Source organism: Vigna unguiculata, chromosome 1 (genome assembly GCF_004118075.2).
Source record: "Vigna unguiculata cultivar IT97K-499-35 chromosome 1, ASM411807v1, whole genome shotgun sequence".
Lineage (NCBI taxonomy): Eukaryota > Viridiplantae > Streptophyta > Magnoliopsida > Fabales > Fabaceae > Vigna > Vigna unguiculata.
The window spans coordinates 23,269,939-23,338,416 of NC_040279.1; the positions used below are offsets into that span (position 1 = coordinate 23,269,939).

General features: G+C 31.2%; 5 protein-coding genes and 2 pseudogenes across 5 annotated transcripts; 1 reads left to right on the forward strand and 6 right to left on the reverse strand.

Moving 5' to 3' along the window:
• Nucleotides 1–11,332: 11,332 nt before the first annotated feature.
• Nucleotides 11,333–16,416, reverse strand: LOC114189815 (annotated as a pseudogene).
• Nucleotides 16,417–17,674: 1,258 nt separating this feature from the next.
• Nucleotides 17,675–18,499, reverse strand: LOC114164044. Its single transcript, XM_028048515.1, has 4 exons — nucleotides 18,437–18,499; nucleotides 18,282–18,350; nucleotides 18,131–18,199; nucleotides 17,675–18,049 (listed from the first exon to the last, which is right to left on the reverse strand). Exons 2-4 carry the CDS (start codon nucleotides 18,345–18,347, stop codon nucleotides 17,843–17,845), a joined length of 342 nt encoding a protein of 113 aa, XP_027904316.1. The 5' UTR covers nucleotides 18,348–18,350; nucleotides 18,437–18,499; the 3' UTR covers nucleotides 17,675–17,842.
• A 487-nt stretch (nucleotides 18,500–18,986) lies between these two features.
• LOC114164038 lies at nucleotides 18,987–21,709 on the reverse strand. The gene is made up of 8 exons (XM_028048504.1): nucleotides 21,229–21,709; nucleotides 20,403–20,543; nucleotides 20,042–20,309; nucleotides 19,887–19,962; nucleotides 19,663–19,790; nucleotides 19,494–19,593; nucleotides 19,293–19,419; nucleotides 18,987–19,210 (listed from the first exon to the last, which is right to left on the reverse strand). The coding sequence occupies exons 2-8, from the start codon at nucleotides 20,541–20,543 to the stop codon at nucleotides 19,037–19,039; spliced, it is 1,014 nt and encodes a 337-aa protein (XP_027904305.1). The 5' UTR covers nucleotides 21,229–21,709; the 3' UTR covers nucleotides 18,987–19,036.
• Nucleotides 21,710–42,379: 20,670 nt separating this feature from the next.
• Nucleotides 42,380–43,538, forward strand: LOC114178469 (protein SRC2 homolog). Its single transcript, XM_028064396.1, has one exon. It carries the CDS (start codon nucleotides 42,482–42,484, stop codon nucleotides 43,349–43,351), a length of 870 nt encoding a protein of 289 aa, XP_027920197.1. The 5' UTR covers nucleotides 42,380–42,481; the 3' UTR covers nucleotides 43,352–43,538.
• A 3,670-nt stretch (nucleotides 43,539–47,208) lies between these two features.
• LOC114178559 lies at nucleotides 47,209–48,174 on the reverse strand. Its single transcript, XM_028064552.1, has one exon. It carries the CDS (start codon nucleotides 48,074–48,076, stop codon nucleotides 47,459–47,461), a length of 618 nt encoding a protein of 205 aa, XP_027920353.1. The 5' UTR covers nucleotides 48,077–48,174; the 3' UTR covers nucleotides 47,209–47,458.
• Nucleotides 48,175–55,912: 7,738 nt separating this feature from the next.
• Nucleotides 55,913–57,185, reverse strand: LOC114189825 (ATP-dependent DNA helicase PIF1-like). Its single transcript, XM_028078528.1, has 4 exons — nucleotides 57,179–57,185; nucleotides 56,967–57,095; nucleotides 56,537–56,929; nucleotides 55,913–56,484 (listed from the first exon to the last, which is right to left on the reverse strand). Exons 1-4 carry the CDS (start codon nucleotides 57,183–57,185, stop codon nucleotides 55,913–55,915), a joined length of 1,101 nt encoding a protein of 366 aa, XP_027934329.1.
• A 370-nt stretch (nucleotides 57,186–57,555) lies between these two features.
• On the reverse strand, nucleotides 57,556–60,725 carry LOC114189832 (annotated as a pseudogene).
• Between the last annotated feature and the right edge of the window lie 7,753 nt (nucleotides 60,726–68,478).

The window sequence follows — 68,478 nt, forward strand, 5'->3', positions numbered from 1 at the left end:
GTGGACAACGAGACTAAGGAAGGATCAGAGTGGGCAACGAGGCGGTGGACCCACTGGTGGCATCTAGTCCAATACTAAATGGACAAACGTTTATTAATTTATCATTAATGTTATTAATATTTTTATTTAAAATCAATCAATAAAATATATCATTTTCTAATTCTTTTATAACCATAATTAATAGGACATTATATGGTATTGTAATTTAAATCATTAACATTTATAAATTAAATTCCAATTATTAGTTATATTAGAGTAATTTAACATATAACTGTGATAATAATTTTAATACACAACAAGAAAATGCTTTATTAGTAATCAATTTTAGTAACCAAAAGTTGTTAGTTACTATAATTACTAATTTAGATAAAGTTTACAAAGTAAAAAAAATTATTGGTTACTAAAATAAAAGATTATAATTGGTCACTAAATTGGTTTTTAAAATTAGCTACCATAGTTTTGGCTACCAAAGAAAATTGGTCACTAAAAATTAGCTACCTAAGTTTTGGCTACCAAAATAACTTAGTTACTAAATTGCTCTCTAATTAATTAATGACAAATTTAGTGACAAATTATAATTTTATATTTATATTAGTGACTATTTTAGTAAACAATAAATTTTAATTTTGTAAATTGGTATCTAAATTGGTCACCATAGTGACTAACAACTTTTAGTCACTAAAATTGGTTAGTAATAAAATATTTTTTTGTAGTGATATATCTAATTAAAAATACCAACTAATCAATTAAAAGTTTAAAAAATATTTTATTGGATTAAATATGTTTTTAATATTCATTTATATGTATATATAAACAAATTTTAAAAAATAAAAAATTTAAAAAAGTTTGAAAACAAATTGAAAAAAAATAAAAAAAAATAGAAGGTGATGGGCTAGCTCGATCTAGTCTGTTAGCTTGTCCTGGTCCGTTAGTTCGTCCAGGATGAGTTATCTTTATTGAGCCGTTTCTGTTTGATAGGCTAGCCTGACTTGACCCATTTTTGATGGGTCGAATGAAAACATGTCGAGTTGACCCGTTTTACCATCCCTAAAAAATAATTGAAGTAAAAGAAAAGAAAAAGGAAAATGAAATAAAATAAAGCCTTGATCGAAGAAAAAGAAAGGTTATGCAGGTGTTATATATTAAGATTAATTTTTTATTTTGTTCATGTATACATGACAATTATATGGCTAATATGGAAAGAGGTTAAAAAGAAAGTTAATTCTAAAAATAAAGGGTTGAAGTCAAAAACTGCTTTGAAAGAATTTTATAATAAGGTTAAGATCTATTAAACGGGGTTTATTTATCAGTTTTCCAAATTAGTTAACAATTTTTTTATTATAATGGCAAAAAGAAGCATTGCATATGTAATAGAAAAAGATAATGAATATTTTTCTTTTATATTAGTTCACCTCTAACCTAAACTACATTCAATTCTCTAATGAAAATGACAAAAGGTTATTCTAAACACATACTTTTACAAATAGTCTTCACTACCACTTCTAGCTTACACGACAGGTTAAACACTACATCTCCTAAGTTTAAACACAAGTTTACAATGTCTCTCTAGGCCAAGTACACAAAGCTCATCTAAACTATGTACACAAGACCTATCTAGACTATGTACACAAAGCTTATCTAGGCTATATACACAAATAATGAAAGAATATAAGCAAATGCACGTAAGTTCAATTTTTATTGCTTCGTTGTCAAGTCTTCATGTGGATGACAAACTTCCTTTATCAACACTACAAAAGAGATTTGTTGTGACATGTGCTTTTATGTTGTTTTTATTGTAAAAGATTTATACATGGATGTTTGACTTTAAGCTAACACTTCACTGCAATACTTATATTTCAGAGATAAAGTAAACACTTTATTTGATTAACTATGTTAATCATACTCACCACATAATTACTACATCTAAGTATTACTAATTCATATTATTTATGTTTGTGAATTTTTTTTAGTATCATGTATAATTGTCATCATTGTACTAAATAATGTTAAATGTGGATTAATATATATATATATATATATATATATATATATATATTCTAACTAAAATGCTAGAAAAAATATTAAATTTTCAAAAGTTTAAAAATATATATGTAATGACTTTGAAAGACTAAAGTTGAGTCGAAGGAATGAAGCATGATGTTTGAACTAATTATGACTTGAACCGATATTTTGAATTGTTTAGAAGTTGTATAACTAAAATACTTTTGAAAAAGATTTTAAAATTTCGTATTACTTCATTGTTGAGATTTCTATGATATTTTCACTCAAAGACAAGAATTTTTTTCCTAAGGCCACAAAAGCTTTGAAAACCATTGACTTAGAAGAAAACAACCACACTTTTTAGCCAACACCTTTTATTGTAGTTATGTTTAGAACATAATTATTAAACTTTCCCTAAACAATTGCCTCATTGGGTATAGAACTCGTGACCTTGACTCTAATACTAATTGTTGGATTGATCGTTTACCATTAAGCCAAAGGCTATAACTAATAGTTAGGGTATAACTCTTTTTACTTAAGATTATAGCAACCAAAGTGTCATGATTTGATTGTGACTTAACACACTTGCCCTCCACCATGAGACAATTGATGCACCTTACAACAATTTAATTATTATTGGGTCACATGATTCACAATTTAAAAATATTTAAAGTTAAATCTTCACAATTTTAAAAATGTGGTCTAAATTATCCATATTTTAACAACCATTGTTTATAACTATCAACATTTTCTACCATATTGCTTAAAACAAATAAGCAACATTTTCTATTGTATTGCTTAAAACAGATAAGCAACATTTTTTGTATGCTCTCTAGGTTTAAGGCAAATAAAACTCACTATATAACCAACAATAAAAAAACTGTGGCTTATTCATATTTTACGCAACGGTTTTTCATTTGCTATCATGTTAGCGTTGCCTAATCTATAGGTATGAAGAAGATTCATAGCGTATAGTATAACTAAAAAGGAAACAACATAATGAAGATGCCACCATTTTTTGCCCACATTTTTTATGGGCAACATTTAAAAAAATATTGCCTAAATAATCAACGGTTTATAAAATGTGGCCTTTAGTAGTTTTAAGTCACACTTATATATTTGTGGCATTTTTTATGTTTAGGCAACAATTTTATACATGTGGGTTAGTTTAGTGTGGTCTAAAGTAAAAAAATGATGTAGTGAATGCTTACCAACATTGATGAAATTTTTAGAATTTAGGGTTATACATCTATGATGATGTGTTAACCATTGTTTGAGTTATGTATTATGTATTTACACTATGATATAATAAAGATTTCATTATTTCACTAATGATTTAAGTAGCATACTAAGATGTCAAGAGGTGAAAGAAGCTAAGGAGGGAGTTCTTACATACCGTGGCATTTGTAGATATTTGAATTTGGATTGTAATAAACTTACCTCATCCATTATTCTTAAATTTGCTTGTAAACCTAAGTGTTGTTTTGGATTAAATGTTAATCTTTGGTGGAACATATTTAGTACTAGTCTTTTGGAATTCTGGAAGGCATCAATCCATAAATATCTTTTGGTATACAAATCCATGTGTATCACTACAAAAAAATCTCTAAATAGTGACCAATAATGATTAGTAATTATAGTAACAAATTTAGATAATAATTTATAAAACTAAAAATTATTAATTACTAAAATAGTCACTATTATGAATAAAAATTACAATTAGTCACTAAATTGGTCTTTAAAATTAGCTATCATGGTTTTGGCTACCAAAGAAAATTGGTCACTAAAAATTAGCTACCTAGTTATGGTTATCAAAATGAGTTAGTTTCTAAATTGGTCTCTAATTAATTAGTGACCAATTTAGTGACCAATTATAATTTTTTTATTTATAATAATGACTATTTTAGTAATCAATAATGTTTAATTTTTCAAATTGATATCTAAATTGGTCACTATAGTGACTAACTATTTTTGGTTTCTAAAATTGATTTCTAATTGAGGATTTGTTGTAGTGTGGTTTATATGTCTTTTAAAATATTTTTCCATAATTTATAAAACTCTGCATAACTTTTTTTCTTTTCTCTTTTTGTTTTTTGTTAAAATGTTTTAATTAATTATAAATGAAGTTAACTAGTCAAGTTAACTAATTTAAATGTCTAACGAAAGTTTCGGTCTCCTAAATTAATAGGAATTATTAAACAATAATATAAATTTAATTCAAATTGTTATAAAAAATAAGTTAATAAATTACATTGAATTCCAATTAACTTTTTATCTCATTTTCTGGTATATTGTATTTTAGTTTTAATGTAAACATTAACAACACAATAAACTAACTTTGACATTTAACAAGCAACTGATAGAAACGGCCAACGATGACTAGCAAAAATAAATTTTATTCTTAAAAAAAATTCTTTGAAATAAACTGCACTATTTTTTTTCTTATAAAATGACATATAATAAAGTCCTTCCAAACATATCAATTTGTTGGTGTTGGAAGAAAGACATTCTTCTTTGAACCATTCACCCTTTCAACATTCTTCTGTACCTTGAATCACTCATATCAGCTTTGCTTTTTCAAGCCTTGAAGGTATATAATACTACACCTTTTAATTTTAAGTATATTTTATTTTTTGTCTCAATATTTTGTAACAACGATTTAATATTTTCTTTTATATTTTATTCAATGTTTCTTTTTTCTATTTATCTTTTATTCAATGTGATCTATTTATTTTTCGAAGAGACTTGACGTGATTCATCAGTAGATGTCAATCAATGATTCTCTAGACAATGTTGAACTAAGAAAGGAACATGTTCAATTATTTAAAAAAATATATGTTTAATTACTCATTTAGTCCATGTTTTCGTCTAAAAATATCAAGTTGGTTCTTCAAATTTTTTAGTCTCAATTTGATCTCGATTTGTGCAAATTGATACAATTTGGTCTTGATTTATGAACATTTGATGCAATTTAGTCTTTTCCATTAAATTTCTTAAAACAGATCAAGGCTTTTTCATCAAAATTGAAGCTATTTTGTTTTGTTGGTGTAACTAACATAATTCTAGCATCAAATTTTATGAAAAATTCATGATCAGTTTCAAAAAATTTAACAAAAAGAATCAAATTGTATCAATTTTCAAAATCAGGACAAAATTGCATCAATTTTATAAATTAAGACAAAATTGAGATTAAAAAAAATTGGAGAACCAACTTGACACTTTTTGACAAAAATAAGGACCAAATAGAGTGAATTATTAACAAATAGAGAAATAGTATTGAATGATTGCAGAAAAGAAATTATTAAACCTTAATTTTATAGACAAGAACTTTGTTGTGATTTTATTATCTGATGATTTGATTAAAACAGGACCTTTGTCAAAAAGGAGAGGTAGAATCATGAGTGATGAAAATGGAAATGCTCCAAATCTTGAAGTGAATTCCAACCTACCCCCACCAATGGTCATTAATGATGGATTTGAACCCCCAATTGAATTAGCACCAAATTCACCAAATTCTCCACCAATCTCATGTTTTTGCTTTGAATTTAACCAAGATAACGACGACAACAACAACAACAATAACAACAACTTTGAGTACTCCAATAATGTTGAAGTTGTTTCCTTGGTGGTAGTAGGATGCTCTAAGTGTCTTATGTATGCAATGGTTAGTAAGAATGATCTCAAGTGTCCCCAATGCCAAAACACCAATTTGATTCATTTTCATGATGACAACAACTCGGGGAGAGTGGATTAAAATACCTTACTCTGATTTTGTATTTGCATGCTTTGATGCAAGTTCGACATGCTCATCTCCTTAACAAGAAAAAAGTCAAAAGAAAAAGTTTTACATTACATATAAAATAGGTTATGCTTAATATATGATTGTGTTACTAGGTTGAATTAAGTCATTATGTTTCCTCCATTATTATGAATCATTAATAAATAAGATAAATTTTATTATCTGAAATAATAGATTGAATTGCGATTATTTTAATTATCTCTTGTGAATTTCTTATTTGAATAAAAAAGTAAAATTAATTTTATTTTTAACATTTTGTAGATATAAAATTGTATATATTATTAACAATTATAATTTTATTGTCTCTGGTGTAATCTCGAGATAAATAATAACAAATCCGTATAAGGAAAAATAAAGAGGAATTTGAAATCTTGTAAAAATATACTATCATCTCAAATTCAACTCTCCTTGATTTATAATATTGACAAGAAAGTGAGAATAAGAAGATAACATTATTCTAACATTACATAACTTATATGCTATCTTTTTTATTATATCCCTTACTTTTTTTTTTCAAATATAAATTTTATTCAAAATTTCATTTGTTATTTGTTATATAGTTATTTTATTTTAGTTATGTTTCACATGTTATTTAAGATAGTATTTTATTTATTTTTGGTTAAAATTTCATTGTTGTAAGTGAAAATAAAAAAAGATGTTTTTTTTTTTAATTTAGTAATATAAAACAAAACTTACATCGGTTATAAGAGATACATATTAAATTATATTCAATATTTAATATTTTTCTCGTAAAAATTAAAATCGGAGGTTTTAGGGATTGAAAAACGTAAAACTAAAATTTAAAAAATTCAACGAGAAATAAAAAACAATTCAAGAAAAATCAAATAAGATTAATGCACAATTTCAATAATCAAACAGTTTTAAATCATAGTTTTCCAAAAATTAACATCAAAGTTTGTATACGTAACTGATTCAATCAATCAACTAAATTAAATGTTAATATTATTCAATCTACTCCATATTTAGTTACCAAATCAAGATTCAATCCGATTCTAATTTGAGTTCTAAAATTAGAAACAAATTAATATCACAAAAGGGAAAATTGAAATCAAGAGAAGAGAAAAATAAACTCAAAACGAATGCAATAACACAATTCATTTTGTTGGATATTGATTTCATGAATTGATCTTAGAGATTTAGTTATTCACTATTCAATATAGAAAACACAATAGAAGAATAATAGAAGAATATGAAAAGACGACAATAGATAAAAAGGAGGAAAACTAAATCCTTAGAAATTGTGAGCAATTGATTTCTATCTTTTTGTGTTGGGCACAATTAGGTCTCTAATAGGCTCTGACCTAAAACCCAAATTTACAAAACTCTGAAGCAATTATGAGCCTAATTTGGGCTTTAATAAGGTACAAAAGCTCAATTAAAAATATGAAAATTCGTAGGGCTCATTTACATCCGATTTGTTCCAACTTCTAAAAACCATAAAAGATAGCAAAGAAATCCAAATCTAGCAATCTATATGTCCATTTTAAAGTCCTAAAATTTAGAATCCAATACATTTATTACTAATGATAGAAAATGAAATAAGAAAAAAAATGAAAATAAGACAAATAAAAAGTAATATAACTATATATGTGTATACAAACTATGTCCTACCAATCTATTAGTACCATTTAGTAATCAAACTAGTAGGAGAGCCGTGCATACGCACGGGTCGTGTTTTTTTGCATTGAAATTTTGATTATGTTGAAAAATTTAATTTATTATTTTTATGTATAAAAAAAAATTATTGGAAGAAAATATTTTGAAGATTTGAATACTTAATTTAATAATATGTAGCGATTACATGAATTTAAGGATATGTTATTGATATAGTTAGGTCAAATGAAGTATTATTCTTTATTTATTATAATTAATAATAAATTAGTTGTAAGGTAGATTTAAGTATATTTGTAATATGTAATTTAATTTGTTGTAATATATATTCTTATTTAATATTATTGGATATAGATGATTTATTTCGATTTAAAAGTTTTGAAATGGTTGATTTGTCGGTGTGAGTATATGAAATGATTATACTTATTAAGTAAATATAATATATTATAAGTACGAACAATTAATTAATTTGATATAGAATATTTCAATTTCTTAATTTTGTTTATGTTTGTAACGTTAATGATTTAAAAGTTTATTATTTGTTGGTAAATTTAAATATAAAATCATAACTATTAAATTTGGAATATAAGGAGATTAAGATTTTAATTGATAAAAAAACCTATTAGTAGATTTTTGAGACTGAATGAGAGACGTTATTATTTTTGGTTGAAATTATTAATATCATTAAATTAGAAATAAGATATTTAAGGGAATACAAAGAGTTGGCGGCAAAAGGAATTATGGAGAGTCTTGTCAACGTGCTGAGACTGATATTGTGCAAGATTTTTTCTAAACGTCAGAAGGTTTGGATTTGGAACAAAACGTTTGCTTTATTTTAGTTAAAAGGACATATCGTGGCTGTAGCTTTTTTTCTTCATAAACGAAGAAGAAAAACAGTACTCCTCAGCAATCACAGAACCGTCCAACTATCAATGTCTGCCTCCAAAGATTTCAGCTTCACCAATTTCTACCAAAACTCTGTGATGGTGATGGAACCCTTAGAGGTTAGTTTCGTTTGCATGTTCTGTTTTCTAATGTTTTGTATGTTTGACGTATACAGTTGGTTTTTGAACGAAAGTTTATATTTTTCTTCCATCCTTTGGTTGAAGCATGTGGATAAAGTTTTATACAGTTGTTATTTTGAAGGAAGTTTGTGTTTTTATGCATTACAGGAATTTTTGGAGTTTGAAGAAGGATTTTATGAACAATGGGGCAAATCTCTACTGCCGGGGACAAATTTTTTCAGTGATCCGAGAGGAAACGTGATCAACATAGAGTTTGAACCCAGGCTTCTTCTTCAGAGACAGTTTCGTGCGGTAGAGCAGCTGATGGGTTTTTATGATCTAAATGATGTTTATTACGTCGTTAGCCTTTACTGTGGAGATCGCTACTTTCGTATGAGATTGTTCGATCTGGACTGGACTGAAGTGGTGTATCCTGGTAGAAGGAACAATGGTGTACCACGTGACCCTCTGTCCTCAGTTAGATTTTTCCAAGCCTTTAGAGTGCAGTTCATTCCAAACACGGTATGTAAGTTTAATAATTTTTTTTTTAATTTTTACTTAACATTTGTTGTTATTTTGACTAATATAGGGTTTCTGTTGGTTGTTGTGGTAGCTGTTGATAATCTTGCCCGACTACTTCCAAATGTTTTGTGAGGATAAAATTTCGTTTAACCATCCGGTGAAGATATATGATCCTTTGGGCAAAAAATTTGAATTTTTTGTGGATACAGATGAGGGTGGAAGAATGGTGTTGTTTGGATTTTGTCAGTATCTTTCATACTACGGGTTCGTTTCTCCTTGTTTCCTACATTTAAATTATGTAGGAAACAATGTGTTTGTTCACAGGATTTTCTCGGTGGAAGGAGTTGAAATTGATTATAGTAGAGATTTGCAGGCTGGTGGTAGCAACCAAGTTGAAGTTGTTTATGTTGATTGTGAGAAAATATTAAGTTCTTATGATGTTCGTTCATCTTCTTTGGTATGGCTGATAGTTGTAGTTATGACTTAATAATATTTGGTTTATATTTATGTTCCTGACAATATTTCTTTGAATGTAGTATCTGGATTCGAAATTTGTCAAAGAAGGCTTGGTGAAAGGGAGAAAAAACTATGTTCTGACGAATGGCCATGCACAATTCTGGAACTGCAAGATTCGATGGACAGGCAGGAGTTCATTTGAATGTTATCTGACTTGTGGTTGGAAGAAATACTGTCAGGAGAATGGGTTGGTTGCGGGAGATCGTGTTAGATTTACGGTGCAGACTGACCAAATCAACGTCATCCAAATTCTCAAGATTTAGCATGTCTGTGTATTTGTAGTTATTTTGGTCTGTAGCACGAATGTATGGCACGTATGAACAATGTGTATTTAGTTTTCTTTATTTGAACAGAACTAATATTTTGTATGCCAGCATTGATATTTTTGGTATGTTGGCATTAATGTTTGTGTAATATTTTGTATCTGAATATTAAGCTTTTATGGTATGTTGTCATCTTTGTTTATAAAGACCAGTATATATAATATTCAATGAAGTATGTATTGTAATTATACGTGGTATTTAGGATTCGTGAATGTTGAATAATTTAATTTTAGTACTTTATATTATTTTTAAGTACATTATTAGAGAAAAGAAACATTTGAATAATTTTAAAAAATATATTGGGAAATTAAAATTGTAAACTTGTACATTATTTGAATATCAAATAACTTAGAATAAATTCAAATAATATAATACTATATTTTGCAGTATATGAAACGTAGAGCATAAAATATTATAACTTAAGCAACTATTTTGAATAGCAATTGTTAAATAAAATTGGAAATTTATAAGTATTATTATATTTTGCACTATACGAAACGTAGATGAAGAACAATTTAAAATTAAAGAACTATTCTTATAAGTATTATTACCTAAAAATCCATCCTAATTCATTGGATATAAGTATTGTCATTGAGAAAATAATTTACTATAGAAAATGAAATTAATGAAATAATGTGTAGTATCAAAATTAATAATTCAATTTGAAGAACTAAGATTTATAATAATGGTAAATATCTAAATAAACTATAATAAGTTAAAGATGTTAACATTTGTTAGTATTATTATCCTTAACTGAATTGAAAAGGTAATTCCTCAAGTTCATGATTTCATGTACTCAATATCTGTACGATAGTCATAATTATATTAGTTATTTGATATATGAAAATGGATCACGATTTGTAGAGCTTATAACAATAATAATGTCAACTATGTGGGAGGTGCGGTAAAGAATGATGGTGGTAGGCTTAGTAAATAGTCATTATTAATTGGGCTACTTATAGGTTTTTGAGTGTTGGTTTACCTGAATAAATTAATAATGTGACAGTTATGTTATGAAGGTCCATCCCATAATTATGGTGGTGTGATTAGTAAGTATATTGAGTATCAATTGGGCTGAACATAGGTTCGGGAAAATTTTTTTCCATAAGTAATTATTATACGACGTTAGATGGGCACTATTTGATGGGATTGTGGTAGGCGTGCGAAATAATTATGTTGGTGTGAATAATAAGTAATAATAGTCCTTTGTTGAATCTATGCATTTATTATATGTTCTTTGGTTTCTTTGGTGTATGGTAGATTAGAATTTTAATGCATCTGCCAAAATACGCACATATTGAAGGAATAAAAATGGTAAAAAGAAGATGTAATAAACGAACGTAAATAATGACAGAAGGAACCAATTTACTTACATCTCCATCTTTTCCTTCAATGCATTCAAACAGAAACTTAAAACAGGACAACAATTCAGCATATGAATGCAGCACAATGAACGATTGATATCTTCAAAAGTATTCTCTGACAGGAATTTTAGACAAAATACAGGAAGACAGGTATGTTACCATACAATACAGTCATACATTGTTAAAAACTTCTTTGAAAACTACATTTGTCGTAGTAGTCAAAGATTTGTTTTCATTGTCATGGATTAAAATCTTTAATCCGGATTTGCTTTTAACTCTAGAAGCTGCAACATATAATTGACCATGACTAAAAACTGGTGTTGGCAAATACAACCCAACACAATCTAAAGATTGTCCTTGAGATTTGTTAATGGTCATAGCATAAGACAACATGATCGGGAATTGTCTTCTAATCATCTTAAATGGCCAAGGGGACTGGGATGGTGACATGGACATACGTGGAATGTAGATCTCAGTTCCTTTTGATTTTCCACTAATAATCTTTGCACTGATTACATGATTTGCAAGTTTAGTCACTATTAATCGGCTACCATTACACAAACCTTGAGATTGATCCAAATTTCTTAGGAGCATAATTGGAGCACCAACCTTTAGCTTGATACTATGATTTGGTAGTCCAGATGTTCTTAAAGAATTTAGAAATTCAGGTGTAATACCATCGTATGCTTCAGCTTCTGCTGGCTCAGAGGTATCTATGCAGTCGGAGCTTAGATATTCTTTAATTTCTCCTGAAACACATGAATGAGATCAAGTTCACAAATCTTAGTTATCATTTAGTAAATTCTTAATTATGTATAATGACTGACCTGGAATTGATTCCAAAACATATTGATTAATTTGATCAACAGTTTCAATTCGACTGGCTAGAATAGCTCTTGATATGAGGAACCCTTCATCTTTGTACTTTTGCATTAATCCTGGATATGTGCTATTGACAATGGCTTGGATAGGATCATTATATTCTGATATTAGTAATTCTGATGGGATTTCTATGTCAACTAATCCATCGTTTGGTTCATTCAATGCACCATTGCCAATTTTTATTATCCAGGAAGAAAACTCTTCAATTTCAGCTATAGTAGATTGTTCTAACCCATCTTGCAACAGCCGCATGTTCTTTGTCAAATTCATAATCTGGCAATGATCCCAAAGATAGGATGAGTTGATAGTAGCATGAACAATATCAGACCTGCTTCCACGTGGAATAACAGGCAGTATTTGTCTAAAATCTCCTCCAAAAACAACTACTTTGCCACCAAAAATTGAATCAGTTTTGTTCTTTTCCCTCATGATGTCTTTTAAAGTACGATCCAATGCTTCAAAACAATACTTGTGAGCCATTGGTGCTTCATCCCAAATTATTAGGTTTGCCAATTTCATCAACTCTGATAGTTCACTACCTTTTGTAATGTTGCAAACAGAGTGCTCTAATGTAGGAACAGGAATCTTGAATTTAGAATGAGCTGTCCTACCTCCAGGCAATAACAATGAAGCTATGCCACTTGATGCAACTGTCAACACTATTTTTCCTTCAGATCGAAGAGCAGAAGATAAGGTAGTCCACATAAAAGTTTTCCCGGTTCCACCATAACCGTATAAAAAGAACATCCCCCCTTCATCATGATGAACAACATCTATAATCTGTTCAAAAATATGTCTTTGCTCTTCTGCAATTGGTTAGAATTTATTAAGTTATATTTGAATGTCTTCATGAATAATGCATGGAGAAAAGAACACAAACCTGTCATACAATTAAAGTTACACTCAAATACATGTAGCTCATCATCCTTGTTGTAATCAAGTTCTGCATATACCAATCTATTTCCACAATAATCTACCACAAAATGATTGGGATAAGGCATAGATGGCCATTCCTTTAATGTTCTCCTGTTATTCTGCAAGAGCTTCTCAATTTCAATCAAAGTCAAATTTTGAAGAGTCTCAATATTGAGAATGAGTTCTGCAACAAAAAAATTGAGTTAACATACTTGGAACATGAAACAATGATTTCATATGCTTGAATTCATTGTACCTTGATTTCTAGCAACCATCCGTTCGTTGTATAGTATTCCATCAGATAACCATTCCCATGTTTTACTCCACAGCTCTTCAGGTTTTAAGACACTATTTGACATAAGGATGGTTACAAATAATTTCCTTAAGAAGTGTCCAGATCCCCAATCTTTAGCTTCCTTAATAGCATCTATATATTCGGTATCTTCTGCTAAAAATCCACAAGCTTCACATGCTTCTCTAAATGTACAATATATTATGTTGTCAACAGTTCGAAGATCTACATATGATTGTGGACCTTTTACTATTGTTAGCATCCTCCTTAAATAGAAAAGTTCACCAGTTGCTGGGGGAACCCAGATAAGTCTGCCAATGGTGTTGCCCTTTTGTCTTGGTTTCCAACATCTTTGATTCTTGTTATAAACATACTTAGATACAAATTAAGGATATGTCAAATCCCTTGCATCAGAATATTTTGTGTTGCAGTCCATCCAGGTTGTAAACATTGACTCCTTAACTGTTGGTTTTGCAATGATTTCATCAATATCATCATCATCGTTGAAGTATACTGATTGCTCACCAGGCAAATGAAAAAATAGACGTTCAACAGCTGGATTTCTTCCATGAATAGGAAATGAAAATATTCTCCAACAGGCTTCACATGAGGAAATATATCTACAATCGATATACTGCTTGATTTCATCTGTCACAACTTGAGGTACATTCTCATCATTGCCATTGGAAACTATTGCAGCTGTAATTCTATCATATCCTTTATTGATGTACTTAAATAAGTACTTGATAGAATTGGAACGATTACACCATTCAACATTAACATGAGCTTGATATTTCACCAATATTGTAGGGTTGTAAGGGACAACAAAACGATTATCTAGTTCTATGTCATTCTTGACAACAGTGACACCGTTGCTTCTTCGACGATAATGAGGAAAACCATCTTCTGCAATTGTGGTAGTATTTTGGTATTTCTTTGGATAAAATCTCGAACATGAACCATTCTTCATGCATGGAGATGATCTATTAGATAATCCACATGGTCCGTGCATCATATGTTCTTTGACACAGGCATACAATTGTGGCTCCTTTTTGGCACATGGTATTTCAGCTGAAATGACCTTATCTATATCCAAGGCTGTTGGATATTTGCTAGAAGGATGTAAGAATAGTAGCAAATGAGCATGTGGTAAACCTTATTTCTGAAATTCAATACTATACATGTCTGTAAAAAAGAAATTAACAATTACGTTGTTAGAAGGGTATAATAGTGCAAAATTTCGCCTTCAATCATCAAAATATTAAAACTTACATGCTATTACTCTGCCCAATATATGCTTTTTGGTTAAATCTAATAGCAACTGATCAAATTTGATTCTAAACACTCCTGGTAATAATATCTGGCTGGTCTGAAGGACTTAACTTTGAACTCTTTAATATTCGAGATATCTCTGGCCATTTCGGGTTGCAAGTAAAAGTTAGAAAAAGATCTGGGAATCCTACATGACCACATATTGCCATTCCATCAAAATATAATTGATCCATAAATCTTCTGCCACCAACAAAGCTTGATGGAAGCACAAATCGTTTTCCTTTTTCAGAGGCATCAGTTTGGCTTTCATTACTTGGTTGACAAAGGTTATTATACTTATCAACCCTCAATTTTGATTGATTGTTTCTGATGAATGATAATCTTTCTGACTCAATCATTGTGTATCCATCAACAACAAATTGTTGGAACAATCTTCTAGATCTAAGTATAGTCATTGCCTCACAATCTCGAGTCTGAATTCTATAACAAAACCATTCCCTGATTGTTAACCGATTACGTTTTGATGCCAAAGAATCGCGATGAGTAATATCATGCCTATAACCATCTTCACCATATGGAAACAACAAAGGATATTGATATCCCAAATAACTGGTGTGCAATTCATTTATTCTTTGCAGCTTACCTGTCCTGCTTTCCATAATAATATCTCTAGGAGAAGCGCTATCAACATCGCCAACGATTAATGCAGCTACTTCTGACACCATTGGCATGTTGTATATTCGTCCATCTTTTTGCCTATCTGCGATAAGCCTCAGCTTCAGATCATGAAATGGTTGTTCTACATATCGATCCCTAGCCATTCTGAAAGATTTGCAATGTACATTGTACTTATCAAGCATCTGAGTTAGTGTTCTGACTATTTCAGCATCAATATCATTATGGTTCCTACAATGTCATTGAATTTCAAATCAAAATGATAGCCTCATTATATTCACAATTCAGAAAGCATAATAATAGTTAACCTCAAAGATTGAATTCTATTGTGTATCTCGTTATCAGTATCATATATGTAGAGCTGAGCAAACTTTGGCTGTTTTCCAAGTGGTGGCAGAAGACTACCAATTCGATGACATGACTGGCCATGAACTCTTAAATTTGGTGGTCCACGTCCATTGTTATATTTATTGTCAATTTTTGCTCCAGGAGATGTGAATGCAAACATCATGTTGTATGTTCTAATGTGTTGTTGATAACTTCGACTTTGTTTAGAATCAGATTGAAACAGAAGTTGTTGAAGCTCATCAGGGGGGTCTTTTAACATTAGCAATTGAACTTTGCCATTACCACAACAAAGTTGAAATTTGGGATTAACACTGGTATGACATTTGTCAATACGTTCTTCATACCACATATGACCTTGGCAATGCTGACAAACATAGATTGGATCCCCTATATCTGCATACAACTTGTAAAGGACTAAATTAGTGAGTTTATATTATCATAGATCATTGAAAAAATATATGACAATAAATGTTTTTAGAAGGCTTATCTTTCATTGTGATTGATGAATTCGTAGCTCATTTCATACTCTACATGACTTTCTGCAAAATAAGTATTCAAGGAATTTATGTAATATAATTGTAATCAAAACTGATATAATTAATTTTTTTGACCAAGGATATGAATATTCATTTCCTTATTATAACTTCATTTTACCTTCTACATGGGAATTAGATGAATCTGAATTATCTTCGCTTAACTGTACTTCATCAATGACTTCTAACTGCACAGATTCAGTTGCCATGCTGGAATCATTGGTGGTTGTGACCATATTAACAGTGGCTTCAAATCTATGGAGAAGATTTTGTTGCTTTCTTCTGCTTCCACCAATATATCTTTGCTCATTCACCAAAGTAGGATGTGGACCTTTCATTTGTAATTCCGTATGACACCTTCCTTCATTCACAAAAAAACTTGTTACATCAGCTAATGGTGTACAATTTCGTCTTTTTGTTTCACGGTGTTTCTGTTGTATGCACGTAGCATTCATCCTCTTGTGTTGGATTATTTGTTTCCTTTTTAATCTTGCACTTGTACTGGACTTGGTATTTTCATTATCCATCCTAATAGATAAAACAGTACATGAAAATAATTAACACAGCAATACAACATTTCAAAAACAAATCTGTAAATGTTATGGAGACATTTTGTAATACATATTGAAGATTTAAGACGAACTTCCTAGAAAACAATTGTAGATGAAATTAAAAAATCATCCAGCAGCCAAATAATACTCTTCATTGCTCAAGTATAAAAGTTATCTGCTTCAAGTCATCAGTAGCCTCAAAAATCTGGTGTTCTACCATATTTTTGTATCTGCATAACAAAATTCTTCCTCAGATTCACATCATTGAAATATTTGGTGTATATGTTAATGGATGGAACAATCCATCCATTTTTACCGCCAAAAATAAAACGTGTATATAGTAATAGTAGTACATCAGATATCATTAGGCTTATTAAATGGAGGTCATATCAAGTTAACATGTCTTATCTATCACATATACTGCATTTTCAATTCACCTAATTTAACATTAGGTGGAATAGCACAATGAAATATTAGGTTGAACACTTTTCGTTCAGGATACCCATCAAAATCTTCTCCGTAATAGTAAATTGACTACTTCTCTGCAAATTTTAATGTTCAACAGTAGTATTAGATTTAAATGCTTGTCCTCTCAATCAATATAATGTCCTTTCGAGAAATCCAAAATCATCCCATCCAAACCAAAAAGTGCTTTAAATTCTAACTATTACAGTTTTTGCTCGTGCGTTGTATTATTATAGTTTATGGATAACTTCTTTATTCAAACAATTGTATCAATTATAACAAAAAATGTATTATTATAGTTCTAATTAGCAATTCTATTTTGGGGCTCTTTCGATATAAATATTGTGATAGTATGATTATTATGTTGCATAATAATGACAATTAATGGTAGTATTAATTAATATTCAAACACCGTAGTAGTCATTATCCTTAATTTTTCTCTTAAATCATTACTAAATAACACTAAAAAACATATATCACTAATTTCATAAATTGACAATATAGTTACTTGAAAAAAAGAAGATGTAAAATATAATAATAACAATAACGTTATATTACCATTCTACGATATTGTGTTCTACAATTTTGCACCACCAAAACTATTAAAGATGATTCACAAAATCCATAAGTACAATTCATGATAACACAACCGGGATTGAGTCTACTATAGAAATTACAATATGGTTGACAAAGATAAAAACGTTCGCAAAAATATTTTAACAGACTTTTCTTGGGCACATTAATACATTTATAATTTCTCCTTTTTGATACTCTTCGTTGACTTTGTAGTCTTTGTAGCTGATAACTGAGCTAGAGGAATATCTTCCAGAAAATCAAACTCCATGATACTTGATGGAATGTCTGGAACATCATCAATACGAGCAGAAACATCTTTAGAGGGCGTCATACACAAAACTATATCAGGTTCATCATCAGCGGTGGAAGAAAGGCACATCTGCAATGATGAACATAATCATGTTACACATTCAAGGAATCAGTTATTTTATTATGCTAACTGAATTAAAATAATCCTTACCAATGAACTATCCGTATCAGCTGTTAAGTCACATGCAGCATTACCAATACATTCAGCAAGTTCAATTGCCTGCCAACATATATATAATTCATGTCAAACATTGTAAAACAATTTACCTCACAACCAAAATGACCATATTCAAAATACTTACTAAAGAAGTCCCGCTAGAAGTTGGTACATCAAGAAGACTGGCATTGCTACATTTACCAATAACCATTGGCTGCATAATTCATTTGCAATTACAATTTAAAAACAAAAACTATCATTGTTGTCATAACAAACAAAATGTAATTCAACTATACTTACTGAGGAATTGGAAGTATCATGAACTATATCAGATGGACAGCTAACAATACATTCACCAACAAAGCTTGCCTGTAAATTGGTATAAAGAAACCAATTACTAATACGACTATGATTGATAATTCAGCTTATGAATACAAAATATTGCAATACTACCTCCTCCTGTCCCAGTAGTGCTTTGACATGATCAATAATTTTCACGTCAGTAGAAACTCTCATAACTGAGGCAGGTCGGTTCTTTCCTTGAAGCTTAACCTTAAAAGCAAAAATACATCCTAAAATAACATCTAGATCCTCTGGAAAACACTTTGGATCGTCTTCACCATGCTAATGTAAATCAAGTAGAAGAAAATAAATTATTAGTAACTTGTTTACAAAATGATTCTTGTAAAATTAGTTAAGTTATAAAACATACTGCATTTCTTTTACCTTGATCATTTTCTTTCTCAAATCAGCAGCAGAAACACCAATTAAATTCATGCAATCTTGGTCCCAAAGCATGAAATTGCCCACCTTTTTCCCATCAGTCACTTGAATTTCCAGCTTGTACCTACAAAAATTTATATTAAAAATAACACTATGACATAAGGCATAACATATAAATTAAAAATATACTAACCGGATTCTTGGAGAATCATTAAAGGCATCACAACTAAGACACTTAAAGGAACCAACTTCGTGAGTTCTTTTCCCACAAAAGTTACACACCAGATAATTCCATCCATCATTTCCCAAGTTAAATTTAAGTGTACGTGCAACAGTAACACAGGAAATCTCCTATATGAATACAAAAAAGGTAAATAATATGATCAAAAAAAACAAAATAGATTTAAAACAAAATTACAAACATAAGAACTACCTCTAATACAGTCATAATCTCTGAAACACTTTTAACAACGGTTTTATACATAAACCTATCAACATGATTAATCTGTGAAGAGCCACTATATTGACTCCCTTCCTCAAAAGTTTCACTGCCACAGGTTCTACACACAACATATTTGTTAGTGTTTATGAAAAATAAAATAATGAAAAATACATGTCTAACATATAAACATACTCTGCGAATTGCTTCTTAAAATTGATCAGCTCAGGTATGTCATCGCCTATGATCAGTTTCGAACCATTCCAAGAATTAGACAGTGAAACTGGCCATGGACCTATACAAACAAATTAAATTAGATTAAATAATAATGATAATCTAAATATAGTAATGACGTTATTCATACCTGAAGCAGGCTTTATCTTAGCCTGAGTAAGAATAATAGCAACATTAGATGTTTGACTACATGTCCTCCAATAGGTCAATAATTTCTCACAATACGAATCCCACAATGTGCAACAGATTATAGCACCACTGCATTAAGGACATAACAACAATAACAAAAAAAATAGTTATCAAATAATTATAAAACTATTGCAAATATAAAAAAGCAAATATAATGAAACAAACCTCAAATCTTTCAGGTCAAAGACAACATTTTTCGAATGGCCTTTCTCCTCTACATTGTCCACCATACCAATGACATCTAACATGCAAAAAAATTAATAGATTAACAAAAAAACAAAATATAGGACACATACATAAAGATACAACAATAAACTTACCAACCAACAAATAAGAACAATACTTTCCATCAATGATATCCTTTATACTTTTGAACTTCCAGAGCTTTCTAGGTATGCTTGCAATGGGTTGTGCTCGTATAGACGTTGCTCCTATAAACAACAGCTTAAATGGATGCTCACAAACTCTATATTGAGCTCTGTTCTTCAAGAGTTTAAAGTTATGCATTATGTAACTTTCACCCTCTTTTAGCTTCTCTTCCCAAACACCCATATCTTCCTTCTTAATCATTGCAACAATAACATCACCCTGAAAAACAAATTAAAACATATATGGTTAAATATAGTTGTCATCGAATAAAGTCAAATTTACAATATGCTAAAATATGGTACTTTACATTACCTTTTGATCCATCAGAACCATTTCCATACTTCGTTTGGATTCCCAGGACTCAACATACCACAAATCTACGATTCTAACAGCAAGTTTCAACGTCTCCCTTTTTCCATCAATATCCTTGACCATATCAAATTTTTTTGCCATCTAATATGTCACAATAAGTTAGGTCTTAAGTTTCAACGGACCACACAACGAACAGAAATAAAGAAAAAAAAAATTAAGTAAACAAAATATTAAGGTAAGAATCATCTTCAAAAATAACAAAACAAAATAGTGTTCAATATGTTCTAATCATATACAACTGAAAAAATTAACAAAAAGAAGTCCTCAAAATAACAAAAAATATTTGTTATCAACAAAAACATCACAACATCTTAAAAAAACATTAACAAATAATATCTCAAACAAAACGAAACTTATATAACGGATTTCAAACGATAATACAGCATAATAACCAAGTACAAAAAAATAATTCTATAAAAGTGTTTTAAAACACAATAAACAACAATGACGAAGTAAAAAAACAAACCATGAACAACAAAGATGCATCAAGAAGAAAAAATAGTAAATAAAAAAAATATTTAACTTTTAAGAAAATCAAATAAAATATCAACAGCAAACCATGAAAAAGAAAGATGCATCAAGAAGAAAAAACAGTAAATAAAAAATATATTAAACTTTTAAGAAAATCAAAAAAAATATCAACACCAAAGATGAACACATAAAATGTAGTTCTTTAAGTTAAACAATATTAACTTACGGAACTAACAAACAAAAGAAGAAGAAGATGAAGAAAAACAGAAAAAGGACGAAGAGAAAAGAAGGAAACCTGGAGAAGAACAACGCAGGTAACTTGCCTTGCAGAGGAAGAATTTTCAAATGTAACCAATTTTGCTACGCGACTGAGAAAGGAAGGAAGAAGAAAATGAAGAAATAAAGAAGAAGGAGGAAGACAAAAGAAAAGAAGGAAAGCTGGAGAACGACGGAGGAAACTTGCCTTGCAGAAGAAGATTTTTCAAATGTCACAGCCCATCACATCATTTAACTCTCTGCACCGCCAAAAACAATATAACAACAAAATGACTAAAATAACCCTAATCTAGAACACGTGTCAATCAACGGGAGTGTCTAATTTAGTAATTTCGCTATCATAACATTTTCTTAGATATATAGTAGATTCTTTTAGTAGCTTGGAGTTTTTTTTTTTGTTTTAACATTTTAGATGTAGCTTTTATACTCTAAAAGATATTAGACAAGTTTGAATTGAATTGATTATACATATTATATCAATAAACTTAACCTTGGAGTGATTATTTCTATTATCTTGTAATACTCAAATTACACCCACAAAACACATATGCAACATGCTATCACACTCAGGGACCTATGATCCTATGAACAACCTTAAGAAAATTCACAAAAATACATAATACAATCACTATCAATACACCAATATGGAACATAAATGTCATAAAATTTAGTTTATCATTAAACATAAAATTATTAAGTTAACACTCAATAATTCGTTATATAATAAAATTTGAAAGTAATTGTTAAATATACTCTATGTTAGATTTGTTTGAAGATGGAAATTTTCATCATATAATAATTAAACAATAGATTTTTTTTTTAATTTTGCATTGACTCATTTTTATTGTAATTATGGGGATAAATTGACTAGTATAGGGTTAGAAAATTATTTTTTGTACAAATAATATGATAGAATGTCATCTAGGTTACAACTTGATTTTTTCCACTATAGATTTCAACTACCTATGTTTAGAATTGTTTAATTTTTTATCACGTTTTGTTACATGGGTTTGGTATGACCTTTATTTTTTTTTTGTATTTCTTTTTCTTATTAATATTTTTTTTCGTATGATGGTAAATGATTGTTGTGCTATGGATGTTAATATAATTGAGATGTAAATGATTGTTGTGCTATGGATGTTAATATAATTAATCTTTTTTTCACACACACATACACATTTTATATGCACATACACACACATACACACGCCTACACAAAGACACATGTCCCCCCACACAAACACACGCACACACACACATGGTTGCACACTACAAACCACACACACAAATACACACGTTTCTTAGATATAATTGTATGTATCTTTTTATATCTTCTGTATATTTACTAAAAGTCCATTTTTATTTTTGAATAATAAACAATCTTATTTGTTTACACTACCTTTATATGGTTCAATAATTATTTAAATATTTGTATCATTATACACATCATCTTCAATGGCGGACCATACATTTGATAGGAGGAGCCATGACTCCTCCAACAATTTTTCTATATATTTTAAAAATATTTATATATTATTACTTTCTTTATATTAGTTTAGTTTGAATTTTTTTAAAATTTAAAAATCACGTTTTCTCTCTATATTATAATTTCTTATACTTCTTTATTTGGTTTATGTATAGGGGACAGGCCGACTACATCCTAGCCCATCTTGCTATGGAAAGGCCGACTACATCCTAGCCCATCTCGCTATGGAAAGGCCGACCACATCCCGGCCTCAGGGAGAAGAAAGGAAACCCAACAAGCGCAGGAAGAAATGGGCTGACATGGTGTAGAGGTCGGGTATATCTCGACCCATTGCTTGGCCGGGTATATCTCGACCCAATATTGGTCAAGCTTGGTAAGGAGGATGTTGTACAAATACAAACAGGAAGCACACCATCCTAGTAAGAAAGGAAAGAACTGATCATATACAAGGTGCACACAATCTCAGTCAGAAAGGAAAGAACGCACAATCCTAGTCAAAAAGGAAAGAGTTGATCATCGAATACAAGCGGGACGCGGATAATAATGACAGGATTACAAAATGAATAATATAAATTAGGGTCTAGCAGCTACAAAGAGGTATGCTTTTCTCACTTTCCTACATTCATCTCATATCGAATCATTATTTGACTTAAGTATTATAGTGCCTACAGGTACCCCACCCTTAAAGTTCACGCAGTAACTAGACCTAGGGAGAGTTTGAAGAGGAGCGGAGGGAGGATCAACATAGGGTTCTTGATATCGTCTGGTTCCATACTAAAATAGTTCCGATCAGGTACAATTTCTCTCTTTTCTGTACCTCTATCTTTTTCTCTCCTTTTATTTCCATCTCAATTTTCACCATCAATTCCTTATTATTTTCAAAATCAATTTGCACTACGGCAAAATTGAGGAGTTAAGGAACATTTTGGACCGAACAATTTCTTCTTTTGAGTAAGTTCATTTTTTACCCTTTTTTTTCGAAGCAATATGTTTTCCTCTTGTATGTGACTTTTCTATGCTCTAGACATATCTATATCTGTTAGAGATCATAAAATCATGCTCTAACGATTGATCAAACTCTTCTTTGTGTAGATAAAACTATTTTAGGCTTTGAAGTTGTGTAAGGGAAGAGCAAGATTAGGAATCTACTCTAAGGTAAGAGAAGCTAATCATTTAGAAGTTATTAGTTTTCTTAAAATATTGAGTCTTGCTTTTAAGATTTAATTTGGGGTATTCATAATTTTATCTTTTTGTAAATATGTGAGAGGTGACAAATTTATATTAGAAGAAATATGGTAAAAAGTAAAAGAATTGGTTCTTTTTTCTAGAGGAAGGCTTGTGATGAAGATGAAAAAAATGCATCTATGTCATCTAAAATTGAGAAACTTCATGAGAATAAAAAATTGAAGAAAACAAAAATTAACTCTCTAAGGTTCCTAAAATTACATATAATGAATTTGAAAATGCTTTAGAACATGATCCGAGAAACGCCTTCAAATTTGGCAATACCCACCTAATCAAATTGATGATTATCTAAAATGGGGTCCATATCAAATGCATCTAGAAAATTATCCATTGTCTGGTAAAGATGATCATCCAAGTAGATTTCAGTACACATGGTTAGGGGTGTCAAAACGGGCCAGCCCGACCCGTTTTGACCCGGCCCGATTTTGACCCGTATCAAACGGGTCGGGCCGGGCTGGCCCGATATGGTAAAACGGGCTACATTTCTGGGCCCGGCCCGCGGGCTGGCGGGCTGGCGGTCTGGCCCGCCAGTTTTTTCTGATCTGTATAATTTGTGGCCCAATCAGATTTTAATTTTGAATTTTTTTCTCATCTGTACAACAACAATGATCTATTAAACAAGAAAATTATCACAACACAAAAACAGCCCTGTAATGCAATATATAATAACATAACTGATTCAGTTAAGCATCAGGCGGGTTCATTCAGACAAGAAAATGATCACAAAACAAATAACCCTACAATATATAAATCTACCAGCAGTAGTGACTATAATAGTCAGGGTGGTCTGCATTAATACAATAGTCCATGATTTAATGTAACCTAAAAAGAGGAGCATCATGAAAGTCCAAACAAATTGAAATGATTAAAAACATATGTAAATGACGTTTTGCTCTCTGCAACTGCAAGTCATCAAGGTCACTATTGCAGCATCAATAACATGTCTGAATCAGAACATCATTCGGCATGGAGCATAACCAAAGTGCAAGCAACTACACAAAAAAAAAGAAGCATTTAAGACTAGCATAATAGCAGCAGATTACACATAAAAATAGACGTGCATAAAAATTAATACATGTGCTGCAGTGTGAACTTAAAACAAACAAATGAGTGGCATAAAAATTAATACCCAGTTCCCAGATGAAGAAAATTGAAAGTCAACATGGCATGTGAGTTAAATCGAATGAAATGAAGGTGGAGATGGGAAGTATAAGAAACAGTTGTGGCAGCAACGGGAAGAACAGATCATGAGATGACAGACAACTAATTTTTTTTATCACATCGTTATGAACCAGTGGCAGAAATTGTATAGGCTTGCTTTCAATTTAAGTTAATGCCAAACAACTCAATCCTAGTTTGAAACATGCAGAGTACAATACACACATCTAAATATGAACCAGTGGCAGTACTTATTATCAACAAACAATGTATCTGTAATTTATATGAACAAAGTTACTCACCTTCAATTTTCATCAATATCCAATTTAGTGCCAGGGTTATTAGATGCAGCCTTAGAAGTACTCCCCTCAGTTATTCCATTGTCATCATCATCATCATCTTAAAAAATACATGGAATTATTATTGAAAATATTATTGAAAATATTTAAGTCAGAATTGAAAATTCAGGAGTTACCATATTCACGAAACCCATGCATCCAGCTGCTAGTACAAATAATTGCTTCAACATGTTTTGACAATAGACGACTTCTATACTTATTCAAGATCCTTGAACCAATGTTGAAAGCAGATTCAGATGCAACAGTAGTGATTGGGATGCTCAACAAGTCCCTAGCCATGATTGACAAATCTGAGAAACGTTGACTATTACTCTTCCACCATTCAAGAGCATCCATACTTTCAGTAATATCAGCATCCAATGTTGGCTCATCCAAGTATATGTCAAGTTAGTTCTTTCCCTATTAACAGAAGCTTGAATCTTGCGTTGTTTTAATTCCTAACATAAAAACCATAATCATAGTTTAATCAATAAGTTTATGCATAGTAATTTATGTACTAGAAAGTAATATGACTTACATGAAGTGCATTGGACTTGATAGAATCAATTGAGGATGATGTTGTTGACATATCACTATGCTTACGCTTTAGGGGATTGGAAGTGTCATTCTTGGAGCAATATTCAGAGAATAACTTGTACAATTTTTCTTTAATCTTCTCTAACTTTGCTTCCCATGTCAGAGGATCTATCTTCTCATAGCAATAGCCCAATGTTTCCAACTTCATCCTTGGGTCTAAAATTGCCCCAAATGCAAGGACAGTGCTATATTCATCCCAGTATTTATCAAACTTTACCAACATCCTTTCAGCCATATCTCTGATAACTTCATCTTCATCTTTTAAGCTTTCCAGTAAATGGGTTTGGATGGTCCACACTTGTAAAAAGTACAAGTTTGATGTAGGGTAGCTTGTGGCAGAAATCATATTTGTAATCTCATAAAAGGGCACTAAGAAAACACAGATTTTTTTCACTCTTTTCCATTTCTCATCACACAGACAATACTTATAATTCTCATCAACCAAGTGCAAACTTGCAAACACTCGTTTATATTTGAGGGCACTTTCAAGCATAAAAAAAGTAGAGTTCCACCTTGTAGAAACATCTACACACAAAGCAATTTTTGCATCAATGTCCCCTAATTTTTCAATGCATTGTTTAAACTTCATCATCCTACTTTCAGAACCCTTCATATACTTTATGCTCTCCCTAATATGATCTAATGAATCACCAAGAGCTTTTAGTCCTTCTTGCACAATCAAGTTAAGAATGTGTGCACAACAACGAATATGCATAAACTCACCATCACATACCAAAGAATTTTGCAAACGAAGCTCACTTTTTAAAGTTCTGATTAGAACATCATTAGAAGATGCATTATCCAAAGTCAAAGAAAAAACTCTTTTCTCAATTCCCCAATCATGGAAAAATCCATTTATTTTCTTTGACAGCTCAAAGCCAGTGTGAGGTGGAGGGAAGTGGCAAAAGTTCAAAATTTTAGAGCACAATTTCCAATTTGTGTTAACATAATGTGCTGTCAGAACAATATATCCCTCACCAGTTATAGAAGTCCACAAATCGGATGTCAAACAAATCCTATTTCTGATTTTCCCGAACTCCTCCTTTAGCATGTTTTTTCTTTCATATGTATTTTCATGACATCACTCTTTATTGTATTTCTAGAAACTAAACATGCATCAGGATTGATATAGCTTATCCAAATTCTAAGAGCTTCATACTCAACAAAGTTGAAAGGTAAACCGTGTTGGATAATTAAATTGGCACACAACTCACGGGAAATCATTGGATCTATTCTTCTAGCTTTTAACTTTCCTTGCCCATCCACTATCATTTGCCTAACATCTTCAAATTTAAGTTTACTACATTTCTCCATGTGACGCTTCAAATGAGATGTGCCATAGTTTTTACTACCAATAACATATTTTTTGTTGCACCCATTACACTTTGCCCTCTCTTTTCCGTCATCATCAACCCCAACCCTTGTAAAATATTTCCATACATCAGAAGTTCTTGACTTCTCACTTTTCTTACTACAAGAGGATTCTCTAAGTTTTACACTATCATCCATATCCTCTTCAACTGCATCAACATTCTCAGACTCAGTACACACATTTTCAGTTTCATGATCTTTACTTGGAGGAGGACTAATATTAGACTCATGCTCATCCGTGATATTAAATCTGGTTCACTAAATCCTAACACAAACAAAACAAATAGAATAACAAAACTCAGTAATATAAGGAAAACTCTAACAGACTACCCCACAAATAATGTTCATCTTTAAAAGTGATTCAAAAAATCAAATACATGTCACTAAAAATCAAATTCGAGAAAATTCAGCAAGATCAACCTCCATACACATTATTAGTCACTCAAATAACCGAGTCACTCAAATCAGGGCTTGTACAACAACATAACACCATCAATAGACATATGAATATGGAATTCCTTAAAAAGATAGTAAATTTGAGTATAGCAAAACTTGATTCATTCAAGTCACCTCACAAATCATAAAGTAACCCTGCACTATTACTCTTACGACCCACCTATATCCATTTAATTCAAAACGGTAAGTTATTGCAGGGATCACATTGCAGTTAGCTACCAACATATCTGTCATCGTGTATAGTTCAAATAAACCAAGGGATAAATAACAGAAAATCAAAAGGATAATCACACTGAGGTTTGTATCCAAGCCTTTCTAGTCTAACAAGGGTGGTGAATAATTCATCAAAATAGCAACACAATTACACCATTATACAGCAGTCCAGTCCAACACATGGTTACCTGAATATTGCTCCAATCCAAATAAGCGGCAGCAGCTACGCAAATTGAAATTGGGGAAGATTTAACGATGAACATCCATTAACGGCAGCAGCAACAACAATTACGATTCATGATTCACAGAATGGGTCGTGGTGGTCGGAAATCACAAAATCAGAAATTTAGGGTTAACAAAATTGGGAATTTAGGTTACAAATCGGGAGAAATGGAACCACAACTCAAATTAGGAACATACCTGTCTTCGCGGTGGTCGTGGCGGTCGGAATTGTCCGCCAATCGCAGTCTGACGGTGGTTCCGCTGTTCTCGCGGTGGTCGTGGACGCTGTTTTCTCGAAATAGCCAATGTCGTGGTGGATGTCAAGGTGGAGGAGAAGAGAAGCGGGTATGGTTAGCGACGACGACGTGGTGGCCTGTGTGTTTCGCGGTGGCCAGCGGCGACGTCAGTGGAAGAGAAGCGAGCGCAGAGAATGGAAATCGCAGAGAGAGAGTGCGTGGAGGGAGAGATTGGGTGGGTGGGTGGGGAGCGCAGACAGAGTGTGTGAGTGTGAGGGATGTTGAAATATGCACGTGGGATTTTTTTAATTAAGTGGTACGGGCCGCGGGCTGGCCCGTTTTGACCCACGGGTTGGCCCGACGGGCCAGCGAGCTTGACGGGCCGGGCTGTATGGGGTTGGCGGGTTGAATTTCTTGACCCGGCCCATGTTTTTTTTTGTCGGGCTGGCGGGCCGGCCCGTCGGGCCCGGTCCATTTTGCCATCCCTACACATGGTTTAACTTATTTCCTTCATGGTTAGAGTATTCGCCACTAAAAGATGGAGGCTGGATTTTTAGCAAGCACTATGATAATTTATATTGAAAGGAATATTGTAACTAGCTTCAGTTATGATTCAATTATTGAAGATTTTAAGTCATTGAAAGAGCATAGATGAGCACTCTGACTAAATGTAACTTTTGTTTTTTTTAATATATTATTGTTAATGATAAACTTTATGTTACTCTTTCATATATATTATTGTCATATTGTTTGGATTCTATTATCATGAGTGTTTGTTTTGAATAGAGAAAATGACGTAAAGAAATGAATTTTTTTAATTAAAAAAATTTATATATAACAAATATAATTTGGTCCCCTACCGTTGCGGATCTTGACCAAGAGTTTTGGAGGCGCCACAATAATATAATTTTTTGATTGTTTGATTGGACCATTAGTATAACACTTTGTGAAAATAAAAGGATAATACACAATTGGAGGGTCTTTTTAGATCCCTCTCATAACCTTCTATTTATAATGATAAATACTGATACAATGGAAGATGAAAGATCAAAAGACTACCCTAAATACTTAGGTACAACTCATAGAGTGCACTAGACTTATAAATACAGCTGGAAGTAGTTCCCAACACACAACTCCCTATTTTAGACTTAATAATTACTCTAACATAAATTTAATAATTATTTCAACACTCCCCCCTCAAGCTGGAGCATACATATTGTATGTCCCAAGCTTGGAATAGATAAACTCAATCCAAGTCCTTTTGTCAGCACATTATAATGGACTTCAAGAGTAGCTATCAAAACCAAAAGAACAATTAAGTCCACGTAACTCCATTGGTAGAGATTTGAGCACAAACTGCAAAGTAGACATCTTGCTTCACAAAATATTTGGAGATGTTTCAGTGACAAAGAAGGTTACTGCACTGCCATTTGACAATGGCCAGTGGATATCATCTTGGCTGGCAGCAGATAGAGAGCAGTAATCAGCTAACAACAACTATGGAGAATAATATTAAATGGAGGTGCACAACCACATAACTTCAATTAGGATGAATCAGTCCCAGAAGATTGCCATCAACGACATATGGTGGCCAACAGTGGCAAACAGCAACAGATTGCGACAGAGAAGATTATCATCAACGATAAATGGCAGCCAACAGTGGTGGACAGCGATAAACTGCGGCTAGACAAGATTACCATCAATAATGGATGGTGGCCTACAGTGGCTGACAACGACAACTACGGCAGACTAGATTGCCATTTTCGAACGGCGTGGACAATGCCAAATAGACTAAATTCCAACAGCCAAGCTTAAGACAAATAATAATGTTGATGCCTTAGATGATAATGTAGAATCCTTTCTGTCAAATGATGGTGGAGATGGTGGAAATGTCTATGGAGCAGTGAAACAAAGCCCAGCTGAGCAACAAAAAGAGTCTTCAAAGGGTTTCACCTTTGCAGAAGTTAGTAGCATAAGATCGAGGAACATCAAAGTTACTTGTTGTCACTTTTCTTCAGATGGAAAGTGGCTTGCCAGTGCTGGAGATGTCATGAAGGTTGTCTTCTGGAACATGGACACTTTTAAGACAGAGAACAGTCCGATGTGTACAAGAATATAGTGGGCACTCTTCAGCTATAGTGTCTCTTGATTTCCATCCTAAGAAGACTGAACTCTTCTGCTACTGCGACGGAGAAAATGAAATTCGATTTTGGAATATTAATTCTTCCAACTGCTTTCGAGCAACTAAGGGAGTTTATTCACGAGTGAGGTTTCAACCTAGATTGGGGCATTTACCAGCAGCCAGGCTTGAGACAAATAAGCTATTCCCTGTAGGCTTGACAAATTTCCCAAATCACTGGAATAGACCAGAAACAGACCAGAAACAGACTCCCCCTCACGCTATGAGCAACCTTCAACCTATAACTTTGGTTGTGAAAATATTCTTGAGGGCGTGATAAAAAAAATGGAGAGGCAGAACGAAGGAGCTGCGAGGAAAAAGATGATGGCTCAGGCATTGAAGCTGTTACCAGTGACACACCTGTTTGCTATCAACAGTGACAATAGACTCAAATTTGCAGTGACATTAGGATAAGGAGAAAACAGGGAGATCCACCAAATGACTTCGAACAAAATGAGACTGCAACAACACCTTAGACTGGAGGCAATAGCGTGTTGCGAGCAGAGAAAAAGATATATTGCAGAAACGCAATAAACAAGAAATCATAGGGTTTCAAGAAAGAGGAAAAACTTAGGACACCCACCAAATGACTTCGAAACCAAGAACCAAGGGAATATATGGACTCAGCTTGCTCCGACGAGTCGTACGACCATGACATGAAGAACATCGGACCACTCAACAGCGACGTGAAGAACTGACATGCGTGACGACGCGTGGAGACGAATCTGGCTTTGATCCCGGCGGGGTTGGACGTCGCTCGAAGAGGCGACCCTGATCTGGTGGTCGCCGAACGAAACTGCGACGGTAGTCGACAGCGGCTGGCGCCGCCGGCGATGGCGGAAGACGGCGGACAGAGGTGCACTAATAGTGAACAATGGTTCACATTGTTGAATTGTTAAAAAAAGAGAGTGGGTAGCTTTAGATAGTGATGGAAAGCCACTGGCAGGTGGCCGGAGGCAGAAGGCGGCGGCAAACAGCAGCAAACGATGGACATTAATGAAAATGTAGTGGACAGAACTGAGATTAAGAGAACAGGATGCACATTGAAATACTTCAGACATAAGTCTTTGAAAGATTTGACTCCGGCAACCACCGCCGGCCAGTGGCCGCTGGCGAGCAACACAAACACGACGAAACATAAACCACCTGCTCTTATACCATGTGAAAATAAAAGGATAATACACAATTGGAGGGTCTTTTTAGATCCCTCTCATAATCTTCTATTTATAATGATAAAAACTGATACAATGGAAGATGAAAGATCAAAAGACTACCCTAAATACCTAGGTACAACTCATAGAGTGCACTAGACTTATAAATACAGTTGGAAGTAGTTCCCAACACACAACTCCCTATTTTAGACTTAATAATTACTCTAACATAAATTTTAATAATTATTTCAACACACTTTAAAAAATGACTCTTCTATAAAACAATTGGATCGTTAGATTGAATTATTAGTATAATGTTTTAAATACTTTAAAAAATGTGAAGAAGTATAATTTAACTTGTTTTCATCTTTACGTGTAGCTTCCCTTTTACTACTTCTACAAAATAAATCCATTATTCTAGTCTTCATCAATATGGTTTTTTTTAAAAATATATTAAAAAATAATTTATCACAATCTAATAAAACATGGAGAGACATAAGTATCAGAAGAAAAATATATTATAATCAGGTCACAATTAAAAATCGATTATTAAAAAACATATAATACATTTTTTTTTCTTCTATAATCATAAAAAATAAGTATACAAAAGGCTAATGAGATAAAAAATCATTTTAATAACTATTAAATTAATATTTCATAATCAAGTAAGACAAGAGAGAGTTACATTTTTTTTTTCTTCGAGAAATGAAGGAAACATATGAGAAATGAGAGCAAACATAATAAGTATGTGTCTAACTTCATTTCTCTTAAAACAAAACATATGATAGTGAGGGATAAGTACAATTTTGTCAAAAATTAAAAAGGCAATGACAGAAGAAAATAAAAAAATATTTTAATAAATGTTTGGTTTAATTACTTTTTTGGTTATTGTTTCCAAAAATGTAAGTTGATCTTCCAGTTTTTTTAGTTTCAATTTAGTCGCAATTTTTTAGTCGTAATTTGATATTTTTAGACGAAAACATATACTAGAAGACTAATTAAACCTAAATATTTTTTTATTATATTGGATTTTATGTTTTATTATTTATTAACATTAAATGTTGTATTTTATAAAAGAAATAAAAAGACACAATTTAATTATCATCAATTTCTAAAATATACTATTTATAATTTTAAAATTTTTTAAATTTTTAAAAAGTCAAAAAATGGATATATAATTTTGAAAAAAATAAAAGATATTTGCGGGACGGCCTAGGCCCCTCCCTACTCCTCTGATGCTCCGCCTCTGATTCCTAAAATTTTTGTTATACTCCGCCTCTGGTTTCCTAAAATTTTTGTTCAAGTTCCACCTGATTGTATAAGATACTTAATATTAAAAACAAAAGTCTACGTTTAAAAGAGGATTGGATATAATAAATTTTTAAAAGTATTTGTTTAAATGCATGTATGATCCTAAGCATAATTTTTATTTCACTATTTAAAAATAATTTAGACATAGTAAGTTTATATAAATATAATTTTTTTTCCTGTTAAATAGAATTCATGTGATAGTCTACCTTATTAATATATAGTTTATACTATTTTACTCGTTGTATAACATTTAAATTTAAATGTATCAAGTATAGTCTCTCACACTAACATGTACTCTTAACGACGTATACAACTTCATTAAATGCTAAATAAATATTTAAATTTCATAACCAAAAAATATTAAACATACACACAATCTTTTTATAGCTTTTTATAGAGTGAACCTTGAACCTGCAATTTTTCATTATGAATAAAAATATTTTGAAGTAAGGTCATCCCTTGTTGGACCAAATAAAATTTTCATACGTATTCTCTGTTTATAGAAATAATAATTAATAAGATTTTAAATTTGTATCATAATGGAAAATAAAAGTATTTTAGAAAGTGAAACTAAATTTTCACATTTAAGACATTTAATTAAAGGTAGTCCAAATATAAACATTAAATATTGTTAATGTCTTCACTATATGTAATGTAATCAACTTACAACCTCAAATCCAATTAAAAGGTTATGTTTTTTCTGAGATTTTTCTAATAGTTTTTCATAATAGACGATAATAAAGTATCTATTAATTTTTTTCTAAGAGAATTCATCATCCTGTTGGCCCTAGATTTTAATCATGCATATTTTCACCAATATTGATCAAGACACAAATATATTTAAAGAATTTTCATGCAATAATAAATTCACTCAACGAACTAGAATCTGTTCAATGAATCATTAATAATTACTAATACAAATTTTAATTGTATCTTTCTCGGTGAGGGCCTATTCGTTCAATGAACGACTCATGATTAAAATTAAGAGAATAAGCTATTAGTTCACCCAACAAATCTATTTTTTCTCAGTAAATATAGTCCAGAGTAATAACCAACTTCACGAACATGTTACTCAACAAGTCCCATTTCATTGAGTGAAATTCTACTACAAATATAAAAAAGTTATTAAAAAACAAACTAAAAAATGACTGAGCTTTTTCCATGGGCCTTGTAAAACATTTGTAGTATGTATATCATATATAGGAATTTGTACAATCACTTAGTGTCTAGTTTTACATTTTTTTTTGAAACATATATGTTTGATATTTACCTTTTAAAATCCCTTAGTTTTTTCTCTACTTTCCATACTTCCTTTTTTCTTTTACATTTGGAAAACTTTCAAACTCAACATTATAATTCAGTTCTACTTCAAATTTGTAATGTTCCCTTCAAATAATAACATAATCAAATGGAATATTATACAAGATAATATAAAGAACAAAGTTGCGGAATATAAAGTCACTCCTTACAGATATCCAAGATACTTAAAATGAAATACTAAGGCACACCACGATGCCAATAACAAGATAGAGAAATAGTTCGACAATATTCAAAATAAATGCTTAGAGAGCAGATAATACATAGGCCTAAGCCCAAAAAGGGAAACTCGAAAATAAGAGGATTCGACCCGAAACAAGCTAAGCAGCGGAATCTCCATCAACCTGACCACTGCGGGGAGTTCTCGCATATGCTCCCATCAATAAATTGATGATCATCGCAAAAAGAGAAAGCCACACACAGAACATACAAACAAGCATAAAGGGTAAGCTAAAGTGGAAAAACGTTTTATCATACAATTGCATACAATTTTATAGCCAAAGATACATACATCAACCAAGCATGTGATGACTCGCAAACAAGACACAAGACATGATTATCCGGATACATATAATTAGTCGGATTCACGGGATGCTTGCACTTGTGGTGGTCTCTACTCCTCTTCAGAGCCAATTGTCAATGGGTTTCACCCTACCACTCACAAGGTTAGCTTACAAACATCTAAGGTCGTTATCATGCGAAAGACTAGGACCTCCTACTACTCTCACCACTTGAGTCAGTACGTTCTACGTGAGACTAACTGACTCTTTAGAGTGCCAGGATGCAATCCTTACTTGAATCCTTACTAAATTATATAATAAGGCACCACCACGAACTTTGTGAAATTATGTCCTAAATATGAGACACCACCATGAGCTCCCACTAACAGGGGTCATGGAATTACGTCCTGACCATAAGGCACCACCACACAACCATCGTGGAATTACGTCCTGACCAATGAGGCACCACCACGAAACCTTCGTGGAATTACGTCCTAACCATACCAACATCATGTTTCTCCAACCAACATAAAGTCATTATACATACCAATTCCATGTCAACATTTATAACCAACCATCACATTCATGTTACATGCCAAGATCATGCCAAACTCATCAATTACAGCCCATAAATCATTCAATACATGAAAAATCACTCATTTCATGCTTTAACATAGTAATTTAACCAAACATGAGGCAAACATCCAAGAACAGAGAAGAAAACAGGACCTTGGCACATTCTCACTCAGTTCTCGCTCAGGCTCAAAGGCCTCGCTTAGGCGAGAGGTTTCTCTCGCTCAGGCGAACTCCTTTCGCCTAAGTGAGGGCTCGAAGAGTGGGAATAGTTTCTTTCTGCGATTTCTCGCTTAGGCGAGACCTCCTCGCCTGAGCGAGACCACACCTCGCTCAAAATGAAGGCTCATCGCCTAAGCGACAACTCGAGCAGAAAACCTGGGCGAGCCTCTGTTAGTCTCGCCTAGGCGAGACACGCTCGCTTGGGCGAGAAAACCAGAGCTCACCACTATTCACTCGTGCAACAGTCAAGCATTCAAGACCCAATCAACATTTATCAACATTCCAAGCAATTACAATAGTATTCAGGCATTTTAAACACGAAAACGAAGCTACAACAAACATATATGACTTGAAAACGTGAAACCCTAACTTCCCTTACTTGGAAGAGCTACTGTGAGGGTTTTGAGTATGAGCAGAGAAGTACCACAGCTCCTAGGACATTTTAGTGAGTCGAAAACAAGGACACCAGAGCAAGGACAGATTACTACGGTTAGCCCTAGTTGGAACCGCAAAAATCAACTAGAAAAGAAAGAGCATAGGTTAGAACAACTTACATGAAGCAGAAAAATGCTTGAGCTAGCTTGACCAAGATTTGGGACCAAACCCTAGCAGAGCACAAGTGTAGTTCTAAAAGAGGGAGAGAGTTGTTTTCTGAAAAGTGAAGTGAATGAGATGGTTAGGGCAAGTTTAGGGGTTTGAACACCTTATAGGTCAGCCTTAGACCAAAGTGATTAGAGTAGGCCCTTTAAAAGTAGGACAACAATTAGAGTGAGCCTTAGAAATTTCATATTCTAATTGTTTCATAATCTCTTTATTTTGTAATCTTTCTATTTAATATTTTCGCACATCATTACTTCATAACTTTCTAGTTTTCAATTTATTTATTTATTTTTAATTCATTATTGGTTGGTATTTGATTTTTTGCATTTTCAATGTTAATATTTCAATGTTCTGTATGCGGAATTGGTTTTTTCTTCTAAAACTCTTTCAGTTACATATTGAATTGAACATAGGATCACACAATTACTATTCTTGAATAGAACTCATAACTCTAATTTGAATTAAATACCATCAAAAAATTTCCATTAGCAATTTAAAATTTAAATTTTTAGGAATATATATATATATATATATATATATATATATATATATATATATATATATATATGTATGTATATATAATTTTTGTGTTTATGACTAATCCTATAATTCATGTATACTGGGTTAATCATTCGGATGGTATCCACTTTGGTAGGGGTGTCTCAATTTGGTACTCGCTCTTAAAAAAGTGTCAATTATTTTCTAACTTTTGAAAAGTGCCCCAATTAGGTTCTTTTCAGACAAATATAATTAACACCGTTAGTGGCACGCCACATGTCACTCTCTAACTTTTTTAATTTCTTTTTTAATTTTTATTTTATTTTTTTGCAAATTTTTTTTGTTGCCACGTGTCAAATCCTTAGTGTGACACGTGACAATGTGAATGCCACATGGCAGGATAGTGCCACATTTGTCAAATGTCATTGTTGTGATTTCAATTTAGTCCTCATATATGTCTTATTGTTTTAATTTAGTCCCCACTTTTGTGCCTTTGATTTAATTTTATCCCAATTTTTTTTTAATGATTGAAAAATATTTTTATAATCCATTTTTTATAAGATTAAAACTAATTAAATATAAATATTTTTACAAAATTAAGTACTGATATTTATATTTTAAAATTTAGTGGTCAAAGAATACATTAACAAAATATGGGTTAATAATATACAATAGTGTAATATGTTAAAAAGTCATTTTTAATAAAAAAATATTAGTATAACATTTATACAAATAATAAATTTGGTCTGAAATTGGAGAGAGACAATATTATTCTATTTTGAAAAAAAAAATGGGTAATTATATTTTTCTATTAGTATAATATTTTTGTACCACTAAATTTTAATGTAAATATCAGTACTTAATTTTTGTAAAAATATTTATACTTAATTAGTTTTAATCTTATAAAAAAATAGATTAAAAAATATATTTCAATTATTACAAAAATTAGGACAAAATTGAATCAAAGACACAAAAGTTGTGACATCCCATTTAATAGAATAAATCTACTCAATAAAGCATCACAAAATTATAATACTAAAGGAGCAATCAGATGAACAGGGAACATAAGAAAGTTAACTGTTACAGTCATCCAAGAGAGTACAGGAATAGAAACTTAGGCATACCACAATGGTCTAGCCAAAAACGTAATCTAAAAAGGTTCAACAGTTTTGCAAAAGGGGTTGCCACTAAGGCAACTATTACAAAAGGCCTCATGGTCGTGAAACTGCTCCTAAGAGCCATCGAGATAGAATAATCTAAGCTGCACCGCTGCTACTCCCAGATCCACCTTGAACATCCCTCTCATTTGCCCCACCGAAAGGTGATCATCGCAAGAAGGAAATAAGACAAACACAAACATGAAATGAAAGGGTAAGCTAGTGTAATTTAAATTTAACATATTATAGCAAATAAGTACATAAAACAGTCCAAGCATGCAAATCAGTAGGGCCAAAGAATCATGTTATAACAAACGAGCAAGACACTATGACTCAATTATCCAGATACATATACTAAGATCAGATTCACTAGACGCGTGCACTTGTGGTGGCCTCTATTGCTCTACAGAGCCATTGCCAATGGGTTTCACCCTACCACACACAAGGTTAGCCTTTAAGCGTCTAAGGCCATTATCCTGCCAAAGACTAGGGCCTCCCGCTACTCTCACCACTTAGGTCAGTTTGCTCTACTTGAGACTCACTAACCTTTTAGAGTTTCAGGATACGATCTTTACTTGAATCCTTATCTTAATATATACACTACACACCACCATGAGATCTCCCCACGAGACTCATGGAATTACGCCTATCTCACAATCAGAATCATGTTTCTCATACAATTCCCACCTCATTTATTTCATTCATCCACTTCTCATGTTAAAACATCACAAATCCACAATTTCATGATCAATCTCATACCAAGCATGCCAATTTCGTTCATAAAATTCAAACACCCAAGCATATTCACGTACATCTTGTTTAGGAAGAATAATCTAGACAAGACATGCAACAAATCATCCAAACAGTCAAGAAAACAATGACAGCACGCACCACTGCACCAGCCTCGCTCAAGCTAGGAGCCTTGCTCAGGCGAGGAAGCTTGCCTCGCTCAAGCTGTGGACTCTTGCTTGGGTGAGGCCTTCTCGCCTGAGCGAGACAGGGCGTCGCTCAAAACATGAACTGGCCGCCTGAGCAAGCGCTCGAGGCAGAATCTTGGGCGAGCTTATGCTATTCTCGCCTAGGCGAGACGAGCTCGCTTGGGCGAGAATACCAGTTCTCCCCCACTGTTCCACGCATGCAACCCAGAAACAATCAAACCAAACATCTTACTTTTGATCTCACACAAGCACAAACATTTTCAAATCATTTTAAGCATAAAACAGTAGTGAAACAAGCAACATACCCCAAAAACGAAAAACCTAGTTTCCCTTACCTTGCTTAGATGCTAACAAGACGCAACAGACCCACAACTAAGGAGTACGTCAGCTCCAAGGGCTAGAGCAGTGAGCTGAAACATAGAACGAAGACAAACCAGGGTATGAGACAAAACCCTAACCAGACCAACACACTTAAACAGTGTAAAGAGGAGGAAAACAAACACAAAACCTTAAGGTTCAACTTACTTGAAGGTGAAAAGGATTTCGCTAGCTCGGAGATGAAAGAATATTGTTCCCTAGCAGAGCACTTTGCTAAAGATATGAGAAGGAGAGGAAGGAGTTGTTTCTGAAAAGGTGACAAGGGAACAATGAGTCAGCTCGAAGGGGTATTGGGTCCTCTGGAGGGCTGATCTTGGGCCTACGAAAAGGCCAAACCCAAACCTTTATAAAGCTGAAAAAGGGGCTTACAAACGTGGGGACTAAATTGAAACAATGAAACATATATGGAAACTAAATTGGAATAAGGACAATGACATTTGACACACATGACATTATCCTGCCATGTGGCACTAACATTGCCACGTGTCATACCAGGGACTTGACATATGACAACAAAAACATTTTGCAAAAAAAAATTAAAAAACAATTTAAAAATTAGAAAAACCAAAAAGTGACATGTAGCGTGCTGTTAACCGCGTTAATTATTTTTTTTAAAAGAACCTAATTGAGGCACTTTTTAAAAGTTGGGACATAATTGACATTTTTTTAACAACGGGTACCAAATTGACACATTCCTACAAAAGTAGGTACCATATAAGTAATTAAACCTATACATAATGAACTAAAGAGAAAATGGGAAACTCAAAAGTTGCTTTTCCATAAGTTTTAAACTTAGATATTCAAATAACAAAATACCTCTTAAAATCCTTAAACCTAATTCTGAAAGTAAAAATTAAGTTTCAATTGGTACTTATGATTATGATCCAAGTTAATCTCTATCACTAAATTAATATATTAAAGTTGTTTACCGTAGCTATGTGGTATAAAATAAAATACATACCCTATATTACTTTTATTAATCACTTAATACATTAAAAGTATGAAAAAGGTGTATATGATAAATACATGTGTTTTGTCTGACAAACAATAACAATATGACAACATGGAGATCATTCCATTATATCTAATAAGTGATTAATGATGACCAAATTATAAGTACAAGATTTTATTTAAGCTGACATCAACTTAAAGAATATTCTTGAAGCTTAAGTCTAATGTAAGAAATGTATTCTCCATCGGTTATTAAAGAGATTCACACCAAAATCAAGTTTCATTCAAATATTTATTAAAATTTAAAATAAAACTGAAATATTCGGCAACTATATGTCTAGTGCTGGTACTTAGTAATGACAAAAGGGGTCATGGCCCCCAAATTCTTTTACATTTATATATTGATATATAATTTAAATATGTTTTTTAAAAATAAAATATTTTTAATATATTTTATGTAATTAATATTTTCAATTTTTTTATATATTTATATCTATATATAAGGAAAATTCTTTTTCTTTTTATATCTATTTTTTAATTTTATCTTTTAAATATTTTTTAAATAAAATTAATTATTTTATTAATATTATATTTTAAGTTATTATTTATTTAATTTAACTAATTTTTATTTGATTATTTTTTTAAACTTAATTTTTATAAATGAAAATTAATTATAATAAAATTATAAAAATTATTTATATTTAATTTTATAATTATAATTATAATAATTATTATTATTATAATTTTATTATTTTTTATCATCATAAAAAAAGTAAATACAATATTTTTACTAGTTTATATAAAAATTATGAGATTACGTTTTTGGTTCTTATTTTTGTTTAAAAATATCAAATTGGTCCTCAAATATTTTTATAGTCTTAATATGGTCCAATTTTTGAAAAAAATGATGCAATTTATTATTATTTTTTTTGTTAAATTTCTTGAACCGGATTAAGGTTTTTCATTAGGATTGAAGTTGTGAATAATGATGGTTTCCTTGGTGTAATTGACATAATCCTAGTGTCTATTTTGATGAAAAATTCTTATTCCGCTTCAAGAAATTTAACGGAAAGCATTAAATTGCATCAATTTTTAAAAAATCGAAACCAAATTAAGACTAAAAAAAATTAGAGGAACAACATGATATTTTTGGACAAAAAAATATACAAGAAGATAATTCAACCAAAATTTTGACACCCTTAAAATATTAGTCAAAGATTCGTCACTGTTATGTCAACTCAGACACAACTATCTACCTAGTACCTAGTAGGATGTTAGTAGGATGTGTGATTTTATCACTCTTTAAGTAAAAAAACTATATAACCTAGTGAGATAATTACTTCCATTTATCACGAAAGTTGAATGTTATATTTGTTAAATTTACTTAAAGAAGGAAAAATCTATAAAGCTAAGATTACAAAAATAATTATCAGATTAATTGATTTTCATATTGTGTTTTCATTATTTTTCACACTATGCGATAAAAAATTTTCTCACTAATCAATACCAGCCACTAATAAATGATATAAATTAATTAAATTATTATAAAAAGATTAAGTTAATAAATCATATGAATTTTTAATTTTATTTAATTTATTTTCTGAACTATAATTCCATCTTTAGCAAAACAATAACTTAACAATATAATTTTGCCAACTAATTATCAAATCGCATGTCAAGAAAGGAAAATAACTCCTTCCTTTCTTCCATATAAAATGACATAAGGTACAACTCTTTAAAGCATATCACAAGGTTGTTGTTGAAGCTTTTTATACCATTCTCCTATAAATAATTAGCTAAGTTAGTTTTTTCCTCCAAAACTTAAATTATCTTTAGATTGATCTATCACGCCTATAAGGTACACATACTCACTTTGCTTTTATTTTATGAAGTAATTTGTTGATTTGTTTCATTTATCTAACAATATCCACGTGCATGTCAGGACGACAGACACGGCACATTAGCACATACTGTTAACGTGAATGGAACACCGAGAGAACCTTCCATTCAAGATTACTACGGGACATGACAGTTAACGAATTTAACATTGAACATTAGTTTTCTCGCGAAGTTTCTCCTTGAATACGCGCACAAATACATCTATAAAACCTAAGATCGCATCAAATTTTAATTCCAACGTTAAAATTTTTCTAAACCCCAAAAAATCACGAAACAATGGAACCAGAACAAAGATCCATAGAGGTGAAACTCATCTCGTGCAAGGACCTCAGAGCCTTCAATTTTTTCCAAAAGCTCACAGTTTACGCCACCGTCTTCATCGACAGCGAGGATCCGAAGAGGGAAATGACGGAGGAACGGAGGCAGCGACAGCGAACCCTAACGCACAGAGAAAGCGACGGCGATGGCAGCAACCCCGAATGGAACAACTACGCGCGTTTCGATTTGGGGAAGCTTTCGCGCTCGCCGCGCCACTCCGATTACGATGATCTCTTCCTCTGCTTTGAGTTCCGCCACGACGGCGTCATCCTCGGCGATAAAATCGTCGGCGAGTGCCGCGTGGCGTTCTCCGATATGATCCGCGACGGAGCCGCCGGCGCAGCGAGGATCGTGAGCTATGAGGTTCGATCCCCCGAGGGAAAGCCGAATGGTGTCTTCAATTTTTCGTACAAATTGATTGGGTTTGGGATTGGGATTGGAAATTGGGGTGGGATTGTTAGCGGAATGCACTCGTCGCAGATTCTCCAAGGGAGAATCTCCGGGTACCCTGTTCTGGCACCGGAGGATTGCGCGTGCGCTCCCAATAGGGTACAATATCCCACGTGCGACATTGATAACACGTGCTGCTACCCAACGGTTGCGTTGCCGGTGGGGTGTCCCGTCTATCCGGCAGCTGCTCCACCGCCGCCGGTTATGCTTCCGTCGTACGGAGAGTTTCATTTCAATTACCCACAACCGTCGTCACCGCCGCCGCCGGTTGCGTATCCATATCCTCCCCCGCCTCCTCCGGCGGTGCATGCTTATCCTCATTTTGGGCCGGAGGCCCATCCATGGCTACCAGGCCCGTATAGTGAACGCAGGTGGTAATGGACTAATGAAGGGTTCAAAGGCCATAATTTTTCTGAGGTGTTTATTTTGACAACGTGTAGTTGTATAGTTTTTTTTTATTTTTTTATATTTTCTCTTTTTTGTAGGGTTTTCCATATTTTATATACGGAAATTTTGTTGTAAACTTTGTCGTCAATATTTTAATTTTATTTATTTATTTATTGTTGTTTTGTTGGCCGAGGGAAAAGGAGTTTTTACCTAATTGACCTAACTTAAAATTACTAACTTTAAGCACTTCTTAATCAATATAAATCCAAATGAAAATGTTAGGTGAATTAATCATACTATTAGCGAGAAACTAAAAAAAAATCACTAACATTAAAAACTAGAAGAGGCATTGTATGAACAGTAAAATGGCATCAAAATATGTTACATATACTTTTCTAACTTATTTATAATCAACTTAACTAGTTTGTCATAATGTACCAATCAAATGTTTGACTCATTTTCAAGATAATAGTCATTCAGTCACCAAGTATATGTGATCATGTAATCTTTTGAATTTCATGGTATTTATTTAAATAGTATACTTTAGTGTTTATGGGAATGAATTCTAACCTTCGTTTGCATTCATTATTAAAAAAGATAAGTCAAAATTAAAAAGAAGAAATTATAAATTTACTTTTGTTTATGTTTTAAAGAATAAAGTTATACAAATTTAGAAATTAAAAAATATATATAATAATAATGATAATAGTTAATATTTTACAACATTTTATAATATATAACATTTATTTTATAATAATTTACATACATTGTTAAATATAATTAACATTGAGATTTTGTTAAAAAAAATAATAATGAAAATTAAAAATTTAAATTAATGATTAAAGTGCAATCATAATTAAATCTATTTATTAATTTAATTAAATAAAATAGGAAATAATATAGATAAAAATATTTTATAACGACAATTATTTCGTGGCAGTTTTCTTAAACTGACATTATCTTATTAAATTTTTAAACTTATATTATATTTACAATCAGTTGACACAGTATTTGAGATTTTTTCTTTGCATGTTAACTTTCATCTTTCTACTCTAACTCAGTATATGAGTGTGTTTTTCTTCCTATGGCAAGTGATATGCTTCTTTCTCTCCAACTTTCCCACGATTTAAGGTTTTTATTATTATTATTATTATTATTATTTTACACTACCATAGAACCAGTGATGAAACTTGGACAAAATATATAGAGGTGCCAAATTAAATTTTTTATATATAATTATTTTTTTAGTTCAAAAAAAAATTATTTTCTCTCTTCATTTCCTTTACATCAAACAAACACACATAATAGTAGAATAAAAAAAATATGATTATTATTCACTATTATATCATACCAAACCACCAATACCATTTTAGATAAACTATTCGTACATCATCAATTTGATTTAGTGGACATTGACAAATTGAGGACGCTTCTCCCGAATCGCGTTCTAATGAATTTTTAAATTTATTATATGTAACTCTAGGAACTTTAGAGATTTGTTTTTCCATTCTCATGAATTCTTGTTCCCGTTTAGTTAACCAAATGCATTTTTTTTATCTTTATTATAACTCTTCCTCTTTAAAAAAAAAAATTAATTCTTTTACTTTTTATCATAATCTTTCTAATATAAATTTATCACCTCTCACCTATTTAGAAAAAGATAAAATTTATCTTCACAAATCACAATTGTCACATTGCAAAACATAACAAAACTCATACCACTCTAATTAAATAAGCAATACTATATAAATTCAAAACTTTAAAAAATTTATCATACGTAATGAAAAACACAAAATTCCTAAATTTCATAAGTAAAGATTATACTAATTTGGAAAGAATTATAATTAGGGTTCATACTAATTTCATAAAAGAATTCCTAAAATCATAATTAGGGTTTATACTAATTTGGGATAAATTTGGGAGAAACATCCTAAAAAGAATCATACATCTAATATACATAAATCATAATAAGATATTAACCTTGATCTCATGCGAGAATGTATACTTCAATTTCAATCTATGTGTTTCCCAACCTTTGTTTCCCAATCATAAATCTTAATATTTCTTTCTCCTCGCACCACCTCATAATAATTTACATGGTAAAAGAATTTTATAGCTAGAAAAAAAATTTCCTACTCTCTTTTGTAAACGAATGTCTCCATTAAATTTTTTTATTTTATCTTTACTTTATTTTTTATTATAATTTTCCATAATATAAACTTAATATAAATAATATATAAATATATAAATATATTTTAAAAAATATATAAATATATAAATATATTTTAAAAAATATATAAATATATAAATATATTTTAAAAAATATATAAATATATAAAAAAATAAATTGAAAACATTTTTGGGAGAGGCATGGCTCCCCTGTCATAACATTGTTCCGCTGTTGCATAGAACATTCATTCTCTTCACGCACGAGCCATCATCTATTCTAACGGTTGAAGTCATTCTCCCTTCGGTTACACCTTTTTTTTTTTTTTATAAAGTAGTGACGAATTTTCAACGAATATTTTGAAGATATCAAAATTTTAGTTGAATTAATTTTTGGTCTATTTTTTCGTTTAAAAATGTCATATTGATCTTCTAGTTTTTTGTCTCAAATCGGTTCCAATTTTTTAAAAATTGATGAAATTTGATCTTTCTTATTAGATTTCTTGAAGCAAAGTAAGAATTTTTCATCAAAATTGAGAATAGGATTATGTCAATTACATCAACAAAGAAAATCATCATTATTCACAACTTTAATTTTTACGAAAAAAACTTGAGCCAATTCAAGAAATTTAACAAAATAAAAAGACTAAATTGCATCATTTTTAAAAAAATTAGGATCAAATTGAAACTAAAAAAAACTAGAGGACCAACTTGATATTTTTAAACTAAAATAAAACCCAAAAGTAATCCCAAATCTTTTATATAAATTAGTAACATTGTATTTACTTTTATGATAATACAAAATAATAAAATTATAATTATTGTTATTATTATAATTATAAAATTAAATAAAAATAACTTTTGTAATTTTATTATAATTAATTTTTATTTATAATGATCAAATTTTAGAAAACAATTAAATAAAAAGATGATTAAATTAAATAAATAATCGCTTAAAAAATAATATTTTGTTAAAAAAAAAAAAGAAAAAATGGAACCGAGTTTTGATATGTTTTCTGGCCAATTCATGAATAGTAAAAAAAAAAAAAAAGTCCATTTTGATAAACCCAATTTCTGATGATATTGACAAGTTGAAACGAGCAATCGACACCAAGTCAATAATATAACAACTACCCCGAAATTGCAAGCTATTTTTCATGGGAGATGATACATGAACATTCCCATTTCTACTTCACACCTACACAACACAAAAAAAAAAAAGACTATATTTTTATTTCAAAATATAATATTATATATATATATATATATATATATATTAGGTTTTTAGGTGTTAAAATAGGGATAGGAAAACTTAATGGTGTCCAAATAAAATTTTCCATTTTCCATATATACTCTCTTACTTTATCATTGAAACTTAACTATCCACGTCCTAGGGAGAATAGGCATCATTGCACACAGCCACCAGACAGACATGCAGTGATTAAATGAAAATCAAAAATGGAAAGCGTTAATTAATGGTAGTTGAAAATGGAGCTGGTAGGTGAGGGATCTCACATGTCTATGAAAAACTAAGAGAAAAATAACACAAGAAAATGTTGCTCAATGGTCCACACTTCCCCACCTACATGCCCACAACTATGTAACATCATGGAACCTGGTTGGTAATAAAAAAATTCCCATTCAACAACATACTTTATTCTATTTTTCAAGCATACAAGATGTTACGACAAAATAGTAATTCATTTCATTTAGGTTTCTATAGTGACAAATGAAACAACTGAAGTACAGAATGAGAACAAAAATATTCAATGTCCAAAAACGATCATGTAATGTAATAAACAGCACGACACCAATTTACACAGACAACGAAATGCAGAATTTGGGACAGCAAAATCCCATGAAATGGTCTCAACAAGTGCAACGCGTCATTATTACTACAACTACATGGTGTCGGTTTCTTCCTTACATCACTTAGTAACCTAGGAACTGCACGGGACTCTGCGACCTAAGCTGTTCGTAGAACCTTCTGATAAAATCCTCAGCCTGATCATCGACATGATCGTTTCCAGTTTCTTCACTTTCATCCAATGCAGAATAATTGGACACCCTCACAGAAAACGGTGAGAGAAGAGGGCTCTTTTTCTCTCCAGGGACAAATATGTTGAACATGTAATCTGGGGTTTTTGGCAGGGTAACCACACCCTTAGGCACATCAGTTTCAACCTCGAACGAAAAACGGTGTTCGTCATCGACAACTTCAGGGGCATGGATACAGGGAAAGTTGAAATGGTGCTTGCGTTTTGGCATGTGGAAGAAAACAGGGTTTGGACTATTGCTGCATGAGAATTCATAATGCACCCCTAAGCCACCACGTGTCACACTCACAGGGTTGTTGTTCTTCTGGTGGTGGTGGTGGTGATGTGATGACATGAGATTGCTCAGAGATTTTCTGACGTTCCCTTTCTTCATCATCAAGTTCGTGTCCATGATCATCTTCCTCTTTGATATAAGACCCTTCCTTATCATGAAGAAGGTTACCCTCATCACATTCCATAATCTCTTTGCCACAACAGAAGAATGCACCTCCATTTCTCAAACTATGTGTACTTACAATATTAATAGTGAAGAAAAGGGTTTCTTGATTCTACTACGAGGCTTTAAGCACCTCGTAGAAGAAAAGAGAACCCTGGTGTGAGAAAGTGGGAGGTGAAGAGAAGATTATATATAGGGGATTATTTTAATTTTTTTTAATGTTTATGGAGTATCGCAAAGGGCATATAATTAATGAAAATAAAGTGGGTGGTGTTTTCAAATGGACACAACAAAGCTTATAAAATGTTTTTATGGAAATAAAATTAATGTGATGAAATGAAGAAGTAGTTGACGTGTTCAATCGAAATACAGCTAGAACACACCGTGTTTGGGATTATTAATAGAGGAAGTTCAACGTCTAAAAAACATGATCTGGCTGAAACAGTGAACAGCCAACAAGGGACCCATTGGTTGTGTTTTTTTCAATGATGAAGAAGATAAAAGTGGGAAGCTTCATTAAAGTTTGAACCTTTGAAGCTCCAAAAGCAACTCAATGTTGGGGACACGTGCCCCTTTGTTCGTTTAGTGTGTACAACTGTTCCCCCACAACCCTTCCTTATGGATTAAGTGATTAACTATGGAAGGTTCACAAGGGGTTCTTGCCCTTCCTCTTTTGGCTAAACTTTTTTTGGATACATGTTACAGAGGAAAACAACATAATTTGTTGTCCTCAATAATTTCCTATAATGTTTCTCAAATAAGTGCTTCAACACTTTCGAGTTTCTTTCCTATACTACTTCGTGTATTAGTCTAGAAGTGCAACGCGTTGCGCGAGTTTTTCAAAGTTCAGTTTGAATCTAAAGAAGTGTGAATTACAAAAATAAAAAGTTATGAGTATATTATTAAGTGTAAAGAAAAGGAAAATTCGAGAAATACGTGGGGGTTGGGTTATGTTCTGTACAAGCAATCGATTTACGTTACGTTTTGTAATTAAACAAAAGTATCATGATAATTGAATTGAAAGTATAACAAAATATATTACTAAATTTAACACACCATTAAGCTAATAACGTTTTTAATTAATTTAATGTTGTATTCAATTTAGTAATGATATTTTTTTATACTTTCAATTATTATGATATAATAGCATTTTGTTTATTAAAATGTGAGTAATAAAACTGAAGATTTGTGGTAGATAAGATAACAATATAGAACAAAATATTACAACAAACCATTATTTACTTCTACTATGATAAATTTGGAGTTTTAAAAATGCAAGTAGGATACAAATCTCATCTTATATGTTAATATTGTGTGGTTGTGTTATGCTTGAATTTCATTTTTTAACATAATAATAGAGTCATTGTTAGAGTTTATCCTAACGAAATTTGTTGTTTATTAAACATATTATTTCACCAGTTATATCCATTAATGTCAAGTTTCACGCTCGATATATATATATATATATATATATATATATATATATATATATATATATATATATATATATATATAATGAGGGAAGTGTGTTGGAAGTCTCATATCCAACTAAAGATAATGTCAGTTTTAAAGTATATAAATCGATGTAAACCTTACATTTTCAAATCACTTTTATTTGTTTAAATTAAAATTAAAATCTACTTCTTAACAATTTTTATTCTCAAAATTGAGGAATTACACCAACTTAATTTTACATTTTATAAGATGAGAATTTATCTTATCCATACATATACTATATAAACAATAATGATATAATAAAAATCTTCTCCAGATGCTTATATAAACAAGATTCAACCTTTTGACAAGAATTTCTAATGTAATTTTACATGTTTAGAATAATTTTTGTTTTTGTTTTAAACATTTTACCTGCAAATCAAAATATAGTTCAAACTTATGCATTAATTCAATCGTATTTCTACGTAATGAATAATGAAAGCATAAATATGTGCTAAATTACTTAACTATAAACTGCATAAATTTATTCTTAACACGTATAATGTGATCTACAAACTATAATTATAAAGACATATGTTAAACTACGCATATCATAGTGATTTTTATTAGATGATCATGAGCCTATAACAATCACTATATCTGCATTGGTTCAGTAATTAATTCTTTTATTTTTTTTTCGTTGTTATATTTATTAAATTTTTCTTTCAAAAAATAGATGAATTCATGAATGATTGAGATAAAAGGGTTTCTGTATTAAAATTGCATTTTGGGAAAGCAAAAAGATGGGCATATTGTTTACTTGCATAGCACAAAGTTTTTGTTTGATCAAATAATTGAAGGAAAGCTCTTTATTGAAATTTCACTTAAAAAAAAGGGAAAACCAAAAGATGGACATACAAACATTTGTAGGCAAAAAGAGTTGAAAGTTTGTTAGAAGTTTGTCAACACAAAAGACATTGAATGGTACTTCCGTATAAACAAAGGTTCCAGCTATTGGCAGCTAGGTCTAGTGTGAGAAACCATACAAAATAAAAATAATAATAATATACACATTATTTCAATCTTGGCCTATAGTTTATTATTAATATAAGATTAGAGGAATCAAAGTATGTTCTTGGATCCAATATAAAATAGGAATGTTATTCTATTTTCACGATAAAATGGCGGCCATAATAGGATAATAAATCGATATATAGCATGAAATGGTACAAAATTGGGTTAGATTCTTTGGTGTAATGTGCCTTATACGAAATTCATTGCACAAAACATTTATGCATGAATTGTGGTTTAAGTTGCCATTTTTTACACCCTTTCGATATGATAAAGTTTGTCCCTGGCTAGCTAGCTTCCTAGCTAATTAACCATAGAATTAATGATATATATTGCATTAGTATTTTCACTTTTACATTTTCAACCCATAATCTAAGGATCAATTTGAAAATAGTGTTGTAAAACTTATTTGTTATTATATTGTGAAAGTTAAGTTAAACATTGAAAGGTAGAATTACATAATTTTTGTTTAAGTCTCTATGTTTGATTTGGTTTAGGCTAGAATTGTGTACGGTTGAACATTAGTCTAAAAATTACTTTTTACATTTGTTATTTAAGATTTATTACATTCATTTTGAATTTGATGAAAATATTATTAATGTAATAAATTGGACAAATTTTATATTGGTTGTAGAACCAATGTAATTGGCCCAAATTATTGATCTAGTTTAGATAAACAAATTCAATTAGATATAAAGATATTAAAATGTGAGTATTTATAACAATTATTTAGATAATTTTGGACTCGGGATGAATGTAAAAGAGAGTCACTAGATGGATTTGAGAGGATGGAGATATGATTGTGATGTTATTTGGATTAAGGAATTTGAAGAAATGAATGAAAAAATTTAAAAGCAGAGTTTATGAGAGTTTAAAAATGATGTGATAAGGTATGATAGATTAAAAAACTATTTTAATATTAAAAATAGATTATTACCCATTTACCTTTGTATATAAATATGATATAAATTTAAATTTAAGTACTGGAAAGTATATTAAAATGAATTGAATTTCTTAATTGTAATTAAAAATATTTAAAATGGAAAGATATAAAAATAAAATTATTAAAAAAAATTTGGAATAAATTTCAAATCATTCTCTTAAATAATTTATTTTATATTATTATTTAAATTAGTGTTAATATTATTATTAATATTAATATTAATTAAAAATAAAATTGTAATTTGTTAAATTTGTTATTATTAATTTTAATTATTAATATTGTTACTAATACTTTTAATGTTTTGATTTATTAAAAGTTGTGATTGAAATGCATGAAACATGTAATGGAAGCCCCTTCCTTCAATTAATTAATTGTGTTATAAAAAAATATAAGAAGTTAGAAAATTATAGAAATTTGAAAATAAAACCAAGGTCATTTTTGTCTTTGACCTCCTCCTTTTTTTGACACACGTGCGAATGTCCTTAACCGTCTTTTAAGGATATCCATTCCTCTAAATTAGTGTAAATGAACAATCAACCTACTCGCACGTCCATTTTCTCATATCTTTTATATAAGTAGCATTCATAGAAACAAATAAAGACTTAAAGATTAAAAAATTTAATAGAAATTAACAATTTAGAAAGCCATAGAAAATGTAATAAAATTGCAGAATTGTTTCATAAATTTATAGAATAGAGAAGAAATATAACAACCTAATTGAAGAACGCTACATTGAAGAGTTAAGTTGCTGAAGAAGTTGAGCGCTGCTATACTATATTAAATACTCTATGAAAGCTTTCTAAAATAAAGAAAAAGTTGAGAGGACACTTGAATCTAAATTGCTTAAATATAAAAATAGAACATTATGTTTAATGGGCTAATCCAAGCCCAATTTAGTGGAAGATTTTGAAAAGAAAAAGAGAGGTGCACTTGAAGCTTCGTGGGTGCAAAGAGAAGATAAAGAAAGTATAAATACTTGGAGCAAGGAGCATGACCTAACAAATTGGTGGGTGCACACAAGGGAATTTGAATTCTTAAAATTCAAATCTCACTCCATAGATTTGAAACTCATGAGATTTAGATTAGACTTTGTATATAATTTCTCTTACATCTATATTTATAATTGAAGATGACTTCTAGAAAATAGTTATGCATCCTCTCTTGCAATTTTTTTTTTGATATATTGAATTTTAGGAAATAATTATTGGCTTTTTTAGTGTGAAGATAGTTCTTTGAGTCTTGTCTTGATTCTTAGGATTAAGTGGTGATTTTTTACTCAGATTTTTTGTTTTTTTTATTGTCGTCTTCCTCTTCTACTACGAGGGGTGCAACATTCTCCATTTCTTAAGTTTTTCTTTTCTTTTCTTTTTTTCTCTCCATTTTTGTCATTACCTTGTTATTTCTTGTCTTGTTGAAGTTCTTCATTCTTAATCTACTCATAGATGCAAGTTTTCATATTTATATATAATTATGGATTAAATTCATGCTCATTAATGTCTTTTAGTTTTTTTTTCTTTCTTAAATACTTAGATAAGTTTAAATAAATGAAATTCATAGACTTTGTTGAGGTGTACAATTGATTTTTTTAGTGCAAACTAGTATGAGACCCGTGCGTACGCACGAGCCTTTTATTGTGCTTTTGTTATTGCTGTTGTGTGTATTTTGTCTTTATGTTATTGTTGTTGTACTCATTTATTTTAATTATTAGATATTATATAATTTTAAAAGTAAATAAAATTATTGTTATTCTATCCAGCTATATAGTTTTGATTTATTTTTCAATCAGTTGTAGAGGAATCTAAATATAAGAAAATACTCTTTTGAAAAAGCCACTTAAAAAAAGGTTGTGTGTTTCCAAAATAAAAAGCTGAAAGAGAAAATATCTGAGATATATTAATAATTACTTTGTTGAAAAAATATGTGGATTTTTGGCAGCAACGCATATTCTAAAAAGTTCAGAGAGTCTTTTCGTATCTCTGCAAACAGTGCATTGCAGATTTGGCTTTTCAGTTTCATATAGTTTAAACATTCTGTCCTTTCGTTTTTCATTTTTACGTTCCTGAATTAGAAGAATCGGGTGCCCTACAGACTTCCATTTTCATCTGCTTGCATGGAGGACAAAAGTGCAAAACGCTTTAGCTTTAACAACTTTTTCCAGAACTCCATAATGTTTATGGATCGTAAACAGGTTTGTGTTTATAGTTTCGTTCTTTGAATTTCTTTTTCGTTGTAAAATTTCTTGCCGACTTTAATAATCATCATGCATTCGTCCCTATAGTCGTTTTTGTTATAAAGATCATTTCTTTTTGGGTTTTTTAATCAACCTTAAAATCTGGGTAATTTGTTTTTCAGGAGTTTTTAGATTTTGACGAAGGGTTCTTTTTGGAATGGGCTGATACGTTGGTAATAGGCACAAATTTTTTCTCAGATCCGAGGGGAAATGTTTTGAATATTGAATTCGAGGAAAGGCTTTTGGCCGAGAGGAAGTTTATCGGTGGAAAACAGATTTTAGATTTTTATGATATAGATGATGCTGCATATATATGTACCCTGTATTGAGGTGATTGATATTTTAGGTTAAGAGTATTTGTCATAACCTGACCAAGAAGCTAACTCAATATGATGTTGAAGCTTCATGTCTGGTATGCAAATTCTTTATAGTCTTTAATTTGACCTTGGTATTTTGCTTTTGCTGGTTTGTCTAAATTAATTGCATTGTGTTTTAGTATCTACACTCGAATTTTGCTAAATAGTTTTTGGATAAGGATAGGAAGAGATATTTCATTACCAATGAAACCTGTAGACGCTGGCCTTGTCGAATTTGATGGACTGGAAGAACTTGTTATGAATGCTATATCACATGTGGGTGGAAAAGATTCTGCAAAGATAATCTGTTGGTTGCTGGTGATATCATTCAATTTGGAATGGACAATGAGAAGAAAAATATAATCCATGTAGTTAAGGTTTAGACTGTAAAGCCTTAGAAAGTTTTTATGTAGTAGTTTATATCTTCTCGGAAACATTGAACACCTAGAATACTCTAGTATGTTTTTACGTACATCTATATATTTTATTAACTACTCTACTATTTTATTTATTGTGTTAATATTGTGTGCTCAATATTGTTAATATGTTTATCCGTAGTTATATTTTTGTTTTTATATCCGTTATTGAATTTCCTTTGTCGATGATGAATTAGTCTTTAATAAACAATTAATTGTTATTTTGTTTTCAACAATGAGGTCCAACTGTTTTATGATAAAGTATAATCAACTTGTTTAAAAAAATTTCAAGTTTTGTATAATTAATTTTAATAGTAATAGTTTGTACATTTTGAAAGTAATTTTTCATTACGTATTGTAGAAATATATAATTATAACAAAATGTATAATCTTACTATATGTATTACAAATTTTCAAACATATGATTATCATTATAACATATGTTGAAAATTTAACAAAGAATTATTCACCACTGCTTTCTACATATTGGTAATGGTTTTTTATTAGTTCTTCGTCCATAAATTGATCTAAAATATGTTAGTTGGAACCGTGTAATTGATTCTTGTAAACATGTACAATTATGCTGTTTGTTATTAATAATTAGAATAACCTGGCAACTATAGCTTTATATTCAACACTCATTTTCAGATATATTTAATAACAACATTGAAATTACATCAAATCCATTCCTTTGATTCGTTGTTGGTATCATAACGCCGTTAGGTTCAAGATATTATGTTATGTAGTCAGAATTAATATATAAATATTTTACAGACATACATATCACGTTGTTATGTAATGGAGGTGCATAAATGAATTATCGTGGTGTAGTTAGTTAAATTAAGGATGAGTTGGTCGATGGGTTGGTTTTGTCTTAAATGCAGTGTTGCATATGTTGAGTAATGGTACAAAGCAATGGTAAAGGTTCAAAGTTTTGACAGTACTTCGTATACTCGTTTATGTCATTAAGCTTTCTCAGCTTGTATGAACAAAGCAGAAATGGGACCAGAGAAGAAAATATGGATCGATCTGGGTAAGAATTACTCCTCAATCACTGTGATTTGCCTATGAATTTGGGGACAATTTAAAATTTGTAAATTTGTTTTTAAATATTCATGAATAAGATAATTACCTACTCTGTCGATCGTTATTGGATTTAGCACATTAAATGTATGCCAAATTTGTTTATGTGATATTTAATTAGTTATTGTATTCAGGAATTCTTAATCTGGTATCTAACAACGTGGAGATTGATATTTCATTGTTGGGCATTAATATCGTGATTTCCAACCTCCACCATGGGTAAATGTTTCACGCATCATTGGCCTGCTTGGATGTATCTCCAAATAAAGTAAGTCTCTGCTTCAATGTTTAATACTAAGATCATATTGCTAAACACTATTGGACAAAATATTTTGAAATTCATAACAAAAGATTGATAAGCTATACATTTTGGAAGATTTCTTTGTAAACAACATTTGTTGTTTTGCTGCATCTTTTGTTGTCATTGTCATGGATTAATATCTTTAATCCATATTTACTTTGAACTCTAGAAACTGCAACGTAGAGTTGACCGTGGCTAAATACGGATGTCGGCAAATACAATCCGACAAAACCTAGTGACTGACCTTGAGATTTGTTTATTGTCATTGCATATGAGAGCATGATGGGAAATTGTTTTCTAATTAGCTTAAATGGCCATGGGAACTGGGACGGAGACATTGACATTCGAGGAATATAAATTTCTTGTCCATCCTTGTTACCTGTTATCAATTTAGCACCTATGACATGGTTTGCAAGTCTGGTCACGATCAATCTGCTTTCATTGCATAATCCTGTAGCTTGGTCCAAGTTTCTCAAAAGCATTATAGGTACTTCAATCTTTAGTTTGATCTTATGGTTAGGAAGTCCAAACATACTAAGTGAATTTAGGAACTTAGAGGTGATATTGCTATAAGCATCACTTGAAGCGGATTCATCCACTGAATCAGAACTAAGATATTCTTTTTCTTCCCCTGTATACAATTGTTAGATATATAAATAAGACTATTATTAATACAATCATACCAACATATAGGCAAAGATAAGATGCATTAATTGTGGAATTTACAATATCAGACCTGCTACCTCCAGGTATAACAGGAAGGATTTGCCTAAAGTCACCTCCGAATACTATCACTTTTCCACCAAAAACAGTATTCTCTTTTGTCATACCACTCATTATGTCATTCAAAGTTCTATCTAATGCTTCAAAACAATATTTGTGTGCCATTGGAGCTTCGTCCCAAATAATAAGTTCAACTTTCTTTAACAACTCCGAAGCTTCAGATCCTTGTTCAATATTGCAAATTGAATTATCTAATGTTGGTACTGGTATCTTAAATTTAGAATGTGTTGTTCGTCCTTCTGGTAGTAATAGAGAAGTTATTCCACTTGAAGCAACAATAAGTACAATTTTTCCTTGAAGCAACAATTAGTACAATTTTTCCTTCAGAACGAAATGCTGCTGACAGTGTTCTCCATATGAAAGTTTTTCCAGTTCCACCATATCCATATAGAAAGAATATTCCTCCTTGTTTATTTAGAACGACCTTACTAATCTTTTCAAAAATTTGCTTTTGTTCACCTGAAAGGAATTGTTATGAAAGTTGTTAAATAATGTCATTTTCGTTTAAAGTAATACAATAACAAAGAACATAGATTTTGAACCTGTCATTGATCTTAAGTTGGATTGGAACAATTCTCATTGCTTAGCAATGTTATAATTCAATTCTGCATATATAAGTCTATTTCCACAATTTTGGACAACAAAATCATTTGGGTATGACATGGTTGGGAAGAATTTTAAACTGCTTCTATTATCTTCAAGCAATTTTTCTATCTCGACCAAAGTCAGGTTTTGGAGCATTTCTGTTCCAATGGTTAAATCTGCGTACAAACAATTTATAGAATTTCTTGTTACTTTGGAAGAGACTATCTGGTAATCCAATTCATTAATAATAAACAAAATAGATATAACCTACAATTTCGGAAATATTTCTCTCGCGATACAAAATTCCATCTGCAAGTCACTCCCATGTTTTGTTTCATAGATCTTCTGGATTATTAACGCTATTTGACAACATGATAGTAACGAATAGTTTTCTAAGATAATGTCCAGAACCCCAATCTTTTGCTTCTTTTATAGCTTCGACATATTCTGTATCATCTGTTAAAATTCCTAGACCTAAGCAAGCTTCTCTAAATGTAGAATATGTTACATTGTTAACTATTCTGATATCTATGTACGATGTTGCACCTTTTACATGGGTTAACATTCTTCTAAGATAAAACACTTCACCAGTACTTGGAGGTACCCAAATTAGCCTTCCAATAGTATTTCCTGTTTTCCTTGGTTTCCAACATTTATCTTTCTTTACATAAACAAACTTGGAAACGAATTCAGCATATGTTAGCTTTCTAGCTTCTGCATATTTCTTATTACATTCCATCCACCCTGTAAACATTGATTCTGAAATTGTTGCTTTTCCCACAATATCATCCATTTTGTCATCATCCTTAAAGTACACTGCCTGTTTTCCCGGTAGATGAAAAAATAACCTTTCTACTGTTGGATTTCGTCCATGAATGGGGAACGAAAATATTCTCCAACATGCCTCGCATGGAGATACGTATCTGCAGTCCAGATATTGTTTGATTTCATCTACTGGTTGTTTCTTCAAATATGCTTCGTTCTGTTGTGGAATTATGGCAGTTGTTATTCTGTCGTAACCTTTGTTGATATACTTAAATAAGTACTTGATCGAAGTACTGCGATTACACCATTCAACATTTATATGTGCTTGGTACTTAAGAAGTAGTTCAGGGTTGTAAGGAATCACAGAACGGTTATCAAGGCAAACACCATTCTTTGTCACAATTAATGAATCGTTCCTTCTACGATAATGTGGATATCCATCTTCTGATACACTGGTGGTGTTCTGAAAGTTTTTGGATATAGGCGCGATCATTTTCCATTTTTCATGCAAGGCAAGGATCTGTTTATAGTACCACAAGGACCGTGTATCATGTGATCTAGAACACATAGATGTAATTCAGGACATGTTATTGGACACGGGATTTCAGCAGAAATCACTTTGTCAATATCATCAGGAGCTGGGTATTTACTGCTCGGATGCAAAAAGATGAGCAAGTGTGCATGAGGTAGGTCGCGCTTTTGAAATTCTATAGTATACATGACTACAAAATAATCATAAAACAGTTAGTATAATACAATTATATTATTATTCATAGAAGGGATTACTTACATGCAATAGTTTGGCTCAATAAATGATTTTTGGTAAGATCTATGAGAAGTTGTTCGAATTTAATCTTGAAGACCCTTGAAACTATATCAGGACGATCAGTTGAGGATAACTTTAACTTTTTCAATGCTCTAGTGATTTTTGGCCATTTAGGATTGCACGTGAAAGTTATGAAGAGATATGGAAATCCCATATAACTACAAATTGCCATTCCATAAAAATACAATTGGTCCATAAATCTTCTGCTACCAATAAAAGATGAAGGAAGAACAATCCTCTTTCCTTGTTATGATCCTTAGCTTTGTGAACTACCTGAAGCTTGACAGATGTTATTATATTTATCAACCCTTAACTTAGATTAGTTATATTTAATGAACGACAATCTTTCGGATTCCATCATTGTATATCCATCAACAATGAATTGTTGAAAAAGTCGTCTAGATGTAACCAAAGTTAATGCTTCTGAGTGTCTTGTTTGCAACCTGAAACAATACCACTCCCTAATTGTCAGTCTATTTCTTTTTTGCTTGATTCCTGGTCTATCACGATGATTGACATCATGTTTATATCCATCTTCCCTATATGGAAATAGTAAAGGATATTGAAACCCTAGGTAGCTTGTGTGCAATTCATTTATTCTTTATAATTTGCTGGATTGCTTTTCCATTATGATGTCTCTACTTGAAGCAGTATCAACATCTCCAACAATAAGGGCTGCAACTTCTGAAACATTGGGAACATTGTATATCCTTCCATCTTTTGTCCTGTCTGCAATAAGTCTCAATTTCAAATCATCAAATGGTTGGTTTCTATATCTGTCCCTTGCCCTTCTAAATGATTTAGCATGAAAATTGAACTCATCGAGCATCTTTTTTAATTTGCTGACAATTTCCAAATCAATATTATCTTGATTCTTGCGAAGAGTAAGAGCTAATATAAGTACTTGTTCAGTTTCGTTTAAGTTGAATACAAGAAACTTTTCATGTACCTTAATGATTCCATTCTATTTTGAACTTCATTTTCGGTGTCGTAAATATATAGTTGGGCAAACTTTGGAAGCCCACCGGGTACTGGTAAAAGGCTCCCTATTCTATGACAAGATTGACTTTGGATTCTTAAATTGGGCGGTCCTTTTCCATTATTAAAAGTTCTGTCAACTTTAGCTCCAGGAGATGTAAAGGCAAACATCATATTGTATGTCCTAATATGATTTTGATAGTTTTTGCTTTCTTTTGATTCATTGTCAAATAACAGACGTTGTAAAATAATTGGTGGCTCTTTTAGAATTGGTAGTTGAACTTTACCATTACCGCAACACAAATGGAAAGTCGGACTCACACATCTCCTGGTCTTTTTAATCCTTTCCTCGTACCACATGTAGGCCTTGCATTCCCTGCATATGAATATTGGATCTCCAATGTCTGCGTACACTGTGTATATTCAAATATACTCTTACTAAATGAAGTAGAATATAGGAAGAATAAAAATTATAGGTATTATATAAAATCTTATTTAGGATTCATGGGCTGTTCGATTTGCCAATCTTGTGCTATAGAGTCATGTTCCATGTCTTCGTTCTGGTCAGGTGGTGAATCTGAAAAAGGTTATTCGTATATGTCAAACATGTAGTAACAATTTCAACAGTCTATAAATAATATACTACCAATTTAGAAAGTATTACCTCTAACGATATTGTCAATCCGGGGAGTTGTACTTTCATGTAGTGCAATATCTTGTACTACAGCATGGGATGATGACTCACCTGTTGAACTTTGACGAAACTCTGATGAAAACTCTGTTGTAACTTGAAACTTCTGAAGCAGATTTTGGCGATGAAAAGTCTCATTAAGAAATCTAAAGCTCATAGCATTAGTTTTCCTTTGAGGTGGTTGTTGATTATAATTTCCTTCGATATCCTTATTTGGTTCAATCTGCCGATTAAAGAAATCCATCATTGTAATATCAAACAGTGGTGTACAATTCCTTTTCCTTCGATGATCTTCATCATGTAGATCTCTATGACTCTTCTATACACATTTCATTTTCTTTTCTTTAAGCATCAACTTTCTTTTTAGTCTTACATTTGTGCAAGATGCATTGGACTCCATGATCAAATTGTTACTGAAACAATCATGACAAATAATATTGTTGTTCATACAAAATCATTGTACACATTTGTATTGCATATCGATATTTCAAACCAAACACAATATTTGTTTTACATTGACGAATTAAAAACTTCTCCCAGTCCAAATTTACTATCTTGTTGTTGCCACAAAGCATGTAACAATCATATAGAAATAAAAAATAATAATAGAAGCACACATTGTACCTGAAACTTAATCTAGTTGATTTCTAGATTTGGTCTTCCTATAACTCTTCTAAGTTTAACTCTTTGTTATACCTGAAGTTTTGAAACAAAATATCTTAAGCAAACTTTTAGTTGAGGGAAAATATAAATTGCACGCCAAATTAATTTTATTTATTTAGTTTATTGCATTTAATCCTTTATTATCGAAATGATTGATTGTATAGGATGGGGCAGTTGAACCCCAAAAAGTCATTCTGCATGTACTTCATTCATCCAAATGTCTACATCCATTAATGAAGGTTTTCTTTCTTTAAATTATTTTTAAAATTAAGTTAAAAAGTAATGATGGTTGGCGTAGAACCTTCCATTCGATGAGTTTCAAGTTGTTTCATAGTTATATATAGTTTGTTACTATTCACTTCTGCATTGTCCAAAAAGCTTTCGAACTTCACCAACCAAATTTTCTGAAATGTTGAATTCTGAGGCAAACGAAAACAATTCTGCAAGACGCTATTCCTTCAAGAATTGGTTCCAGAGTTCACTCAACTTGGTATTTCCAACATGGGTAAGTATTGAACTTATGATTTCATTTTTCTTGATGATCATTGTTAGATTTCTGGTAAAGATTCAAACTTTCATCAAGTTGTCATCTTCTACAACGTAAATACATAGATTTTTTGTAAAAAAATCCTTGCTTGCTATATGTAATACTTTGGTTCTTTCTAAACATGAATAAAAAAGATGACTTCTTTTCATTTCGAAACTGTTGGGTAGGAGTTCGTTCGTTTTGATGAAACTTTCTTTGACTACTGGGGACAACATATGGAGATGGGGGCAAACTACTTTCGTGATCTGGTAGGAAACTATCTTATGGTTGAATTTGAAGAGTGTTTCATGCAAAATCGAAGCTTTCGTATAGCACGAGAAATTTTTAATTTTTATAAATTGGATGATCTATACTGGTTAGGGATATTATATTGTGGACACCGTTACTTTTAGATTCGTATTTTCAGTTTGGCTATGAAAGAAATAGACTATCCTGCTCCTAGACTAGTTCCTAATCCCCAACGACCTTTGTCTTCTTCGAGGTTTTTCACTTGCTTTAAATTCGAACTATTGCTACCTCATGTATTATTTTAAGATTCATAAGTTCATCTTGGTTTCTTAAACTTAAGTTATTAATTATACTTTTAAACTGATGCAGACATGCATTAAGTTGGAATATGCCTTTGTTATTTTTTGGGCACATGAATTGAACTATGACAACATTCAACTAATTGATCCACATCAGAAGAAACATGATGTTGGTATACATAAGTCGCCAAATGGGGACTTGATTCTACAGAAAGAGGTGTTAGAGATGGCTGAATATTTCAATGTCAAGGAAAACAAAATCACACATATGCGTTATGTTGACACAAATACGTTTTTATTTAGGCTTTTTTCATCTGAGGGAATTGAAATCAATTATGCTCCTCAAGTGGTCAACGTTAGTAATCATGATACACATCTCGGAGACTATGACCCTGCAGATTTTTACTATTCAATGGCCAAATGCTTATTTGAGAATGATACTAAATCATCATCACTGGTATATGATTTTTGACCTTAGATGTTATAGTGCAACATATTTTCATGTGTTCTAATTATAACTACCAATTTGATTTTCTTTCAGTACTTGGAATCCGAATTTGCAGCAAAAGCTCTTGTTAAGAAGAGGACACGATACATATTGGTCAATGCTGAAAGTGATTGTTGGCCTTGTACAATTCGAAGATCTAGAAGAAGGAACAAAGAATGCTACTTAAGTTATGGGTGGAAAGAATTCTACAAGCAGAACAAATTAAAGAAAGGAACCATAATCAGACTTGGTGTAGATAAGGAACTATCGAATTTTATCTATGTAATGGAGATAAAAGTATAGCCTTTGTATTTGGTAGTTTGTTTTGTCGAACAATTAACCACAATAGTATTTCATAGGTCCATCAGAGGAATAACAATCTTTTTGATATATATCTGTTAACAAATGTTGCTTATCGTTATATATTTATATATATAAACATATATTTTGTAGGTCTATACAATTCTTATTTATTACTAATTCTATCTGTAATTATCTTGCTTATTCTTATATTTTGTACCTCTTCATGCATACAATAATGTTCTAACCATAGTTCGACCTTCTACATAACAAATACTATAATATATTGAATGTGCGTGGGAACTTAGGACCACAACTTCACACAGGCTTAAACAATTAACTTAAACACATTTCCAAACATAATAGTTAAATTGTATATGGAACTTAGAATTTTGATGTGCAATAGTAAATAATAACATTTACATAATAATATAGTTGGTAAACATAATGTTTGGTAAACATAGTTGGTGGATAAAATATTACAACGACGGTGTAGTCAAAATAAACAACTGTCCGCATCCAAATGTAGACAAAACCATTAATATGATAATGATTTCCAAAATACAGGACACCATCACCAACTTTGACCACCACGACGTCAAAATCCATATGTATTTAGAAAAATGACTGGTCAACCTTAGAGCTTATCCTGTTTCATCCGCTTTTTAGTTTTGGACCTAGAAAATTCCACACTTGGAATATCATCCAAATGGTCGCAATCAACCTCAAAGTCGAACAACAGTTCCTTGGTAGGGGTAACACAGAAGTCAACATAAGGATTATGATCTGCGGATCCACTCAAAGTCAACTGCACATTCCAAACAATTTTTTATTATATTTATTTTGTGGATTCCAAAAACATCTAAAACTAACATAAAAATAGATTATATATTACCATGCACATATCAGCTTCTGTATTTTGATCAAAACCTGCCTGTCCAATGATTTCTTTGTTCTGCGAATTTTAAACATAAAATCCTTACTTCAAATCAATAGTACTATCAAAATTAAGTATACAATGAGTTGAAACTCTAGATACCTTTCCTGTATGGCATGCACTTTTAGTGGAACCACCAGACTTTGATTTGTTTGTGGATCCATAAGATGATTTAGATTGCTTTGTGGAAACACATACAACTGTGGGACTTGACTCTTCAATCTATCAAATTCATTCAAGAAATTTGAATAAATTTATAATTACGAAAGAAGTACAAAATTTTACAAATTAGACATACCTTTTTTGTATGACGACCACTTATATTCAATCCAATTGTTTGAGATTGCGTATTGGGACCACATATAGCCTTGGGGCTTGACTCTTTGGGCTATCATTCAGGCAAAAGTAAACTGTCAAAATCTACAATTAAGAAAGTAAAAAAAAATTTGATATTACATATACCTTTATCCCATGAGGTGCACTTTTAATAGACCCAACTGTTTTAGATTGCTTATTCGAAACACATATACCTGCTTCTTTAGTTCCTTTATCCTGTCATTCAAAATCAAAGTACTAAATACATAATTTCAAACTAAGTTATTACATCACAAAATCAATAAAAAGGAAAAACAACTAAATCATAATCAAGAGAATGACCTCCTCTCCTTCGGGTCCGCCCTTAGAGTTTGTTTCGATACTCGAATCGCATGTACCTTCACCACTGTAGTCCTTAATCTACATATCAATAACAGTAAAAAAAATCATGTTATTAAGTATAATTCAAACACATAAATTCTCTTGGTACAACATATTAACCTACCATCTTAGGATCAAGTTTACTTCTAATGGAAGCAATAGTTTCAGGATTGGTTGAAGCTTTCATTACAGAGGAAGATCTATTACTTGGTTGAACTCTAACCTTAAAAGCAAGAGTACATCCTAGCAAAGCATCTAAATCCTCTGGAAAACATTTGGGATCATCTTCACCATCCTAAAATAAAAAAAAATGCAATGTTACACATCCATTTAGTGGAAGCAATTGACAAACATACTAATACCACCTCAATCATCTTATTCATCAATTCAAGAGCTGATACACCAATCAAGTTAGTACAGTCTTGATCCCACATTACAAAATTTGTGTAACTGTCTCCATCTGTAACCTATAATTCTAATTTATATCTGCAACAAAAAGATTTACTTATTTAATAACATATTACTGATGTAAACATGAAAAATATCTAAAATATAAATACAAACCTAATTCCATGCTTTTCATTATCAAACCCACAAAGAACACACTTAAAATGACCTACTTCATCAGTCTTCTTCCTGCAGCTATTGCATACTGGATAACACCATCCATCATTACCTAAATTAAACTTTACAATATTTGCAAGGGTAACACAATATTGTTCCTATTACAAAACAAAACAAACTTATCACAATAAATAAATAATAAATTCAACAAAAATGTTACAAAAACCCAGAATAACTTATTGATTACCTCTTTCATACATGTAATTTCATATATCGTATGCACAACAACTTTATACATAAATTTCTCATGTTCACTATACTGGGACAGTGAACTCAATTGGCTACACTCTTGACTCGGACTAACTTCATTGCCAAAACGTCTATAAGTAGAATATTTAAATCATTATCATACAATATATGTTAAACATAATGTTAGTATCTAAAATATACAACACATACTCTATCCATTGCTCCCTGAATCGAACTAACTCAGCACATTCTTCACCCATAAAGAGCTTTGAACCATTCTAGGAATTCGATATTGAGACTGGCCACCATCCTAAATTAACAGCAAGATCAACAGAAAAAAAACCACAAAACACAGAAATAAAATGGACAAACCTGAACACAGCTTAATCTTAGCCTGTGTCAACATAACGACAAGAAGATAGGAATCTGGTTCACCCCTCCAATTACTCATAAACTTGAAGTAATATGAATCCCACAACGTACAACCAATGACTGCAGAACTGTAAAACACGCGACAATAGTTTAAAAATATCAAGTCATAAATGAGAATACAACAATATTAAAAAACATAGTAAATAATTACTAACCTCATATCCCTTATATGAAAGACAATATTCTTCGACTGAGGATTACACCTCACATTATCAACCACTCCAATAATATCTAAAAGAAATAATAACAACCCATTAAAATCATAATCTTCATATACTAAATTCCAAAGAACAACATCATATGTACATACCATACACCAGATCAACAGAGTAATTTCCATCCACTATATCTTCAATACTTTTGAAGTTGTAAACGTTCAGTGGAATACTTGAAATCGGTTGTTGTTTTATAGTTGTTGCCCTAATGAACAACAATTTGTAAGGATGTTCACATACCCGAAATTGTGCTTGATTTTTCAATATCTTAAAGTTATGCATTATATAGGTTTGACCCTCTACCAATTTTTCTTCCCACAAACATAAATCCTCCTTTTTTACCATGGCAGGAATCATATCACCCTGAAAAAAAAAACATAAAAATAGCAACACATAAAACAACAACACAATTGCATTACCTTCTGATCCAAAAGAATCAACTCCATATGACGACTGTTATCCCGGTTTTGAACAAACCACAAGTCTTTAACTCTAACAGCAAGCTTCAATGTTTCTTTCTTGTCATCAATATGTTTGATGAGGTCAAGTTTTCTTGCCATCAGAAGATACAAACACAACCTACACCAAGTTAACATACAAACAACCTAAATAACACCAACTACAGAATCTGACAAAAAACTAACAGCAACTCTTAAACGGAAAGAAGAAATAGAAACCAAAACTCATGAAACTGAAAAACACAGAATACATACCTGGTAAACCATACAAAACTGAAACAACAAAAAAAAACGAACGAAACTACAAAATCAAAACTGAACCAACTAAAAAGACAACAAACATAAATAATCCCAACATCCAAAACTGAAAAACTAACACAACTGAAAAACTGAAAAAATAATACAAATCTAAAATAACACAAATATTAAACGGAAAAAAACAAACACAAACCCACAACGAACTCAGAAAACAAAAAAACCAATCACTCAACCATAAAAACCAAAGAAATGGAAAACCTTAAGAAGATGGGGTAAGATACTGCAGAACGGAGACTAAAAACTGAGGAAGAAGGAAAGAACCCAGCTGAAACAATTTTTAAAATACAGAACAATCGAGTTTTATCGCAAAGAAACTGAGCTCATTAATTAATGCATGCACATCAATCAAATCATGCAGTACTCCTCCATCGAAGGCGGGAAAGTCAAAATGACTTCTTTGGCCAAACAATTGAACGAAATCGAAGTTGCATCATAGGGTGACATTCGTCAGAAATAGAAATGAAAATAGCCAGATCACGGAAGAAACAAACTTACCAAAAAACCTAAAAATAGGACAGCTGTCAAGAAATTAAGTTGGGGTATTTGGGTCTTTTCCAGAGGTCATTGTTTTCTTATATTTTAGATACCGAGTATTCACGGGGTAAATCATCTCTCACCAAATGATTTGATATTTTTTTATTCTTTTTCAGTTAAATTAATCCAATTCAACTAAACACAATAACTTTATCTTTTAATTCTTTTGCCAAGTTCTCATCTGAATTCACTGTATAAAAGAGAAAACTATAATAAGTTAAAAATACAAAAATTACTGTTTATAATTTTCTTTTCGACCTTATTCATCAATATTAATCTAATTATATATGATTCAACGTTACAAACATAATAAAAAGCTAATACAAAAAAATTATTAAATAACAACTAATTTTAAAGATAAAAATAATTTATCATCATGCTAACTAAATTGGACGTCATTTTATAAACTAAAATTTATTTATATCTAAAATAATCTTTATGATTGACAAAAAAAAATTATGATTAATTTGTGAATTAAAGTCTAAATTGATCTTTAAAATTAGTTACAATAATTATAAATACTTACCATTAAATTTTGAATCAATCTTTAATTTAAAAATATAAACTGATTTAAAATCAATAATAATAAATAGTTAAAATCTTAATAGTTATTAGAGATAAATTTATATTTTAATTTACAAATAAATTATAACTTTTGTCACCTAAAACACTAATTTGATTAAGTTTAAATTTTATATTAAATTCTTAGTAAATTTAAGGTATAAACACTGATATAGTTTCTTTTTTTTTCAATTTGATCTCCTTATTATTGATTATTTAATTTAGTCCCCCAATTATTTAAAATGGTCCAATTTGATCCTCTATGGTAAGTTGAAATTAACAGTGTGTCCTCACGTGTCAATTTGTAGAATTTGTAATATTTTTTTTTAAATTTTTTTAATTTTTTTCTAAAAATTTATAAACTACCACATGTCAAATTATCGTCATGCCAAGTGGTAGTTTACCGTCATGACACGTGGTAGTGGTAATAGTTGTTTTCAATTTAGTCATCTATTTAAATTTTTGGTTCAATTTAGTACTCTTATTTTTTTAAAACGATCTAATTTTGT

Bases quoted from the DNA above. Each gene is read 5' to 3' on its own strand.
- LOC114164044 (XM_028048515.1), bottom strand. From the start codon at position 18,347: ATGGTTATTGGTAAATGTAGCAATGCCAGTCTTCTTGATGTACCAACT. The intron at 18,200-18,281 runs GTAAGTATTTTG...ATATGTTGGCAG, and splicing joins CTTCTAGCGGGACTTCTTTA to GCAATTGAACTTGCTGAATG. The intron at 18,050-18,130 runs GTAAGGATTATT...TCATCATTGCAG, and splicing joins CTGATACGGATAGTTCATTG to ATGTGCCTTTCTTCCACCGC.
- LOC114164038 (XM_028048504.1), bottom strand. From the start codon at position 20,543: ATGGCAAAAAAATTTGATATGGTCAAGGATATTGATGGAAAAAGGGAG. The intron at 19,963-20,041 runs GTAAGTTTATTG...TTTGCATGTTAG, and splicing joins TTGTTCTTATTTGTTGGTTG to ATGTCATTGGTATGGTGGAC. The intron at 19,791-19,886 runs GTTTGTTTCATT...TCCTTAATGCAG, and splicing joins TTTGACCTGAAAGATTTGAG to TGGTGCTATAATCTGTTGCA.
- LOC114178469 (XM_028064396.1), top strand. From the start codon at position 42,482: ATGGAACCAGAACAAAGATCCATAGAGGTGAAACTCATCTCGTGCAAG.
- LOC114178559 (XM_028064552.1), bottom strand. From the start codon at position 48,076: ATGGAGGTGCATTCTTCTGTTGTGGCAAAGAGATTATGGAATGTGATG.
- LOC114189825 (XM_028078528.1), bottom strand. The intron at 56,930-56,966 runs GTTCTGAAGGAA...TGTTGCTTCAAG, and splicing joins AACACTGTCAGCAGCATTTC to GAAAAATTGTACTTATTGTT. The intron at 56,485-56,536 runs GTATGATTGTAT...AATTGTATACAG, and splicing joins TTATCTTTGCCTATATGTTG to GGGAAGAAAAAGAATATCTT.